Raw genomic sequence first — 72,089 nt, forward strand, 5'->3', positions numbered from 1 at the left:
TGTAATAGTTTTCAAGCATAGATCTTGATCATTGTTATTAGTGGTTTTAAGTTAGTAGTTCGAGAAAGCTTTGAAGTCATGTGGTGCATTCGTCATCATGAGCTTTCTCATCTTTAAAAGTTTGATCCCATCTTTTATTTGAAAAACTTCAAAATTATATCATACGAGGGAGCTGCCCCTCTAAACGCAGAGGAAGGCCGCATACCAAGGGCCTCTCCAACTATTGTGAACGGTTTGGCACACACTCTGTTGGGCATATTCTACTATGACAAATCTATTTACCAACAAGGCTGAGTCATGTAAATACTTGTAAATAATCATGTATATATTTAGCTCTATAGGAGTTGAGCAAGTCTTTGGTCACCAAGTATTTTTAGTACAAGTCAAGCCTAGTGAATGTTGCATAGATAGAACACATAGATGTCGAGTTATACAAAAGGAGCCAAGTACAATTGAGGTCTAGCAACAACATAAAGGATAGTTATGAAAATGTACCATAACAGTGAGTGCCAAGTAACACAAAGAGAACATGAAAGTCTGGAATGATACAAAATTTAAGGTAAACCATTTCAAGTTGACATAGACACGATATTTAATGTTCGTAGAATTTGTTACAGAGGTTGTTATGCATTTTGACGTGAATCATCAATCCCTGTGAGGAAAGAAATATTAGTATTAACCTCAGATAGAAATAATAGTCACATGCAAATATAACCAATATCAGAAAATAATAGAGTGCACAAAAGAGAACACAAGACACCAAGATTTAATGTGGTTCACTTAAGCCTTGGGCTACGTCCACCAATAGCAAGTCCAATATTATTATTATCTAGTGATTACAATCCATAATCCCTTACAGCTCAATATTGCTACAAGAAGCTACAATATCACAATTACTTTATGAAATCCCTAACCCTAAGCTTTTTTATACAAGCTTTTTCCGCTTACAAAATTAGAGCTAGAATAAGTCATCTAATAGGAAAATAGCAGTCGATGACTTTTACAATATAAAGTCTTTTTTGGCTTTAGGGGCATTGCCCTTGGAAACCCCCTCGGGGGCATTTCCCCTCGACCCCACCTTATATTGCAATAGGGAGTGCACCTAGGGCATTGTCCTAGGACCCCATAGGGGTGCTACCCCCAAACCCTTGTAAAAAATTAATATGGGGAGAAAAATCTATCGAATAAACCTTTAAGTCTGATTAAGCTCCACATCACAACAATCTCTCACTTAGAGACTGATCAGACTCCACAACAATAACCTCCCACTTGGAAACTGATCATAGTACTGCTAAACTGTAGCTCACACTAGAATATCAAACCACCTTGAACTCTGCTGCTCTTTTATTCTGTTCAGTCTAGAAGACCAACCAAAGATAAAGAAGAATTCAGCTTCTCCCTTGTTACTCCCTTGGTAAACATATATGTTGGATTGTCACCTATATGTATCTTTTACAACTTTAATTGTCCATCATCCAAAAATGACTGAATGAAATGGTATCATAACTGTATGTGTTTTGTCTTTGAATGCAGAGCTAAAGTCTTTATAAGATGAATGACACTTTGGTTATCTATGAACAAATAATTATCCCTTTGAGAGTGTCCCAATTTTTCTAGGAAGAATTGAAGCCATATCATCTCCTAAGCTTCCTCTATAGTAACAACACACTCTACCTCTGTAGTGGATAAAGCATTAACCTTCTACAACCTAGAAACCTAGCTCACTGCTCCTCCACCAACAGTCAATACATAACCTATAGTACTTTTCCTAGTATCAATATCCCCTACCAAATCCGAGTCAACATAGCCCTGTAAATCAGTAGTAAAGCCCCTAAAATGTAACCATTTACTAGATGTTCCTCTCAAATATCTAAGAATCCATTTAACCACATTCCAATGCTCAAGCCCTAGATGACTCATATATTTGCTAACAACTCCTACTACATGTGCAATATCTGGCCTAGTACATACCATAGCTTACATCAAGCTTCCTATAGCTAAAGCATAAGGTACCTTAGACATCTTATCCTCCTCTTCTTATGTCTTGGGAAACATCTCCTTAGTCAACTTCAAATGACTAGGTAAAGGTGTGCTAACAACTTTAGTATTCTCCATAGAGAAATATTGAAACACCTTCACAATATAATCAGCCTGAGATAATGTTAGTGTCATGTTCTTCCTATCTTTGCAAATCTATATGCCAAGGATTTATTTTGCTACCCCCAAATCCTTCATAACAAATAAATGTGCTAACTATTCTTTTAACCCCTTAATGTGTTCCATGTTAGACCTAGCTACAAGCATATCATCAACATATAAACATAAAATATTGTAGTTGTTATCATCCAACCTCTTAAAATAAATACAATGATCTGAATGGCACCTACTATATCCATGTTCTTGCATAAACCTGTCAAATTTCAGATACCATTGTTGAGGTGCTTGCTTCAAACCATTTAAACTTTTCATCAATCTACACACTAAGTTCTCCTTACCTTTGACGTCAAATCCTTGTGGTTGTGCCATATATATCTCTTCATCCAAATCACAATGAAAAAGGGTTGTTTTAATATCAAGCTTCTCCAAATGCAAATCTTCAGTAGGCACAATACTTAAAACAATACAAATATTAGTCATTTTAACAACAAGAGGAAATATCTCATCAAAATCAATGCCCTTTTCTATACAAATCCTTTTACCACTAACCTAGCTTTAAATCATTTCTTACCTCCATTTTCTATAAAACCCTTTTACCTGGAGGCAACTTGGATAAATTCCATGTCTTATGTTTCAGCAAAGAGTCCACTTCTTCTTTCATTGCAAACTCCCACTGAATCTTTGTATCCACCTACACAAGTTCATCATAGCATTTAGGTTCACTAGCATTAGTAAGTAAAATAGAATACAAAGAAGAAGAAAATATTTCTGGAGGTCTACTTAGCCTTGTTGACCATCTAACATTCATTGGGGTGTGTGGTATTTGTTGTTGTGATTGTTGGAGGTCATGAGGAATTGTTGGAACATCATCTTTTGGAGTACCATCCAACACTACATAATCATCTTCTTTCTTCTCATGTTGCTGCAACAGATCTTTGTACAACACTTTCTCATTGAATATGACATCCCTGCTTCTTATAATTTTATGATTTTCAACATCCCAAAGCCTATAACCAAATTCATCAATGCCATATCCAAAAAATACACATTTCTTTGACATAGCTTCTAGCTTGGTTCTATTTTCAGAATCTATATGAGTAAATGCTTCATAACTGAAGGTTTTGAGAAAATAATAACTCAACTTCTTATGAGTCCATGATTCCTTTGGAATACCACAACCCAAAGGAGTAGAGGGATCTTTATTAATCAAATATAAAACAATATTAATAGCCTCCAGCCACATGTTTAAGGGCAACCCTGCATGCAACCTCATGCTCCTTGCACACTCCATTATAGTCTTGTTTATGCGTTCAGCCACTCCATTTTCCTATGGAGTCATTGGAATAGTTTTCTATCTACGAATATTATTAGTGGAGCAATAATCTTCAAATTCATAACTGCAATACTCACCACCATTATCAAATTTGAGACATTTTAATTTCTTACCTGTCTCATTTTCAACCAAGCATTTCCATTTCTTAAAAGTTTGAAATATCACATTTTTATTTAAGGAAATAAACCCGTACTTTTCTAGTTGCATCATCAATAAATGTAACATATAATGAGAGCCACCAAGGGAAGATACCTAATCTGGTTCCCATACATATGTATGTACAAGCTCTAATCTCTCACTTTTCTTTTCCTTCCCAGTCTTCACAAAACTCGCTCTCTTTTATTTTCTATACACACAACTTTCATAGAAATCCATATTAACACATTTCAGACCTAGTAAAACTTTCTTTGAATGAAGTGCTTTCATACCTTTCTCACTCATGTGCCCAAGTCTGTGGTGCCGTAGCACTGTATTAGAATCTACAACATTTGTTTATTCACAGTGCTCCATTCATTTTTCTCTTAAACAATCAAAGTAAAAGGAACAATATGACCTGTACAAAGATATAAGGTGCCTACTTTCACACTGTTTCTACTACAAGGGAACCTTTTGAAACCTTCCAATATTTATCATTAAAAGTAACTACACAACCCTCATCACCAAGTTGCCCTACTGAAATTAAATTCCTACTCAATGTTGGAACATGTCTAACCTCATGTAGTAGCCAATGATTCCCATTCTACAACTTAATCTTAACTTTTCCCTTTCCAACAATATGACAGGGTTCATTATCCTCGAAATAAACAAGCCCAAAATCCCCTTGGACATAATCAATAAAATAACCTCTATGAGGTGTAACATGAAATGAAGCACGAGAATTTAAAACCTATGAATCATCAACACTTTCTAAAGAAAGAAGTAAAGCATCCTCTTCAGATTTGTTACTTACCATATTTGCCTCCTTGTTCCCTTTTGATTTATCTCCTTCATCGTTCTTTCGTGTCCAACAATCTTTCTTTTTATGCCCTCATTTACCATAGTACCAACAATCTCTTGGTCCTCTAGATTGAGACCTCTTCCCCTTTGACTTTCCTCTTGATTTCTCACAATTTCTAGAATTATTTCCTCTCTCAGTCTTTCTGCCTCTGGTTTGTGTGTTCAAAGCACTTCCTGATGTAGATCCACTTGAGGTTTTCCTATGAGTTTCCTCACTCAGAATAACACCAATTACATCATCAAATATTAGGTTATTAGATCCATAAACATAATTACTCACAACCATTACCGAGTCATTCCAACTTTTAGGCAAATAACACAAAATTAAGAGAGCCCTAATTTCTTCATCAAAATTAATACCCACAAAAGATAACTACCTAGTAACAATATTAAACTCATTAAAATGATCTGCAGCAAATACACCTTCTGTCATCTTCATATTAAATAAACACATCATGAGAAATACCTTATTTGAAGTGGAGGGCTTTTCATATAGTTTCACTAGGGTTTGCATCAACTCTTTTGTCATCTTCACTTTTGTAATGTTAAATGTCACTAATGGTGTCAAGCATAATTGAATTCTTCCAAGTGTTTTTTTGTCTAAAATCTCTTAGTCCTCATCTATCATAGTTCCCTGAATCTTTATTTTTCCTTCTAATGGCTTTCATAAATCCTTCTGATAAAGACAGTACTCCATTTGCATCTTCCATAATTGAAAGTTTTTCCCATTAAACTTCTCAACCTTTAGCTTAGCCTCGTTTGCCATCACTCCCACTCAATCGTGAGACTCCTACTCGATCGTGAGACCTTCTTGCAGAGGCTCGCTAAAAAAATGGTGACGGTCTAGCTAAAAAAAATGACGATCATTTGGCTTTGATACCACTTGTTAGGATTAACCTTAGACATAAATAATAGTTACATGCAAATATAACCAATATCATAAAATAATAGAGCACACAGAAGAGAACACAAGACACCAAGATTTAACATGGTTCACCTAATCCTTGGGCTACATCCACCAACAACAAGTCCAATATTATTATTATCTAGTGATTACAATCTACAATCCCTTACAGATCAATACCACCGCAAGAAGATACAATATCACAATTACATTATGAAATCTCTAACCCTAAGCCTTTTTATACAAGCTTTTTCCGCTTAAAAAATTAGGGCTAGAATAAGTCATCTCATAGGAAAATAACAACCAAAGCCTTTTATAACTAGGACCCCATAGGGGCACTACCCCCAAACCCTTGTAGAAAAATAATATGGGGAGAAAACCGCACTGAATAAACCTTCATGTCTGATTAGGCTCCACATCACAACAAGAACAACCAATCAGATGAAGAGGCAAAAAGTGAAGTGTCTAGAAGACTCTACATAAGTCTTTAAATACATAGATGAAAACCCTATTTCTATAGAGAGTACAATGAGTATCATAGAAGAGATTGTGAAGTGTGCGAAGGAAGTGATGAAAGTTAAGTTTTGGATGCTTCATGTAAGAGAAAGTTGTGAAAAATAGAGTATAGCAACCTTATGAAGCAGTGAAGGACTGAGCAAAGTTATATCAGGATATTAGATCAAAGATTGAAAGGAGGAGATCTGTAATCAACAATTAAAGTGTAGAATGAAGGATTAGGTACTGAGTTAGTTTTAACAAATTGAATCAGGGCAAATCTATTAATAGAGTGGTTTTAACAGACCTTTGTAATCTCCTTACATAGTCCTTACTTCATTGTAAGTGTAAAACCCTTTAACAAGGTAAGACCTAACAATCTTAAATTCCTTTAGTAGGGCAAACCCCTCATAGGTTAGATCATTCGAAGTGATCAAAATTGTAACCCTAATAGCTTAATTTTGTTATTGTAGTAGTGAAGATTTGTGGGTGCCATCCCCACCCTAGTTTTACCTTCACCTTGGAGGGTTTCTTGGTAACCAAATATTTTGTGTCATGTGTTTATATTTCATGGATGTGATTGATGGATAGATTTACTTATTACATCATTTGATTTCACAAGTTATGCATAAACTAGATATGAGAAGGTCAAAATGGTGAATGCGGTAAAGTTGTTTTGAAAGATAAAAGTCTTAAAGATCCCAGTTCACCTCCCCCCTCCCCCCCCCCCTCTCAGCATCTTATTTTACCAATTAAACTTCCAAAAAATGGAAATGCATATTCAAATGGCATTAATCCCCAAATGTCCCTTTTGATTAAATAATTCCATTTTAACAATTAGAGCACGTGGCTAGTAATTTTAACCCAAGCCTAACCCCTAACTCATCCCAACCCATTCACGCATATTAACATCTCTTAATTAATTAACTAATTAACCCTCCACTCATTCTCTCCCCACCTATTTGCATTGTCCATAAAACCTCACTTATCCACTAATTTATCCTAATCCAATCTTAATCACCCCTTTAAACATGTACACAACCTTCTTCCAAGGATTAAGAAATCTTAAGCCAACCCTAAAGTCAAATCTCTTGTCACAACTCTTACACTTCCAACCATATACATTAAAAACTTCCTTAAATGCTCTTATACCCTCTTATACCTTTGTCCCCTCCAAGGTATATTTTGTTTCTTTTTCCCATTCTCCAAAATCCTTCCCACTTCCTAAAATGGTCACATTCCTCAATGCTTGACTTTTGAGGATTTAAGAAAAGATGCACCTTTATGTAATGTCCCCATTTTTAGATAGTTCCCGCAGTTAACCAGATCAATTCACCATCACGACCCTCATGAGCTGATAGTGGAATTTGAGGGTCTTAGTTGTCTAGTTATAGGCTTTCCAACAACCTATAGTGTGTTTTGGCTCTATTTGAGGGACTTGCTATTTATAATAAGTTAATTTGTTGGTTTCGATGAGCTCAGTTGAGTTAGAGGTGTTGGGTGATGCTCTCATATTTTATTTCAGGCTTGTAGATTAGGATCCAAGAATCTTGGAGGGAGCGTCTATTTATAGTAAGTCATCTTGTCATATTCATTCACCATCTTTCATCATCAGGATCACTTTGGCGTTGTCAGATTTTGATTCTGATGCTTCTTCATTTATTTTCATAAGATGGGTGAATTATTATTATTATTCATCTAAATACACTTAGGTTGTTGTTTGTTGGTCATCATAGCATCATAGCTCATTGGAACCAAGATAAAAAAGTTTTAAATCGTGGGAACAAGAAAAAGTGGCCTTGTGTGTCAAAATATTGAGTTATGGTGCAAAAAATCATTTTTGGAGCCAAAAGCAATTAATAAATTACATTAATGACACTATTATATTTTAACATTGTGTAGAGGAAGCTTTTTAAGTGGAGTTCTTTTGGGAAACCAGTACCATTTAGAGATTATAAATATGAGGACATTTGATGAGAAAAACATTTAATTATTTGATAATCTTATTTTGCTTTGTCATCTTTGTGATGTTTTTGAAGTTCTGATTTTTCTATGCCCTTGCTGAATTACTGTAGATTTGATTATGAGAATTATTCCAAGATTTGTTAGCAAATTGTGCTGAGGTATACAGTTTGTCATTTCTCCTACCGTATTAATTGTTGCTAAGGAGAAGTTTAATTTTTTGTGCTGCTAGAGGTTGGTCTCAAATTTGTGAAGGGATTTATTGGAATTGTTATATCAAAGTGTTTGCTAGTTAATTTGGAGTTGGTGGAGTGCCATTTATATATGTTGTTGGGCATTATTTTCTATATGCACTATGGGAGCAACATATTTGTAGTTGCATTTATTTGTTGGAGAATTCTTTTGTTGTTGTTAGTCTTCATTTCAGAGGGTTTTCAAGGCATGTCTACATGTAAGTTCATGGATTGTAACTTCTAATTTTTCTGAGCATTATTGATTTAGATAACAGGGGATATTTCATCAACTAGGTTGTTGATATTTTGTATTCAGTATCGAAATTGATATTAAAATCTAGAATTTTCAACTATATATTCCCTATGTAATTTCCAAATATTTAAGTTCAAATTGTTATTGCAATATCTTATGTTTTGCTGCTATATTGTTGTATCAGAATTGCAAAAAATCAAAAATAAAGAAATCAATTCTTCATCACAAATTGTTTGAGAGCCAGTAGGACTCATTATAGTGGTATCAAAGCTTGCTTGCAAAGTGTTTGATGAAATGTCAAATAACTGAATTATAAAAGAATTTGGTGTTTGTTGAAGTTATAACTGGCTGGGGTTATCACACTTTATGAAATATTTCCCAAACTCTAATCTCCTATCAAGCTCTCTCATTGTGACACTTGTCACAATGCTATGGATTTGAGAAATCGCAGTCCATGTGCTTCCCTTCAAATGCATCTTGGCCACTCCCCATCTTTGTATCTTGATCGTCCATTTGACCTTCCCTTTACCTATAAATTGAACCCTCTTTTCCTTCATTTTCATCCACCTTTTATGCATTATTTTTATATTAAAGAAGCCAAAAAAGAAGGGGGTTGGACCTTAAAAACAAACAATGGGTAAGTCATTCACAACAAATAACAAATAACTAAATAACCAACACATTCACAACCTCATACCTTAATATCAAAAACCCATCCCCATCGAACTTATACAACCAACTTAATTTCTTATCTAACACATTAATAACCATGCTACTAGTCACTAAAATACAATCCATCCTTAATAATAACATTGACATAGTAATAACCTTGTACACATTGTCATTATGTCATTTTGTCTCCAAAATTTATAGCATATCAACTTTATAATGCAAAAATTCCTACACACTTTGAAGATTTGAACAAATATCTTGAGCACACATCCAATCTACTGGACAAATCCAAAGATTAAGAATGCCTCTTGGGTGTTCATCATTTGGTTTGTACTCTCTTTTATGCTTTTTTTGGTGTAATATTAGATGTTATTTTGAAATTATTTGTTGAATGTTTAGCTTTCTTTATATTCCTAATACACATTTTCATTGCCCACAAACATTAGTATGGGAAATCTGAACAAATAACCAACATATCATATAGGAAGGCTCTTCAAAAATTAGTTCAATATACAAGTGTGTATATTTTGTATCATCAATATTTTTGTTCATATTTCTCGATTTATCATCAAAATCTTTGTTTTCCAAATACAAACTTCTAGTCATTAACTTATAATACATTTAAAGTACTCAGATATATTAGGTATATTATCCATTACACTCTTTGAAATTTCTCTTATTAGGTACCTAGATATAGAGCATGCAAAACACATCACAAGAGCTGATTTTTTTGGAAGTATCATATAAACAATATTCATATTTGTGAAGGGTCACTCTAAAAGTCAAATAAATTCATTTTAGTATTTCAAAAATCTAATTATTTAGACAAATAAATAATAGTAGTGAAAAAATTGAATGGGATAAATTCAAATTGGTTAGCAATGGATAAATGAGACCTTTGGGTATCTGAAGCTCAATGCTTACAACTGTAAGATAAAGGCCTAATTTGACGCTACTATGAAAACATCTAAACAAATAACTGACATATCATATAGGAAGACTCTTGGAAATTAATTATATACAAGTGTAGATATAAATTATACTATCATTATTTGGATTCACATTTCCTAATTTATCATCAGATATTTGAGAGCTCAAGTAAGTGTAACTTGCTAAAGATCTTATTAGTATAGTAGAGAAAGCATGTTCAAATGACAAATTAAATGATAACACATACAAAATGCTATGTATATATGTACACACTCATTAATGCTAGCAAAAAATAAAACTCACAAAACCTATTACAAATTTTCAAGTATATATGTACACTCATTAATGCTAGCAAAAAATAAAATGCACAAAACCTTCTACAAGATTTCCCAATGTTGAACACTCATTTTTTATTTAATTGGTTCTTTCATGTATTAAATAAAAGCAAGATTCATAAAAAGAATCCAAATGTAAAAATGAAATGAAATTTATGCACTTAAATATTGGATTAATTGTTGTTGCCATGACTCTTTATTGGATGTATTTTCTTTTGGTAATGGATTGTGTTTAGAATTTTGATAGTTGCTTTCTTTTTGCGTACTAAATATATTCTTATTTCTAGTTACAATTTACTTTGATTGTATGAATTTGTGAAGATTCTTACAAATTGTCTATTTTACAAGATGTAACAATGGATGAAAGGGAAATGGCAAGTAAGAAAATAAATCCACATTAGGAGCAAAATTGGTTTGCGAAGTGTGAAGGGAGATCTAAGATTTAGATTTGACAGATATCAAAGTGTATGCTGGTAGACAATTTAAAAAAAAATTAAAATTGTTTAGAGAATATTGATATAAAAATATTTGTATAGTTTTCGATAATTTTTTATTAAGTTTGATAAGTATTTAGTAGTTGTACATGATGGATGGACATTTAGATAATAAATATTTGCTTATTTGTACAAGTTGTAATATTTTTTAGTTATAATTGAAGTGTTAAGATGTGATTATTTCTACTTGTTTTTTCATATTAGATCTCATGCTTACATAATTTTTTTAATAATATGATATGCAATGGACATATCTAATTTCCACTTACTCTTGATTATTTATTGAAGATTTGGTATTTAAAATTAGATGCACTTATAATAGTCAATTTCTTTTAAATTATTTAAATCAGTCTATTACATATCATTCAATAATATATACATGATTTTTTTTGTTTGAAAATTTTAAGTTCTCAATTATACAATCTTTAATTCCATACATCACATATTTTGATAATAAAATAATTATAAAATAAATATTTACTAAATCTGAAACTAATTTATTCTCTTACAAACATGGACAGTCACAATTGTTACAATGACTATTGGACCCCACACTTAGTGATCCCTCACCTATATGAACATTTTTGTATATATATATATTTTGACACCTCTTTGTTGAGCTTATGTGATTTAAAGTCTTCTAAATCACACTCAAAATCTTGAGAATCTGCTATAAGAAGCTCGCTGTTTTACGTAATCTTGTTTTGTAATTGACTCTCCTTCAAATTTTCTTCGAACTGCTTCCAGATATTGGACATCTTGATATGCTGCACACTCAAAGATGAAGGCCAATGTCTATACGGACATCAAATCAGCATTTTACCGTTTTAAAAATTAATTAAAAATCATTTTACAATTTTATCTTAAATTTAAATTTATTTAAAAATTACCATTTTAAAAGTCATTGCATTCACTTAAAACACCCGTGATTTGATCAACGAAAAAGACGAAAATGAATCCTTTTCCTATCCACCGAAACTTACTGCAACGAAAAAGAGCATTGCAACATTGTCTTTTACCCAGAGGAAGTCCCACCATTTGACTCCGCTCTCTAAAAATAAAATATGCTCAAGTGCGTTTGCCGGCTCGTGATATAGTAATTCCTTCACTGGAGTTTGGATGCCAACCGAACCAACAATGTATTTGTATACTTCTGTGCAGGCTACTGTATACCTACTTCACTCATCTAATTGTTTGGGCTTTTGAGAACTTAAACAGGGAGTGGGCCAGTGAGAACAAAAAATGCAGCTATTACTAAGAATAATGCCCGTCTGTCAGCTAGGTTGGTAATGTGGATGAGGCGTGCACACAAAAAGAAAAAACTCATTCCGTGGCCTGTTATGCTATACCTGTCCTGAATAGTAAAAATCCCATATCTTTTCTCTCCATGGTCTTGAAGAGTGTTTCATTTCCAGAAGTAAGGCTTAGCTGAAAGTGCCTCTTATATGATCTTTAAAGATACAGAAGTTTCCCAAGGCCAAGGGTGGGCATGGTTTCAATGGGTGCTGCTTTACCGTTTTTTGTGTTGTATTTTGGTTATGCTTGTGCATATGTTCGGCCTCCTGCCCGCGCCATGCTCTCTCTTGATTCTCACTCGGCCTCACACATGGATCCTCAGCAGGCATGCTACTCTTTTCTAACATAATCTATCTATCTGATGCTTTATTTCCATGAAAAAGACGTACTCAGTATTTGTTGCTTTCTTTATTTAGGTTCAATTTGGCATGAATGACTTAGCATAAAATACAGTTTAGTTTGGTTTGAGTGGTATAAGTGCAGGGCAGTAATAAAAAACTAGTCAGGAGGAGCTGTCTAGAGATTTGATTTAATATAATTTTACTCAAGTTGATCCAGAAGACTTACGAAGTTAGTTTACTGGATTTGGGTTTTCATAGACCCACATATAAGTTTTAGCATCCACTAGTGAATGCTCTATTTACTTCTTCCATGTTCTACCTCCATCTTGAGTAGCCGTCCACAGGAACTCACTCATCTCTTATGGGATTGAACGGTCTGCTTTGTACTCGTTACGTAAGACTGAGACGATATTCACATTCTAAAAAAGGTTTAACTGAAATTGGCAAAATGAACCATTGCCTGGTATAAAAATGTAAGGTTTTGGCCCAGGACTTCTCAATATTGTAGTTGTTGGCATCAAGATCACAATTTAATAAGGTTAAGAAATGAACGAAACAACTTTGGGTTTAATTTATTTATCTCCTGCCTTTTTCACATCATTTTCTTGTACCTCTATTGCCTGAAGCGATAGTTAAATTTATTTTTAACGCAAGGAAGACTTTATTAAGTATATCAAGTGTCCTAATTATGGAATGATCCATTTGGTAAGTTTTGAGCTCAGTAATTGGTCCGAAATGTTTTGCGGCACGTATTTGTGACTATGGCGAATGTATCTGATATATATCTTCAAATAGAATATTCATAGGTACTATCTATCTTATTATAAATTTTTTGTTGGTGCTTTTCCTTGGTTGCTAATAAGCACTTTAGCTTAGATGCCACCCCTTAGGGTTATTGTTTCATCAAATTGAAAAATTCAATGCTCTAGACAAACTACTGGAACCAACATACAATCAATATTGGGGGCTCTACGCCCTCTAGAATTTGAACTTCTGTATTTTGCATGGTGGCATGCCCTCTCAACTACTTGATCACGCCCTTTTGGAATTAGAAAGTTTATTGAAATTCTGTCCATGTCCAGTACCTTTTAGTCAGATGTGGGCCACCTTGTCAATATGCCATGCCGTTTTGACAAGAATCTCACATGGAGATCAGTAAGATAAGTTTCTTAGATAAACACAAACATGTATTGCGAAGGAGTTTTTCACTAGTAAAGGATACACAAATAAATAATAATGATAGTGTGTATGTATGGTATGCACATCAATTCAAATAAGGGAGTGAGTGAATGTTTTTGTGGAAGTTTTTAATAACTTCTATGAGGGCAAACAGCATATGGAACACACGGATAGCTAGAAAATAGAAAAGAACACAAAGATTGAAGCAAAAAAGCCCAAAATTGCATCAAGATTCTTTTATCTTCAGCATCTTGAATTTCCTACTGTGTATTTTGATCAGGAAATCTACTACTCTTGGTATCTTTTCTTCTTCAAACAGATTGCTCAAGGAATTCACATTTACTGTCTCAAAGTAGTTGGTCCAAATATCCTTGTAGGCTGGGACTCCATAATGTAATGCCATTCTATTTCCATTGCTTCTTGAGTGCAATAGCAACATCTTCTTCTGTTTATTCTTCTTTAGATATCATCCATCTTCTGGTTCCAAATCTAAATTGATGTGAACTAGTTCTTATCTTAGGGACCAACATTTTTGCTTTTCATTTAAGTCCATTATTATGTAGTTCTGTTGTGAATGGTCATATGTGGGAATAAAATATTTGATGTAGTATTCCTATTTCTCCTCAGTTGCCCTATCCACACACTTTCTTTGGATTATCCTTGTACTTGCTTTTTATTTCTCCATTGTTATTTGGGAACTCCCTTATGCTAGTACCCCATTTAACTCATCCATCTTTTGTTCTGTTTCATTCACATGCTCTTTCTTCCGTCCAATTTCTCTTGTTGCCAATTTTTGGCCGGTAATACAGCTTGTTGTTCTCCAGTCTTCTTATATAACTTACCAATCAGAACATAGTTGATGCCTAGAAAAGACAATCTAGGAATAAATGATTTAATCTTGAGGTTATTTGTAATTAAATGTTTTTGTAATATCTCTATTTGTGTCAACTTTCTTTTTGAAGTGTCGCTACCTCATATCTCACAACCATATAGGACCATTGAAATCACAAGAAGCTCCAACCAAGTTTTCTTGGTTTTCCAATCCCAAAGCTCAGCTTCTGCATTTGTTTTTTAGTGAGTATCAGACATTCCATCCTCCTGTCCTTTTTTCTCTACATGTTTCTTAGCCAAGTTTATTGTGAAAATTAAGGTCCATGTACTTATATTCATTGATCACATGTAAGGGGTGGTCTTTACAAATGAAATTTCTCTTTCTCTTCAAGGTAAAGATCACGACCTTAGTTTTGTTAGTGCTCACTTGCATTCCCACCTCGTGACAGAATAGTTTTAGAGCTTTCAAGAGTTCCCTCAAGTGGTGTGCTGTTTCTGCCATTAAAATAAGATCATTTGCATATTGAAGCAACTTTATTACATAGCTGGGCAAGTGAACCCCTCCACCACCAGACTTGTCTATTCATTCTGATAATTTGTCAATGTACATCCTGAATACTGTAGGGGATAATGGACAGCCCTGCTCAACCCTAATGCCACTTTTGAAACATTCTGATTATCCTTGTTTGGTTCGAAATTCGGCCCATACTTAGTCATACAACCTATGGACAGCAGCCCTATAATGTTCTGGAATTTCCAATTTTCCATTCTTCTCCACAATTTGCTTCTAGGTATTGTGTCAAAAGCTTGCTTGAATTCGATGGAGCAGCAAAAGGCCTCTCCTCTTTGTTCATCCCAAACCTTCTCAATTAAGTGTTTTAGTGTAATGCAATGGTTGACTATAGAATGCTTCGGCCTAAAGCTCGCTTGCCCTTTTGCCTTCTTTACCTCCTCAGCCCAACTAGTAATTCATCTTTCTATTTTGCTTCCAAAAAGGCGAGAGGATTGATCATTATAGTGCTATAATTTGAAGGGTTGTTGATGTTGACACTTTTGAGCAAGGGGATGACAATAGTAGTCCTCCAAGTAATCCGAAACCCATTCCGAATAACTCCAATAAATATTTGATGTGTGAGGTCCTTTAAGCCCCATTTTAAATATTCTGCTTGTGGATCATCTAGGTCTCAAGTCTTGCTGCGAGTTTTCTTATTCCTTCTTTAATGTTTTTGAAGTGGAGAGTTAGCTCTTGAGTTGATTACTGGAGGGATGTCTTGATCTTGCACTCTCTCATAGACCTACTTTGCATACTCTAGCCATTGAGGATCCGTGATATTGTTCTCTTCATTTGTGTCTTTTTGCTGCGATTCTTTCCAGACGCCTCTTGGGTTGTGCCTCCCAAGAGAAATTAGTTCTTTCCTTCTAGTTTGCATATAATTCTCTTTTTTCAGTCTTACTAGCTTTGTATATTCCATGTTACTTCACCATATTTTGACCATTTTCTTTGCTGCCTTACATTCTTCATTATACCACAAATTAGCTGAAAGCTATTTTTGTTTCTTCTTTTAGGCCTAGACCTTTTTCATGGACTAAGAACTTTGAGGATTATTGAGGTCAATGTGATGTTGTTTGTCGCTTTCTTGTTTGAATCGACTATCTCATTAGCTCCAACTTCTTGCAGCTTTCTTTCAAGCATTGTTCATAAAGTTTCTTGGTTTTCATGCATCGGATCCTTCATTTTTCCGGTTACCCCAGAAACTAATCTATGGTTCAAGAGTTTAGGGTGGCTTCTATGTCTTACATACGGGTAGAACTCTGATATTTGGGGTGGTGATTTGTGAGACTCAGTTGACTTTATAGGACTGGCTACCAGGAGTGTTGACAAAACCATCCATACCAGCCAAAGATGCATCATGCTGTTACTATTGTTGCAGAAGGAATGACTACATGGATTGTACAAGATGGTGAGGACTTCCACTGTAACTACCACAGGGAATGACTTACATGCAACCCGATAAATCTTCTCATCATTCCTTACACTTCTTTTCTTAGGGCTGCCTATATAGAATATGTAAGGATTTGTGATCCCACAATCATGCAGTAAACTAATTATAGCACATTATCTCAGTAAAGGGAAGTGAAGACTTTACTAAGTTGACGAAACCATCCATACCAGCCAAAGATGCATCATGCTGTTACTATTGTTGCAGAAGGAATGACTACATGGATTGTACAAGATGGTGAGGACTTCCACTGTAACTACCACAGGGAATGACTTACATGCAACCTGATAAATCTTCTCATCATTCCTTACACTTCTTTTCTTAGGGCTGCCTATATAGAATATGTAAGAATTTGTGATCCCACAATCATGCAGTAAACTAATTATAGCACATTATCTCAGCAAAGGGAAGTGAAGACTTTACTAAGTTTTAAGCCTCAGTTACCGGGTACTGCTGTTTAGGCCCGGGTCCTGGTACTGGTTCTTCCGGGGTACTTCATGGGTTCTCTTTGGGTCCTTCATAGAAGGACACACAACAAATGTGGGCACCCAGGAAGTGCCCCAGGGCAGTAGGTTAGTTTATGTATGTATTTCTGATTTGTTCATCAGCATGCTCTTTGCATCAGCTTTAGATAGTGTCTTGCAACAGCTTGCTAATATTTTTCAAGTTAAAATTGGTCTATGTAATGCCCTTAGTTTATGACAGTTGTGAACAGCAACCTACTTTGATTCATTTGATGGTCACGGATTGATTTTTTATTTATTTGAAGATCTGAGTATATTACTATTGATAGATTTAAATAACCCAGCCAATAGTTATGTTTGTTGATCATGTTTGAATTGATCTCAATTTGTAATGGATGTAATCTGAAACCATATTAGTAATACATTATTTATTTATAATTTTATTGGCCAATATGGATTTATGAGCATCAATCTTCTTTTTGTATTTGTAACTTTGATGTTGAAAATAAATACATACATATATGGACAAACCTGAATCCGCAAGGAGGGAAAAATTGTCGTACCCATGTAACCGAACCACGTATCCATGCCCAAACTAGAACCTGAATTGGCAACTTAGTTTTAGGCATGTTGATAAAAGTGAGCAGATACAAGATTGCATTTTTTCTTACAAATGTGATTAATCACCATAGAAAGATGTGCGAAGTTGAGGCTGTTGAAGAATAATAAGTGACACTTTGGCTTTTAGGAGTGTCCGTTCAACTACTATGGCTGTCTCGTTGTTTCTGCAACTTCTATGATGCCTTGGTGTATTGTGATCCATAAACAGGGGGGTGTCTTGCAGGCGCTGTTCATACAATGGATATTTAGTGCCAACTCACTAACACTCTCTCACCGTAATCACTCTCTTAGATGTCTCTTACATTAATGTTCATTTAAGTGTTTATAATATGAAAGAAATTCATAACAGAAGGAAAGTATGCAAAAGACAACACACAAACAAGTCTAAAAAAATATTACCCTGGAGAAACCCTAAAGCAGGGAGAAGAATTTAACAAGAGTGATCTCTGCTCCTCATTATTGTATCTCAGCCAAGTCAGAGTGGTGTTACAATGCCTCTAAGTCATATTCAGAACTCTATAGTGATGAAACACCAAATCCTAACACTCGCAACCTTCTATACACCTTCAAACCCTGGATTGTCACCTTCGGAATAGAGTGATGGGATCAAAGGTACACATTTCCTCCAAAATCTTTGATGTTAGATATGTCTGATCAAATCAGATCTGTATATCCTTTTGATGATTATTCGAGATATCTAGATTGGTTGAATCCAAACAAAAAGGGGACTCTATGACTACATTGGATTAATTAAAAAAGAAGATGAATATTCAAAAGCTGCAAAGGTGGAACCTGAAATGGTGAAGAGTACAGAAGCACAAGAAGAAGTCAAGCAAAGAAGTGGTGATAGAAGAGCGGGAAGAAAGATCTGATTCTCAAATCATCAAACAAGAGGACTCCTCAATGACAGAAGATTTAAAATCCTGGAAACATCATCCCGTAGTTTTAGGTATGGACATAATTGCATCATATAATGATGATTCACAGTGTATTGAGAATGGTTAGACCATGCGATGCTATGCAACATATTAGTTGTGATATTGTGAAGATTGGATATTTGAGCTCAATGAAGAGGTCTTGCAGGTTTATTTAACTTAATTTTGGCCCGGTCAGTCAAATAAGTGTAAAATGTGTGTGTATATATATGTAGAGAAAAAAATGTTTCAACTTGAATATACTTGATAATTAGGCAGACTGCACAACATACAGGTGTGGAATTATGATAGTAGCATCCACAATTCAATCAACTAAGCAATCGTTTATGGTTTACGAGTCGACAATATAAAACAATTTGAATTAGTTGCAATTTTCGAATAATTTCTAGCATCTTTCCAATCTACATTTATTGTGAGCAGTCCTGTCTAAATCTATAAAGAAATTTGTAGCATAACTATCCTGTATCATTATTGCTAGATAAATTAGCCTTCTGGTTGGAGACTCAGAAATGAATTTAAATACAAGATGAATCCAACATTTCTCTAGACTCTGGCCAATTAAAGGAAATAAAATCAACTCTATGTCAATCGATGAATAAGAAAAATCATAATAAAAAACTGAATATTTGAGAATGATTCGGACCTTAAGAGTAATCAACAAGACTTTAAATAGAAGACATATAGATGGAGATATCAAGTGCCCTTGTGCATTTACTTTTGAATATACTAAAAAGTAAACATTCTTGTTGAAGTCTTTCTCTCACCATCTCGATGGGGTAGTATACCATAGAGGCTCATGTAAACTTTGGATGAAGGGGAATGACTAAAATGCATACAAACATCACTTTTAGTATATCTAATGTATTTATCACTAAAGGATTAAGTAATGCTGTTCAGTAATATTTGACATGGCCTCTACAAAACCAATTTGGAGATTCCACAGAGACACATATATACAAAATTATGTTAAATCAAATATTGAAGAATTGGAAAACACCGTATCAACATTCTAGAGAGATTTGATTAATATTATGAGTTTAGATCTTTATTTCTTTATACCTTTAAATCCACTTGACGACACTCGAGCCTGGTTCTATCCAAATGAAATTCAAATTACAAAAGTTTAGAAGGTACAAATATAATGCATCTTGTTCTCCTGTAGTACTGCATTCTATTATTGCAAGACTCATTTCTTGTTTCTTTTTTGATAAATACAGGTACACATTTCTTTGGTAGGGAAAAATCATATGAGGATCACATGGTTAACACTGTCTAAAGACGTGGCTTCAACAGTGGATTATGGAGCATCTGCAGGCACTTATATTTCATCTGCAAATGGAGAAATCACTAAATATTCCTATATGCTCTACAAATCAGGCTACATTCGTCATACTGTGATTGGACCACTAGATGCTGATAAGACATATTACTACCGATGTGGAGGCTATGGTCCTGAGTATAGTTTCAAAACTCCTCCATCACAGTTTCCTATTAGTTTTGCAGTTGTTGGTGAGATTTTTTCTTCAAAATCCATCAAATATTAAAAAATATGGAGCATGTAAATTCATTTGTGTGTGATAAAGAGGGAAGGAATAGTAGGGAAAATGGGCGCACATGTTGACTTTCTAAATAAATATGGTAGCTTATGATCCAGATAAAATAATTCTCATAATACCATCATACCTCAACCTCACTAGACATAAGAAATATGACGAGTGGTGAGGACATATAAGTTGTCCATGTACCACAAGTACTTGCAAACTTGAATGTCCAGCTTCAAATCCATAATGTTTTTTAACAAAAAAGATTATAACAGATTAATCACAATCAAATAAGGGAAAGTATTTTGTTATGGGAGGAAATGGGAGAGAACAGAATTAAATTACCATGAAGCTGGGTTTGTTATAGAAGCAGAACCAGATCTTGTTCAAATCTTGAGGAGACATAGATGATTGGTATCTTAATCATGTTCTCAATCAATTCACAAATACTAATGATCTAGGACCAAAACCTTAGTTGCTGATTCGTGACACAAATCCAATTCGGGCACGTGAATCGGATCTGTGGCTTCGGGATTTTTTTTTCCCCAATTATGATTCGTGGAGGATTCGTGCATATATATATATATATATACTAAAAAATAAGAGAAATATATATAATTCTAAAACTAAATCATTTCATAGTATGAATCAATGATTCTAGTATGCATCTATGAATCTAGTATACTTGATCAATGATAATTAATCTATTTTCATGATTATAAAGAAAATCAACACATTCACATTGAATTACTAAAAGTGAAAGTTTGTAACATTCAAAATATAGATCATTAAACTTTAAGTTTGTAACATGATTTACTCCTAAAAGAGTCAAGAGTCAAGACTAAAGTTTTTGATTTAATCATCAAATGGATTTTTAAGAAAATCCGCATCAGAGGGGTACTGATGAGCTGCAAGTGCTGCATCTGTATCAGTAGAGGAACCCAAACCACTAGTAGTAGAGGGGATTGTTAACTCATAATCCACCTCCTCATAATCCACATCAATCAAAGTGGATCTAGCGAGATCCCGGATGGTCATATCTAAATCAGGAGTCTCGGGTGCTACATCCCAAAGCTTTTTGGGCCCCTTCTTGTACTTGGGATCCTTCCGTGAAAACAAGCGCAAATTGTTGTAAATGAACACAAGGTCTTCTGATTTTTTTAGAGCCAACCGGTTGCGTTTGACTGAGCGGACCAAGGTCCAAAACTCATCTATCCATTGCAGATTAAGGGTCTTGGGATTCAAACATTCTTCTTCCAATGGTGTTGAATCTCCCTTATAGAATTTCAACAACCTTCCATTCTTGATATTACAATTAGAACTGCTACTTTCTAGGCTTTATAGATCTGGAGATTCCATCCAGCACCAAACTTTGATGTTACTGTGATGCTTGCCAATTAACTGTGAAAAACATATAGAACTGAATTCAGTCAGGTATATTACAAATTCTTATGTATTGTATATTAAAAAAATGTTTTTACCTTCCCAAAAATGGGATGTCTTGAAATAATCTTGTCACAGGCTCCACATTTTGTCAAATTTTCCAAAAACTGTGATACCATGCTGCTTTGATGAATCTTAAATTGCATGTTTCGAAAAGTCTGATATCAAAACTCAAATTAGATACATGCAACACATCATTTCACAGAAAATCATTGGGTCTTGGACATAGATTAGCATGGCATGCAATAGGTACAATGGACTATGGCTCTCAGACTAACATAATGCAATTTCACATGTGAAGTTGTTAAGCTAAGCTGAAGACAATGTGATAATATTCTGATCCCTTTGAACTGTTATGTTTCTTAGTTTGACATTGGATTTATTTTGCAAGATATATCAAATTGGGCATTGTTTCTCAAGCAATTCATCTAAAGATTATTGCTTCTAAATAAAAAGTGAAGCTGAATGGTTCTTTAGCCTTGAGTAGAATGGGAGTGAGTGCAACACATTATTGAGAAAGCATTTTCTCCTTGCATTGTTCCATTTATCCTAGTTCAATCTCCTTGCCTTACTCTAAGTGCTTACTGTCAATAAGTTGCTCTCTTAAATGATCAAAGCCCTCAGATATGCAGCTGTTATTTGAAATTTCTCGATCTCTAGGGAATTGTGGTGTTGAAGTGAACCATGAAATTGTGCCAGTTCGGCCCAAGATCTAAAGGATTCAATTGATTTTTTTTTGAAAAAAGGGCCTCAACATATTATGCTAGGCTTGAAAGCTATTAGTTCAAGCTTGGGAACCTGAACAACTAGAGAGAAGGATACATATTAGAAATCATGGGGGCAAATCAAAATCTATAATCTTTTTTAGATCCTTTTGAAGCTTGGTTGGCCACCAGTGAGGGGGTGAACAGTAACAAATAATGTTCTGATTGTCAAGAGTCCCATCTGCTACTTTATTGCGTTCTCTAGGAACATGGCTAACTGAACCTCTTGAAACTTATCTTGCTATTTTCCATTTTCTGCTATGTAATCCTTGACTGCAAGCTGTTGATTACCTTGGAATGAGATTCATGTGGCTTTTCTGCAACCCAGTTTTGAGAGCCTCTTGCATCCCCTTATAACAGTGTTTATCTTTTCTAAATTATTTGTGATTTGTAATGGTTTTTCAGCAAAGACAAAGATTAAAAATTTATCTGAATATCTACCAATGCCCCTCTTACTTATTAAGGGAAGTAATTTGTAAAATGCTTGCTTGATATTTGTTAGTTCCCGAGATCACTGCATATGTAATAGCAATGCCATAATGTTTGGTATGTGTTTTCCAAATGTATCAAACACATACATTTATATTGAGAATAGGCAACTAATAGACATGTCCCTTCATGTGACATGTCTATTCAATAATCAGATAATTAATATAATAATATATTTAATCATATATATATATATATATATATATATAATATTATTATATTACTCTCTTATATATTTGTATCTCATATAATTGTATATATGTTTATCTGACAAAAGCTTTCAAACATCAACATTCCCTCTAAGCTAGGGAGGATAAACACAAGATAGATATTACATCATTGGTAATATTAGGAATGACAAATTTTATGGATATCTCATTTGATATCTTTGAAGTTTTCCACCATTTGATATCGCATTCAATATCACGAGTATTGGTCTTCTAGAATACCAGCACATGATATTCACCAAGTACTCAAAAAAATAGGTTTTGATATCACATCTGATATCAAAAGTATTGGCCTCCTAGAATATTAGTGATATTCACCAAGTACTCAAAATGTTTTGGTATCACATTTGATATCAAGAGTATTGGCCTCCCAGAATATCAATGATATTCACCAAGTACTCAAAAGGGTTTGATATCACATACGATATCAAGAGTGTTGGCCTCCTAGAATGTTGAGATGCAAGACATTCACCATATGCTTGATTTGTTTGATCTCATAATACAAGTTGTTGTAAGATTGTCACCTTACAATAACTTCTACAAATACAAGTGACCTCATTTGGAAGTCATCACTTCCTCATGATGTACACAAGAGGTAGGCCCATTAAAATCATAGGTCTATTCATGAATCACAATCCTTTGGCTGCTACAAATTATTGATCACTGGAAAATCCATCTCAGCATGGTCTATTCCCTCTGATTATGATATAATTAAGATCTTCAAAGACCAACTGAAACATATCCTCTATCTACTTCTTCAGACGAATGTGTTAGACTCCCTCTGAATATCAATCTTTTGAGTTTCTTATCCAAACTTGCCTTCAACAAAGTAGACTCCCTCTGAATATCAATCTTTTGAGTTTCTTATCCAAACTTGCCTTCAACAAAGTGTCAGACTCCCTCTGAATTTGATATCAATCATTTTTCCTACAATAACTATCTTAAAGGAAAACATCAAAGAAAATAACTCTTATAGTAGGTATTGAAATAAAAATAAGAGATTTAACTATAAATATTTTATTAAAAAATACTTATCTCATTTAATACATCCATTCATTTATTGCTCATTGTACTTCCCTACACATTCTTCTAGTACTCAATATGTTCACACCTCTTTTTCCCATTATGTCTCACTACTTTTCAATTTATATGTTTGTAGAGAGACGTATCTTTTCAAAATAGTGTCAATTTCTTGACTTTTATTAATCACACTTATAATCATGACTCAAAAATGAAACACACTTTTCTTGATAAAATTTAGTCTTCTTCGTAAGGAGGTTTCGATTGTAGTTATTGTTCATTTATAATAGATATGCCAACAAAGCCGCTTAACTTTGTATGGGACTAAATGCTCATATAATTGATGCTTATTGTGCATTTCCTAATGTTGATTCCTTCTATATTAGTTTAATTTTCACCTTTCACATTCGATGCTTTTTAGTTTTTATCCCTGATCGAAGATTTTTATATTTTATATCCTTCACAATCTTTTATTTATTACTATTATATTTTGATATAACTTGGACGTAGAACATTGTGGGGCAATTGTATAGTTATTTGTCAACATTCTTTTCTACCACGTCACCAATAATATGTGGCTTGTATATCCCTTACACTTCATCTCTCTCCATATGAATATAAATTTATTTTTTTTTCTCTTGGTGTTCGATGGCAAAGCTTAGGGTCTATTTGGTTTGTGGAATTTAAAAAACTAGGATTTCTACAAACCTTGGCTTAGCCAAATCAAGGTTTTGCAAATCTTCATTCCGGTTTTTGGGATTTTACTTGAACCGTTTGTTTTACTCGGAAGATGTGTGTGAAGACACATTTTTATGCTCAAGCTTGGAGTTGAAGGTAAATTTCAAAAAGCAACCCAATCTATTGTTTTTACACTCCTTAAAAAACATAACCAGGTTTTGATTTTCAATTCGTACTTGCTAGTAGGAAGTTGGAAAACCTAGTTTTGAGGCAAAATTGGAAGTCCGGTATGCTAATTCCATTTTGCCAATTTTGAAACAAACACAAAAATTTTCAAATCCAGATTTTGTAAAAGCCAATACCTATCATCTTCCAGGAACCAAACAGACCCTTAGTTATTAGTGGGTTTACATGGCCTATCAAATATCGGGGGAGGAAATTCTTGGTTTCAAACTAGATTTACAGTAATCCTCTTCCGTGCGATTTAACTTTCCCTTCTAGTCCATATTATCGCTTTAAAACACTTACTTTCTTCATAATCCACATCTCAGCTCTAAATTCGTTTGCATTCATGAATTTCTTATTTCTTATATCTCGAGTGTTTTTGAGTATGATGCTTATCCGAAACTTATCTATTTCCACGTATGATTTTATTAGGGTATGCACTCTTCAAATATACCCTTCTAATCATAATACTTCATGGACTGGGTATCGACTGTGAGTATTGAGAGTGGCTCATCCTCCATGTTGATCGGTCTTTATTGGATAATTGGGATTTGCCTCATATCCATTTCATACTTCCCCTATTCACTGACTCAATGATGTCTTTCTTGATATATCTTTGCCGCTGCTTTAGTTATTTGGAAGAATTAAATGAGTTTGATTGGTGTCCCTTTTCTAATTTGCTTCCTACTTGTTTCGAGCAGACTGCTTGATGACTTCGTTTATGATTGCACTTTCTCCTTCTCTCATATTGAATAGAGGTATATGCTATTCTTTGAATATTTACTTACTATTCGATTCTTCTTGGCTAGGATTAATTGCTTATGTTGTAGTATCTTCTGCACGAGCTTTCCAATATGTATAGTAGTTTCATTATATCAATAATTTGAATATGCATATGTTCTTCAGTATGCACTATGCATATGTTCTTCAGTATGCACTCTGCATATTTATAATATCCTTTGCAATTATGAATCACGATAATGATATTGTTTCTGTTGGTGTAAATAAGTATTCACTATTTACACTTTACTTAAGTTTACTTAGGTCAATGCATTATTTTATTATTTATTAGTTTGACACCTAGGAGTTTGCCTACTCTTATGAGTTGTCTTGTTGACAACACAAGAGTAAGCAACTCTAGTTTAGCACATGGTGTCTACAACACTGGAATTTGCATAATTAACTGAGTTGTCATGTAGACAACATAGTAGTTCACACTCTTAATTAAGCATATGGTGTCTACAACATAATTTTATGTGACACACTTTTGTAGGCTTATCTCTCATCATCACACTAACTCCTGTGCTTAATGGAGGATTATCCACACTTGGTGGACATGTGCTTAGTTGTGAGGCTTGTCATATTGGTAACTCCTAGACATTCTAGAAGCATTCCAAAGGCCTTTATATTCAGGCACTCCTAGTGTGTATGTACATCAATTGAATATCATAATGTTATTCTGATCATACTTTGGTCCATTCTATGCTTGTGCTCGAGTTCCTTGATCTTGGGTGATTTTTTCCTAAGGCAAATTCTTACATGCTATCAGAGCTGAGGGAATTTCTCTTCACATAGCCATTGGAGACCATTTTCTTGCTTCACCTCTCAGAGGACTTCAACTCAGATTCAGAGTATCGCAATCATTGGGAGCGTCTAGAGCCAAAATGGACCTTGCCATTGTGTTCGGAGCGTCGATTTGGTGAAATTTGACTATAAATTCGCCTACTCTAGGCCATAGTCAAATTTGAGGCAAAATTTTTTGCAAACCAGGACCCGAAGGTTTGATTTGCAAATTTATTTTTTAGGTTGGTATTTTATTTTCTCTAAATTTTTTTGCCATTTTCAGAGCAATTTTTCAAAAAAATTTTTTAGGCCATCAAGGCCTGCAAAGAATTTTTTTTTTGTAGGAACTGGGTGGTGAAATCCGGGCCCTTGCAGGTGGAATATTCTTTGAAATTCCCAGTGGTCATCACAATTCATGGCAAGCTTAACCCTGCGAGCACTGCACATCTCGGCAGTGAACCCCAGTGGTATCAACTTTGTTTTACCCCTTGCGGGCTCAGGCCTTTATTTGTTGTTGAGCACCCAAACCCACCACATGTGGGACTACTACAAATCCCCACTGGCCTTTCAAACAAGATTTTCCGACAATGGCAAGGGTTTCTCAGCAACGAGGATCACGAACCCTCTCGCAATTTGTTCCCAGCCGTTTCACCCTATCCCCGGCAGGCCCTTTCTCCGGCAACACTTGCAATTAAAAACCGGCGTTGTTAAAGTGACTTCTGACGACTCTTCTTTCCGGTGCAACACCATCAGTTGGCATCTCCTGTTGGCCTTCTTTTCGGTACGACTTTTCTGGCCAGTCCAAAATGCCACGCGACACTTTTGCCCAGCCGGCATGCGGCCCGACGACAGCGCCAGCTTGGAACCCTCCATGTGTTGCTTGCACGTCACCTGCCACATAGACGGCTAGCTCACTAGACATGTGTTGCCACATCAGAACTTGCTATACCTAACAACTCAGTAGATTCGTAAGCCCATTCAGATGCCATGTCACAGCCCGAACATCTGTTGACGTTAGCATCCATACAGCTGACCTCACGGCCACATCACCAGGGGACCCTTTTTTGCTAACATTAGCCGACCCTGTCATTAAATTTGACGGCCGTCTAACCGTCATCTGCAGCCCAGAATACACTGCCATGACGGTCGTTTGACTGTCAAATTTAACCCAATGTTTTGCTGCCCTGGACCCCTCTTCAAATTCAGTTTTGATTTAATAGTCCGACTTTGGGAGGCCATAACTCAGTTATCCGGACTCCAAATCAGGTGCGATTTTTTTGATTTTGGGTAGAATTTCTTGAACTTTTTAGTAGTGTAGTTCTTTTCTGGTTTTGGTGCACAGATTTGTCAAAAATTGCATTTTTTGGTGATTGTACCTATCCAATCTTGCATTTTGCAACTTCAAACACTTCATAAAGGCTCATTTGGGCACATTTTTAGGTTCCATTTTTTTTGAAAATGTTTAATTTTTTGTCTACTTTTCAGATCTGCAATCAAATTATAGGGTTGTGTGGACAAAAATATCACTTTCAGAATTAGGTCATTTTCTGCATTGTGTTGCTTTGATTACTCTTCAAAATTGTTGTACATCTAAGCTATAGTGCTTAGTACCAGATTTGAACCTCAAAAGGTTGTTGTAAACAACAAAATTAGAAGCCCCACTTTTGCCCATTTTGACGAGTGGCCTATTGTAAATGCACTATATATAAAGTGCCAAAAGCATCATTTTTGGGGGTTTCTTTGATTGAGTGAATAGAGGGGTGTGTGTCTTGTGTTCTTGTGTCTCTCTTTCTTTCTTGTGCTCTTTATTTTTCTGCATCATGGGTTCACCTAAAACTCCACTCCTAACTTCACACAATTATGCTACATGGAAAGATATTGTATGGAGTAGACTGATGGAAAAAGGTTTAAATCTATATGTTGATGGTACAATTACCAAATCCATTGATGCTACAGCACTAGTTGATTGGCAAATTAAAGACAATCAGGCTTTAGGAATTATTCAAAGTTGTGTTCATAAAGATCTCTTCTTCCACATTTCCAGCTTTAAGGAAGCTAAGGGTGCTTGGGAAAAACTTGAAGGATTGTATGATAAGGTGGATGAGGAAAAGGGATTCTAGATTGAGGATGATTTACTTCTCTTGGATCTTAATAATTTTGACACAATTCAAGATTATATCAACAAAGCCAATGAATTGAGAGCACTACTTAAAGATTGTAGTAATCCCATGAAGGATGATAGATTGATTCATCACATTTTGAAGAGTCTACCTTCAGAATATGCATCTTTTGTTTTGAGTTACAACACTCACAGGTTGACCATGGGAAGTACCTTCACTAAGCCCACATTTGATGCATTTGCAGAAATGTTGATGTTGGAACAATCCAAGTTGATAGATATGGGAATTCTCAAGTCATCAAAGACCAAAGCATTGGTGGCTACTAATGAAAACCAATCAAATCAAAGTGGCAAAAGTTCTACCAATAGCAAGAAAAAGCAGTGGAAGCAAAAATCACAATCAAATACACAACAATTTTCCTCCTCACAACAAGGCAATTCTTCTTCCAACAAGAAGAGAAACAACAACAAGAAGGACAAACTATTTTGTGCATATTGCAAGAAACCGAATCATGATGAGCATCATTGCAAGACTAAGAGAATAGATGAGTTAGAAAACTTATTTAGGAAGAACAAAATCAATGTGCCAAATGCTTCCAAGGATTCAACTCCATCCACTTCAAAGGAAAAAGGGTAAGCACTTATGGCTGGTTCCAGTTCTTTAGGGGAATGGATTCTTGACTCAGGTGCCTCGTATCATATGGGTTCTTCAAAAGGAGACTTTTCTTCATTGAAGCAATCTAAGGTACCTCACATCTTTGTAGGGGATGATACAAAAATGGAAGTTGAAGGGAAAGGACAAGTTGAGATGGAAAATGGAGAGTTCAAAGTAGTTCTCTATGTTTCCAAGCTTAGCTCGAGTCTCCTTTCAATTTACCAAATCATTCACTATGGAGATGGCAATAAAGTTGAGTTCCTTCTTGATTCAATAATGCTGCGCAATCTTAAAGATGATTCATTGGTTGTAGTGGGTAAAGTCAATCATGACGAAAGGCTTTATTCTTTCTCCCACTTTATGCCTTTTCCTTCACATGCCTTGTTGACACAATCTCGATCACGAAGCAAATTATGGCACGAGCAGTATGGACATCTTGCCTTCTGCTATCTTCATCAACTTTGCTCAAACAATATGGTCAAAGGTCTACCTACAATTAACTTTTCTAAGGGTGAATGTTCAACTTGTTCAATGGATATGCATCTAGAAGAGAACATTGATAAAGGGAAGTCTTGGAGAGCATCAGTTGTACTTGATTTGGTTCACACAGTTCTAGCAGGTCCTTTTGCAGTAACATCAAACATTCTCACTTTTATTGATGACTTTTCACGCTACACATGGGTCTACTTTCTTAATCACAAGAATGAAGTGTTTGATAAGTTTCTAGCCTTCAAGTGTCTTGTTGAAAAGCAATCAAGGAAAGCCATCAAGGTTCTTTGTATGGACAATGACAGCAAATATGTGAACTCAAGACTTAGAGACTTTTGTGAACTTGAGGGTACTCATCTTTAGAATCTAGTAGCATTTAGTCTGCAAAAGACAAATGTTGCAGCAATGAGGATTAGAACTCTTAAGTCAATGGCAAGTTGTATGATTCAAGCTAAGTCTCTTGACCCATCACTTGAAGTCAAAGCTATAAGCAGTGCCAATCACATCCTTAATAGGTCTCCTCATTATTTCTTAGATGAAAAAGCTCCTTTTGAGGCATGGTGCAGCAGAAAACCAATTGTGAAACATTTCAGAGCTTTTGGTTGTCCAGCATGGGCACACATATCTTCAAGGGAATGCAAGGCACCACCACCAAGGCCTTGTACTTTCATTAGTTATGAAGACACTGTTAAGACATAGACTTATGGATCCCGAGACTCGTGAGATTTTTATAGAGGAATGTTCACCTAACTTATCTTCTCTCATCCTCTCCATACTTCATACATTGTGAAAACTGATAGTGACAACAGTGATAGTGATTCAACATATTCAGATATATGGGATCCTATTGACAGATGCAGACCAAGGTCACAATATCAACACATTCCACATGCATATATTGCTACAGTGATAGGTCCACGCAAATTAGTACAGTTGGGTACACCTTGTCTTCCAGTGCTAGCATCAAGAGATGACTACATAACAGATATTTCAGGTTTGTTTGTGGAGTCATACATAGTAGATTTGGGAGGCATGATTGATGATATACATCTTCTCTTTGATGAAGAAGATCCTTCTTCAGTTGTCACGAGGGTTCACTCTGACCCTCTTGTCCATTCTCTACATGATCAGTCTTTCCAAGTTGATATGATTGTGGATCCTTATGTACAACAATTGTAGGAGGTCTCTTTATCATTTGAGGAGATGGTTCTTGGGGATATGTTCTACATCTATCCTTGCTAGATCAAACATTGTTCTTTTCAGCAGTATTGGAAGGGGTGACAGTTAGTATTGACACAAAGACAGTTGAGCAGGTTTCAGAGACACCAGTCATCATCGAGATTCATTCTACACATTGGGGAAGCATCTCATATGTACCTATGACATTGTTTCTTCCAAAGGGGAGGAACATTATTTAGTAGTCATGGATCAGCTTCTACATTGGAGCAGCTATCACTGATCGACATTCTACATGTGGGGGGGGGGACTACCTTCTCTTCTTTCTTCTTCTTCTTCTCTCTTAAGGGGGCGACCTTTTCCTCTTTTGGGATTGTGTTCTTCTCATACTTCTCTATTGTATATACTTGATGTATGTTGCAACGGGGGGTCTTGATTACTTACTCCATCCATGCATCTTGTTTTTTCATCTCTCTTTTTGGGGGAGGGTGTTTCCCATGAGGTTTTCCCTCTTTCTCCACTTTATGAGAGATTTCATTTCATTTTGTACATGGGTACCTAACATGGCCTAGTAGCCAGGACCCATCATGCATTTTCATCCTAGCTTTCGTAAGCTTAAGTGCATTTCCCTAAGTTGCACTTAAGGGGGGGTGTTGGTGTAAATAAGTATTCACTATTTACACTTAAGTTTATTTAGATCAATGCATTATTTTATTATTTATTAATTTGACACCTAGGAGTTTGCCTACTCTTATGAGTTGTCTTGTTGACAACATAGGAGTGAGCAACTCTAATTTAGCACATGGTGCCTACAACACTGGAGTTTGCATAATTAACTGAGTTGTCATGTAGACAACACAGTAGTTCACACTTTTAATTAAGCACATGGTGTCTACAACATAATTTTATGTGACACACCTTTGTAGGCTTATCCTTTCATCATCGCCCTGACTCCTGTGCTTAATGGAGGATAATCCACACTTGGTGGACATGTGCTTAGTTGTGAGGCTTATCATATTGATAACTCCTAAACATTCTAGAAGCATTCCAGAGGCCTTTATATTCAAGCACTTCTAGTGTGTACGTACATCAATTGAATATCATATTGTTATACTGATCATACTTTGGTCCATTCTGTGCTTGTGCTTGAGTTCCTTGATCTTGGGTGATTTTGCCCTAAGGCAAATTCTTACAGTTTCTTCTAGTCAAGATTGGTCCTACAAGACTAGTCATAGTGTATTGATATGCTTTTGCAATGATTGTTATTGAGGATTAATTGTTTTGTATTTTCTCACATCTACAACCCTGCTTTGATACCATGTTGAGTTCCCGAGATTGTTGCAAATATAATAGCACTGCCACAATGTTTGGTATGTGTTTCCAAATGCATTAAACACATACATTTATATTAGATAATTAATATAATAATATATTTAATCATATATATTATATTATGATATTAATTTCTCTAATATATTTGTATCTCATATAATTATATATATCTTTATCTGACAAAAGCTATCAAACATCAACAATATTAACAAAGATCAATAGATCAATATATACAAAAGAATAAACTCGTCAAGAATAGAAACATTCTATTCTAGCTTACAGATAACTAAAAGCTAACTAAATATTAGAAAAATTCTAATATTTACAATAGCTTCCAATAGATAACTATTAAATATAAATAGAAACTATCTATTATTGTAATACCCTCCCTTAATGGTTAATCCATCCACTACACCAAACTATCCTCTAAATTTGACAAACTTATCTGGACCAAGAGGTATGGTGAGAATGTCTACAGTCTGATCCGTTGTAAGAACATATTGCAAACAGACAACAACCCAGTTGAGCTCTTGAAAAACCCATAAATAGAAACTATCTATTATTGTAATACCTTCCCTTAATGGTTAATCCATCCGCTACACCAAACTGTCCTCTGAATTTGATAAACTTATCTAGACCAAGAGGCTTGATTAGAATGTCTAGAGTTTGATCCATTGTAGGAACATATTGCAAATAGACAACCCAGTTGAGCTCTTGAAAAACCCATCAAAAATTGGTATTTTTTTGGGACTTGTACAAAACTGTAGGGTTTCGAAAAAAAAAAAAGTACTCGGCTTAAAAATGGCAGAGATTACAGTTTGAACAAGAAAATTAGGGTGTGGATCAAGCACAAAGGGTTTTAGAAACCCTAGACACTGTCATTTGGGGCAGATTTGCTGAGCAAAAATGCAGGTTAGAGGTGGAAAAATAATGAGTCACGTCTACAGCAAAATGCGACTGATCAGAGTAGAAAAATGTTGCCGAATCAGAGTAGACAAACAAAAAGGTTGTGTCTAAAAAATGCATGAGAGTTGTAGGAGATCGCCCAACATTTAGGAAAAAGACCCCAGAACAAATCGCGTCCAAACACTTGAAGAAAATAATTGTGAACAGGAAAATTTGGGCATAGATCAAGCATATATGGTTTTAGAAACCCTAGATGTCGTCATTTGGGGCAGATTTGCTGAGAAAGAATGCATATCAGAGGCGGAAAAAGGAGTCACGTTTGTAGCAAAACGCGACCAAATCAGGGCAGAAAAACATAGATCACGTCTAAAAAAACATGTGAGTTGTAGAAGGAGATCGACTAGTGTTCAGAAAAAAACCCCAAAACAAATCGCGCATTAACACTAGAAGAAAATAATTGCGAACTAGAAAAATTTGGGCATGGATCAAGCACAGAGGGTTTTAGAAACCCTAGATGTCACTGTTTGGGGCAACTTTGATGAGAAAAAATGAAGGGCAGAGGCGGAAAAAGAAAGAGTTATGTCTACAACAACACGTGATCGAGCAAAGCAAAAAAACACGATCAAATCAAGGTAGAAAAACAGAGAGATTGCATTTGAAAAACGTGTGAGAGTTGCAGAAGGAGATTGCCCAACATTTAGAAAGAAGACCCCATAACAAATCCCGTCTAAACATTAGAAGAAAATAACTGCAAACACAGGCAAAGGAGGAAAATCATACAAACAAATGGTTTGAAACCCTAGTCGGGTTTTGCCAAAAAATCAATGCATAGAAAAAATCAAAAAAGACATTTAAGAAAAATTTCATTTGAAATTTTTTTAAAAATGACTTTTTGAAGTATTTTCTTTGATACCATAGTACAAGAAGTAATTGGAAAAATGCTTGATATTAATAGAGATCAATAGATCAATACATACAAAAGAATAAATGATGTTTCCTTAGGAAACGATCGTCAAGAATAGAAAAATTCTATTCTAGCTAATAGATAACTAACAGCTAACCAAATATTAGAAAGATTCTAATATTTACAATATATTACAATAGGTAACCATTAAATATAAATAGAAACTATCTATTATCATAATAGTACTAGCCCACCTTGGTTGCCCCTTGAAGCACCATCTGTATTCAACTTACTATCCAAGGTCTCTCCAACTTATATTTCTTTTTAAGCCGAAAAGCAGTCATTGTTGGAATCCTGGGTGACAAACAAAGTTGTTACATAAATGCTCCCATTTTGGAGAAAGTATTTGAGGTAGACAAATCTTATGCTTGATAGATTCATCCACATTCATTTTGATCTTCCTTCCAAATGTATCCTTGCTAACTTGTCTAAAGATTTTTCTATTTCTCTCCTTTCAAATGTTCTAAAGCATTAGGGTGATGGCATACCACAATGCAGGGAGGGAATTCTAATCTTGGGGCAAATTGCTTTTCTATGCTTGAGTCAGTTCTAAAGATTGAATGACGACCAATGGAAGGTTAGACAGTCTAGATAAAATCTTCCATAAGGGAACCACCATGGACAATGAAAAAACAAATGTGTGATAATTTCCTCATTGTCCCAAAATAAAACACAGTAAAAGGCTGTTGAAATATAGAAGCAACACACAATTTGTTGGAGGGGGTGGGGGGTTGAATCAATTGTGTCCTAACCACATAAACTTAAACCAACTTCGTCAATTAAACTTTTTACCATAAATTTGAATGTTAAGTATATAAGAAAAGGATCACCATATCACATGAACACAATAACACCAAGACTTTTTATGTGGAAAATCTATTAGGGAAAAAATCACGATGAGGATGATACCCACAAGATGATGTACTCTGTTAGAAGCACTATACCCTGTTAGGAGTATACAAGGGGAATATACATGCATTTAGGCTCATTGGTCAATTACTACATAGTAAGGTTCATTGCCTTACAAATTTACTTGGACAACAATCCACAAGTCATGAACTTTCTAATAGCATACTCCTTATGTCAAGCGAGTTTGAGTAAATTACATCAGATCTCTTCCTCAATTGCAGATTCCACTCATACCTCTTCGTACATACATCACTACATCTATCTCATCCACTCTCACACCTCTACAATTACAAATGATTATATCTTTTTATACGTTTCATCAACCTTGTAGAAATAAACAAGGTCAGCCAAAGCTAAACACCTAATTACAAAATATTTATTCATTACAACTCATTACACAATTGGATCCATTGAATGTCGACTAAGAAATAGCAATGATCCATAACAATATTCTCAAACACACAACTCCATAAATCATGACACAATCCATCACAACAAGTTACAGCACCAAATCAGCCAAGAACATGATGAACACTAACACACTTCCAAAAAATTCTCCAATGCAATCGCACAAATCACTATGATCCAACAACATGAATAGAACACGATCATAAGATATCAACAAGCACCTAACTCAGCAACGTCAACAACACCTCTGTCTCATAATCCATAACCATCTCTACATTGTTCATTAAGAACAACAACTAGTAAACTCTTCCAATCCACAAACATAGTTTGGGATCCTCAAAACCATGAACAAATCATGTCCAAGACAATTCCAAGTCCTAAACACGTCATAGTATTCGCATCCAGAAATATTGTCACATCGATGCACACCGATCCAAGCACTATCACTCTGTCCCTTCTTTAACTTCGCCTGAACATCGAAATACTAGTCTCTGATAAATCAGCCATAACTCATTATAATCTTACGGCGAACTTCGGTAACTTGACATAGGCCAACTATAGACATCCCTCAACACATGTTCCTACGCAAAGTCTGATCTGGAATATAATAGTCTCACCAATCTAGTCTTTCCACTTGAACATTCCTGCAACATCTCTGCAACACTGTCTCAACAAATAAATATGTTGACATCAATGACAATACATCTCTCAAATATGTGATAGCAATCTCTGAAGCACATATTTGCACAATATCACAACAAAGGGGCCGTGGAAGTCACATTTCATTATCATATCCCATGTTAAGACTCTTCCCTTTAGCACCAACCACATAAATGAACCACCTTGGGCCAAGTAGACGACTGCCATATATGTTTGAAGATATCCTTTAACAAGTGTCTAGAGCAGCATAGCTTAAAGATACTGTATATTCACCCAAGTAGACTTATTTCCCAAGGCTAGGGGAACCAGATTATGAGGAAGTTAAAAGGGAATAACCTAGGAGAATTGTTGTTTACTGTACAGGGTAAAATGATACTTATCGCATGTAGTACAGTAGAATATAACATAGAGCAGATACTTTATTCATATACGCAATATGCACTCCAATGCTTACAATATGATTATGATGATGTTCCAAAGTCCCTTTCAAATGGTGTACATATACTTTCCCCAAGGGGTGACTCAACTCTCACACGCCCTTTCGGATACACTTCTACCTGTCGGCTACAATATAGATTTTACTGACAACATTATCCCCCCCAAAAAAGAAAAGTCGTCTCTGGACGACAATTGCAACATTGTCGAGATAGATTAACAAAATAGAATACATTAATTGTGACTAACTATAATAGGATAGATCTTTTTCCGTCACATCACATTTACATTCCTCCCATGCCTGCACCAAGTTGGTCTCCAAAAACATGTTGCATCTGTAGCCTTTGCTAACACAATACTGTCTCCCTAGCTAAACTGACCTTGATAGCCACTGGTGCCGCCTTCTCTGCTTCCAACTCTTGGGTACGCTGAGCCAAGTGTCACTCTACTATCTCCAACTGTATGGTCAGCTCCTCCTGAGCTCTCTATGCATTCACCAAGACAGCCTCACGTCCAACACGTACTCCGAGTGCCTCAAAGTGTAGCACCCCTCGCGAAAGGCTTGCTCTAGTGCTCTCTCCACCTTTGGCATACAAACACTCCATGCCTGCAATAGCTCCAGGTCTTATCAACTGGTCACACTTCCCAAGACTGATAATTGAACTAACTAGGGGTCTAGGAGGCAATGCCCCTAGCGGGGTCGAGGGGCAGCACTCCCGCCACTAAGACCAAATTAGCACCCTCAAACCCACATAGAAGTCCATGGAACTCACCATTTTTGTGATTTTCTTCCGATCCCATACTCTTTTTGCCAAATGCTTATGTTTTCTTCATTACTTGTTTATGTCTTTCCCTTTGATACCATATGTTATTTATTGGGTTTACTCCCTCTCAATCAAGAAGATTGGATTCACTGAAGGTTAACTAAATAGCATCCTCAGTCTTCTCCCTCTGAATCTTAATCTCCCTCTTTTTCCTGCAAGAACATTCTCGGTCCTACAAGAACATTCTCGGAGGAAAAGATCAAGGCAAATAACTCATAAAAAAATAAGAGAGATATTAATATCATACTCAAATAAGATCTTTCTAATAACAATATATACTTTGAACTTATTTCATTGAAGTAGATTATTAGAATCATCCTTTCAATAATAATTTAATTAGTATTATGTCATATAATATTATGCATAAAATTGAATACTAAGGAATGACAATGTCATAAACTCACCTTTTATCCAGTTGATTTCGGATGCATGCTCTTGCTAATATTAAATACAACTCCATTATATGTTAGGATAGTTAGTGGTTGACATAGAGAACAGTAAATCACCACTTCCAAACATATCTCCTCATGATAATTTGGCAAGTTCATTTCCCTTTCTATTTTATTCCAAGTCGATCGTTCTTAACGATAAATATATATTACAATGTCAAATTCTTAGACATCACCCCTCGATATCAATATTGTTCTCTCTTAACAAACATAGTATCCAAATCCCAAAAGACCTTCGATATGTCTTGGTACTTGTGCAGATACATTTAGATACCCTAATTGTGATCCCACAGGCCTTTTATAAATATATGTTATCTTTTGCAATATACATATTATCCTAGAGGATAACGGTAGGGACTTTTACGATATATTGTTCTTTGCAATGATAAGTAATTGTATGTGTTATTCAATCAATCCAAATGTCCTTTTTGTTTTTGCTCTGAGTCAATAGACTTTGCAAACCATCTCCTTCTTTGTTACTATCTAGTTGTTGTTCCCACAGTGTATATCCTTCCACGTGGGTTCTTTGTTTCTCCTCACACTGGCTCCAACCTTTCCTTCAGTCAAGGAACTGTGATCTCTTATTGCTAAATTGTAGGCTAATGTGGACAATAAGTGTCTTTTCTGTATTCTCCATCAACGCTGGGTGTACGTGATATTTTATTGATTGTCAATTTTGTTAACCATTCCAATTGATACCACTATATCTCCTCCCTATTTCCTTTTGGCAGTGCACAATGAGTTCGATAATCCCTCTATTCATATTGTGTTTGATTATTATTATTGAATATATATTTCACTGTCATTTCCTTATTCACCATTTTTGACACACTCAATAGCAGTGACGTCAAAATATGAAATGACTTTGATGCATGCAAATTTCCATTGTCCAAAAGGTGCTTCTCATTACCATTATCATCATTCAGAAGCACAGGCGGAAAATTGAAGCCAACGCCGATCACCAAATAAAACATATGAATCAACATCTGAGGTAATATGCGGGGTTCCCAATCTCCTGAAAAAAAAACTTTCACAACGCATTGAAGATTGCCCAAACCCTATTCTAAAGTTATAATTTCCATGCAGACTACACATTGCGCTACGCAGGCCCCTCAACATGCCTACCAATTTCGTTAGAGTGAAGTGACTACATCACAACATCCTGGTGTTACTTCTTATATAGGTGTTACTTCTTACGCACAATATATGTAAGATTGATTGGAATATAGAAGTGGTTGTAGATGTTTAGTTTGACAACTTCAAATATTATATTAGACTCAACAATTTTCATTTTGGAAACATCATAGGCTAGCACTAAACCTGCTCTAATACCATGTTAGTTTGAAATATTGTTGCATTATTAATAACATTGCCTGTTCAAGGTATATGTTTTTCATATGAAACATCCTCTCATTTATATTGAGCATAGGTTATTGAATAGACATGTCTGTTCAATAATCAAATCATTAATTTATATAAACTTAATTATTGTTATATATATATATATATATATATATTTCTCACATATAATAAGTTTATATCTCACATAGAATTATATCTCATATATAATTACATGTATATCCAAAGAGTTATCCGATAGAAGCTACCAAACATTAACACTTATATCCGTGGTGTGGTGTAACCTTTTCTTTCCGCACGGTCTGTTCACCGTGTACCGTACAATGGACTCTTTCCTTTTGTTGGGTTTGTACAATATGTTCTTCCTCTTGTATTGGCCATACGATATGTTCTTTCCTTCAGCTTCAGCTATAACCACCTTTCCTTCTTTCGCTTCTTTGTATTCTTTCGGAAATTCATTTTCCTCTCCTTTATTACCTTTGTCGATCCTCAAGATATTATAGTGCGGAAAGAGTTCTTAGTCCTCCATCTGCCAATGGAGTAGGCCATTCACCGAGTCCAAGTCATCATCATTAGACCCTCTTTCCAGTCTCAATAGTCCCTTTTCATTAGGTTCCATTCTCTTCTTCCCCTCATCATCCTCTCCACCTTCGCTTTTAGAATCCAACGACGTTGCTTCCTCACCTATCATTTGTGTGTGCAAGTCAATTACAAATCTTAGGCCTCCATGTTCCATGGATAGGGTATTTCGTTTCCAATCATGTTTCACCTTCGCTTAAACCAACCAGCCCCGTCCAAGGATGGTGTCTTACCCTTTTCTTTTTAATGGAATGATCACGAAATCCAATAGAAATGTTTGCGTTCCAATGGTTACTGGTTGTGCCATCAGGGTCCCTAATGGCTTCATTTTGTGCTAATCCGCAGTGAGTAATTGAAATGTAGGTGGCCACAATGTAGGTTGTCCCAACTTTTTCCATATATCCTCCGATAGTACGTTTACTCCTGACCTTCCGTCTACGATTGTGTCCGTGAGTATGGTTCGTAGAATACCCATCTCTACAACTGCCAGATGTCTTTCCGTAGTGAGTGCTAGTAGCATTGGGCTTGTTGTAGTCACTCCACTGCCATCCTTTCCTATCTCTTCCATTGCTTTCAGGAGTGGTGTCATGTTCAGTATCGCCGTCCGCAACTGAGGCATTGTAAGGTCATTTAATTTTATAGGAACTTCTATTTGCATTACTTGCCTTATAATATTTTGTTCTGCCAGGTTCCCTTTCGAGGTGTCAGCAATGTCTTTTTTTTGTAATTTTTCCATTCCCATTTGTTTTTCCAACTCCGTCCGTGCTTGTTGCAACCTCTTCTTTTCTTCCTCTACATCTGTGTACATTGCCTTCTTCGCTTGTTCGCGGGTAATGGCTAGTGTCTCCTCATCACATGTTTCAATGCCTAACAAGTTCACCCCTTGCTCAGGGCATTTCAAATCCTCATGGTCTCCTGAACCACACCATTTGCATAACAATTGTGGCATTTCCTTTGTGGTACAGTCTTTGGCAAAGTGCCCCCAGAGGTTGCACACACGGTATTGTATCATCAGCCGTCCACTCGAGTTGTATTGTATCCGACTTCGGCCTCCATTGTTATTATTATTATTACCACCTCGTCCACTTCGGTTATTGTTCTGGTAACAACTTGAGGTTGTGTCATTGGTTGTTTTCGTTCTTGCTTCTACAGTGGATACTTCTTGTGTCAGCAACACTTATTGTTACCCTTTTGTCTTCATATTGAACGGGCATTCCTTTGTGGAATGTCTCGCAATCTGGCAGATATCGTAAAATTATTTTTTCGGGCAGGAGCCCTTTCTGTAGCCCTCCTCCTTATAGTCTGTAAACCACAATTCCCCTTTCACTGAGTTAGGATATTTTTTCATATTTTTGAATTCCTTCATCATCCGTAACATATCTTTCTGCTATGCTCGAACTTTCTTAATTCTTCGTCCTTGCTGCTACTTTTAGAAGATGAATCGTATGAGTCTGATGATTTGTGCTTCTTTTTGCTCGTCTTCTGCTCACTCTCCAGATCCATCGCTTTATTATATGCATTTGTGTATGATGCTGGAGCTACAATCTTCATTTTCTTCTTTAATGCTGGTTGTAGCCCTTCAACAAACCATCGTTTCTTTAATCTGTCAGCCGGTAGGCTCTCCATCTTCCCCACCAATTCTTTCAACCTTCTTGCATATACACAAATCGTTTCATTTTTTCCCTGCTTCGTACTATATATTTCTGCTACAATTTTATCATCGTCCCTTAGTAATCGGAACTCTATTATCAATTCTTTCTTAATGTTCGGCCATGTAGTTAATTTCTGAGGATCAACATTTGCAAACCAATCAATCACTACACCTCGTAGGGTCATCGAGAACTGTCGAACCCAGTCATCTTGGTCCATTACACCATTTACTGTACATATTATTTTGTATGTCTTGCAGTGTCTGATCAGATTTGTCGTCCCATCACTGTTGAACTTCAGTAATTTTTCCTTTGGTCTTGCCATTGCTACTTTCTTTTGATTCTGTGGTACTTGCTGTGTACTCGTGTTGTTCTGAGCACCTGTGTTGTTCTGAGTACCTGTGTTGTTCTGAGTACCCGTGCTGTTATGCACAAATGTGCTGCTTCAAAAAACCGCCCTACTTTGGACAACCACGCTACTCGGTGAGAAAAGATCTTCCTCAAGCCAAGTTGTTCGATTCTCTGCCTATATCCGTTCGTCGAGTGTATCGGGAATGAAGAGTTCACTCCACGCTCGTGCTCCTTCGGCACTTCGAGCCGTGCGAGTTTCTTCCCTTTAGTTCGGATTCTCTACTCTTGGCGTATACAAGTTAAGGAACTCCTCCCTTGTCTCTTCCACCTAATTCAATCCATGTCAAGTCTCTTTTAGCAATTCCTCGGCACTCCTCAGTCTGCTAGGTGAATGCATTCCCTCTGTCTGTGCTCCTTCACCCCCTCGGTGCTCGTCGGTAAGCTACTGAAGCTTTTGTTTGTGCTCCACCTATGCTAAAATTAAAACTTCCTGTGCTATGTGTATTTCATTCTTATCTTTTATCTTATTCCCATCCTTGTTAAGCAGATTCGGCATTAATCTTTGTAACACTTCCTTCATTCCAGTTTCAATTGGCAGTGGCACCAAATGTTTACCATACAAGGTAAAAGGATATTTATCGCATGTAGTACAGTAGAATATAACACAGAGAAGATACTTTATTCATATATGCAATATCCACTCCAATGCTTACAATATGATTATGATGATGTTTCAAAGTCCCTTCCGAACAGTGTACATATAGTTTCCTGAAGGGGTGACTCAACCGTCATGCGCCCTTTCAGATACACTTCTACCCGTTGGCTACAATATAGATTTTACCAACAACAATTGTATCAATCCAATATTGTCCAGTCTCCCAATTTGAGAATCCAACATTTCCGATCTCCCGAGGATGAGTAGTGGGCTGATAGAAGTGAACAACTTTGATCCATCCTATTTCATGCAAAGCATCCATGGTAGTCTTCCATTTTTGGAATTGAGTAATGATAGGTGGATGACCATCCCAATAATCAATTCAGACTTTGGCACTCTGACCATTACATACATTCCAAAACAAGTGTTGTTTTATAAGAGCTTCCCCAACTTTTAGAACAAGAATGGATGATCCATTTGGAAGAAGATTCAAGAGACAACTAAATGATATTCTTTGAGGTGTTATTCTTTACATAATTGGCTCAAATTGTAGCTTTTGACAACACAAAAGGAGCTTTAAGCATTCTCCAGTAAAGTTTAGCTGTCAAAGCTTTACTATGCTTGATGGAGGCCACCTTCCCACTTAGATTGACAAGAGTTTCCCATTTAAAAAGGGACCACTTTCTTTTTACTTGCAAAGCACTCTACATGAATTTCTGGCATGGGAATCCAATTATTTCAAAGCTAGATCTGGAATCTTCAGGATAGAGGAAATAGATACAAGCAAGTCTTGAAGGACTGCCATAATCAATGCCATTTGTCCCCCTGATGAAAGTCATTTATTAGTGCTCTTCTGCAATCCATACCTTCTTTATTGATAAGTAAATGCCAATCTTTAAGTTGTTTAGCTACTAGAGGGATCCTAAGATATTGAAGCAGAAGAGATCCTCTTTTAAAGTGGAAGATGTTGAGAATTTGAGCCTTCGGTCTACTAGAGAAGTGAAAGAAAAAGATGGTAGATTTCACATGATTAACCAGCTGATTAGTGATGGGATATGATTAACTTTGATGGCTGACATAAAATGTTGTAGTGATGGGATATGTTTGCATTATTTCAGATACTGCACATTGGAAATTATCAATTGATTTCTGCAAAATCAGAACACAATGAAAGAATGTTCACAAAATTGGAGTTGATGTCAAATGGGTCCGTTTGGTTCGTGGAATTTAAAAATCTGGGATTTCTACAAACCTTGGTTTAGCCAAATCAAGGTTTTGCAAATCTTCATTCTGATTTTGGGGATTTTACTTGAACTGTTTGTTTCACTCGGAAGATGCTTGTGAAGACACATTTTTATTCTTAAGCTTGGAGTTGAAGGAAAATTTCAAAAAGTAGTTCAATCTATTGTTTTTACACTCCTTATAAAACAAAACCAGGTTTTGATTTTCAATTCCTACTTGCTAGTAGGAAGTTGAAAAACCTGGTTTTGAGGCAAAATTGGAAGTCTGGTATGCTAATTCCATTTTTCCAATTTTGAAACAAACACGAAAATTTTCAAAACCGGATTTTGAAAAAGCCAATTCCTGTCATCTTCCAGGAATTCCAATTCCTAATGCCTTCTTTATTGGAATGAAAGTTAAAAAATATGAGTGTGCATAGAAGACAGGCAAAAATATAAAATTATCCCTTAAGATCTTGAATATTTACCATTGTAACTTAGCTTATGAAAAGAATTAGTGATTGGAAATCACAAAAATCTTGTCACAGGAAGATCAACATATGGTTTTCACAACTTAATAGTACTACCAATAAGAAATTAAAAGATATAAATCAAATAAAACTAATAAAACCCTGAAGGAACAGCTTGGCAATCATCTTCCAAAGATTCTTTCCTTTGTCCCTGTCCCCCATGCCATTTAGCCTCCTAGTCTGACCAACCCTTAATTGTATAATCATGTGTTGCAACTTTGTGTTGTCCTCTAGTTTTCCTAGAATCTAACCGATCAATGATTCTATGAACTATTCAACCATATCATTTACCTTATCCTTTATCAAATTTTCAACAAATGTAGGGAGTAACTGCTTGTATATCCAAACTCTAAGAGAAATAGGGATATCTTCTAATGAAGAGTGAGAAGAAAGTGTACAATAAGATAAAGAATCATCAGTTCTGGCCTCCGTGGAGCCAAAATCCTCATCTTTAGTTTGTTGATTTGACGACTGTAGTTGCCTCCTCTCCATCCTATCTGCTGATGCCTGTAAAACCTTTGGAATAGCATCAGAAACAGCTGTATAGCTTTTCATCTTGCTAGAGTGCTTTGCATCTACCATGACTACATTAACTTGCTGAATCTGTTCTACAACAATTCCTGTTCTAGTAACAATGGGTTGTTACTGGATTTCATGGTCATCAATAGGAGTAAACACCAAATTACTAATTTCACATTTGTTCCACCCATCCTCATCCATGTCATTGATCATTGAAATCTCATTTTGGGTCTAATCAGCAGGGGGTAGAAAGTTGGAAGCCCTGAGAACCTGCTAGTGTCAAACAGATTTTCAGGACAAACTGCAGGTATCCACTATTCAAGAACCTCCTTGAGGCAGGTTCAGGCACCTTTAAATGAAATGGAAATGAAAATCAACATTCAATGCCGTGACATTGTTAACATAGTCAGTAAGTACCCACCTTGTTGAAGATATCAATATCAACATTACTTTCTTTCAACAGAAACTGAAATTTTTAGACATAATTAGCCAGAAATTTTCAAATTTCAATCCGGATACTTACTAAGGCATTAATGTTGGAAAACAAATATAGAATTTACCAAAAAGTATTCTAACTAGGATACTCAGCGAAATGGAGATTCAACAGAAAAATGTTGCATGGTTTCTTGCTGACCATACATAGAGCATTAATCAACTGCAAATCTAGCATTAATCAACTGCAAATCTAGATTCAGCTTACATGGAGCTAATTGTGAGTATTGTAGTAGACGTCTAATGACTTTAAGTTTCTAATTTGACTCCTTCCCTGTTTTTCAGAACATGTAAACTGCACTTGATAAAATTCCTTAATATCATTTCTTTCTTTTTTAAGTATCATACAACAATCTGCGGTGGAAGAAGTTCCCATTTCTCAAACAGAAGAAAGGAGTATGGTTACTAGATACTTCTAGGACACTTAGCAAATGGACCTTCAACAGAAAGATGGAATATTCTAGATTTAGCTCACATGGAGCTAACAGTGAATTACTGAAGTACTAGTAGCCATCTTATTCTTTCGTTTATGTTCATAATGGAAGAATTTGATTCATAGTCCCATTATTCAAAAAAATGTAATTTGCACATAATTGAATTTGCTTAATATCATTTCTTTCTTTCTTAAGCATCATATAACATTCTGAGATGGAAGATGTTCCCATTTCTCAACTAGAAGAAAGGAGTTCCATTACAAGATATTGCAAAATAATAGTCAGATGGTAGATTGCATAGCTGTATTATTTCTACTTCTGCACCTAGTATAAATTTTAAAATCCTAGGATCTTGGTTTGGATGATAATTCTTGAGAATCATCAAGAAACTTTGAAAGATCTTTCATTGTGGCATTTGGGCGAGTCTTCTTGCTTCTGTTTTCTCGTTGTATTTCTTTACCAGTCCTAAAATGTTTGCTTGTTAATTTTCCTCTATGCTACTGTAAAACGATATTAAATGCATCGAATGTTCTAAATACATTTTGGTTTGTTTTTCATTTACCATAGGTGACCTTGGCCAAACAGAGTGGACAGGATCAACTCTAAAGCATATAGAAAATTTCAAGCACGATGTACTTCTTTTACCTGGTGATCTTTCATATGCAGATTATAGACAAAATCTGTGGGACTCATTTGGCCGTTTGGTGGAGCCTTTGTCAAGCAAAAGGCCTTGGATGGTTACAGAAGGAAACCATGAGATTGAAAAGATTCCACTGTTAACTCATTCCTTTGATTCCTATAATGCACGATGGCGAATGCCTTATGAAGAAAGTGGTTCAGAGTCCAACCTGTATTACTCTTTTGAAGTTGCAGGGGTACACATAATCATGCTTGGTTCATATGCAGACTATGGAAAGGATTCAGAACAATACAAGTGGCTTCAGGTGCACCTCATTATTGTTTGTGGTTTTAAGTATTAGTTTTATTTTTTCATAAATTCTAATTTAATTTCTTTTGAGTAGATATAAATACAGAAAATTCTAAATGTAAAAGAACAATTTTTTTGGTTCAAGTTATCTAAGCCTTTGAAAACTTGTCAAATCCAGGCTGACCTCTCAAGAGTAAATAGAAGAATAACGCCCTGGCTTATTGTAATATTTCATGCTCCATGGTATAACAGCAACACTGCTCACCAAGGAGAAGGTGATGACATGATGGAAGCCATGGAACCACTACTTTATACAGCTAAAGTGGACATGGTATTTGCTGGTCATGTGCATGCTTATGAGCGATTTGTAAGTAGCTTACATGGTCTTTTTTTCATGCATTAAATTAATTTAGTTTCCTTGATCGTTGTAACATTGTCTGATATCCTATCTTTGTTTCAGACTCGAGTTTACAAAAAAAACATTAATCCATGTGGTGCCATGCACATTACTATAGGAGATGGCGGAAATAGGGAAGGACTTGCAACCAAGTAAGTACAAGAGAACTTTGCACGTTGTCTGTCTAAATTTCATTTTTTGGCTAATTCACCTTGTAGGATGATCTTGAATGTTCGGACTGGGAGGTTTCTTTATTTTTCCAAATTCACCTGCAACTTTGCACCCAGTTTATTGGGTAATGCCATATCTAGTGATTTGGATGCAGTGTTTTATCCAATTTCAAAGCTTTATCATGTTTCCTACAAATTTGAAGTTGGTAGTCTGGTGCGAAGTACCAATATTTTACCACTTGAGCTCATCCACTAGATATTGCATGTACTTTGTTTGCTTAACTCATTTTTTCTGTTTGTTGACCACATAAATAAAAGATATTCTCTCTACAATTTTATTTTTGACATTTTCACTCATTTACCTCCATTTGCATGCTTATACTTTTGTACCTCAGCTTTTTGGATCCACATCCTCAGTATTCAGTATTTCGAGAAGCAAGCTTTGGACATGGTGAACTTTCAATTTATAATGCAACTCATGCACATTGGAGCTGGCACCGTAATGATGATGACCAACCAGTTACAGTAGATGAAGTTTGGATCACCAATCTAAGCAACTCAAGAATGTGTCCTGAAAGTGATGATATGGTGAAGGGATAGTGTCATATTCTAATGTCAATAATGATTGCTATTTATGTTGGCTTTTATCTATTTGAAAACTTACTTGGTCACTTAGCAACTTTTGAAGCATGCCGAAAAACGAAACAGATATGGGGGAATATTTGATGCAGTCATGTAATGCACATTGCATCTCCTCTCAACAGTTGTTAAGATCAAAGTGAATAGGTAAAAGGAACATTGTAATCTACTGTCGAATGAAATTGTATAATCTATCATATTGTAATTAGCTGAACTTGTGATTTTGCTTGTCAATAAATATTGTAGCATGCATACAAAGGACATCTTTTCTTTTTTAAATAAATATTTTCTATGTATCTTCTATATACCTTTTTATATTTAACCAATGGGCTATTAGTCTGGACTTTTTAGCAGGGAAAATTGTCATTCTTCTGAAACTTTGTGCTTTCTTTTTTTCCATTCTTGACTTTTTTTCTCTTCTGAAAAACATGTCTCTACTATTTGGCTTCTTTTTAGTAGGCATGTAACTTCAATAAAAATTATGTATGAACGAGTGAAAGTTTTTATTAACATCTACAAGGTGAAACGACCATTGGGACCCATGGATAGCCAACAAGCAAAAAGCAAGTGAAGCCCAAAATAGAAGGCTCCCACAAACTAAATCTTGTTTTGTTCTGCAACTTGGATCTTCTAGTACTATGTACCTTGGTTAGAAAACTTGCAACCCTTATTATCTTTTCTTTTTCAAACTTCACGTTTAGTGTACCAATATAATTGATCCGTATACCCTTCTAGGCTAAACACTTTATGATGTAATACCATTCTGTCTCTGCTGCTTCTTGAGTGCAATAACATCTTTTATTTGCCCACTCTTCTTTAGGTATTGTCCATCTTCCGGTATCACATCTAAGCTGGTACAAATTAGTTTTATCTAGGCAACTAGCGTGTTTGCTTTTCGTTTTATTCCATTCCTACATAGTTCATTGGAGTGTGATCATGCAAGGGATTAAAATGTTTGATTTGCTACTTTTTTTCTTCCAAGATGCTCAGTCCACATGTATTCCTTGAATTTGCCTTGAACATATTTTTTAATTTCTTCATTGATGCTTGGGCATTCACTTATTTTAATATCCACTTATTCAACCATTTGTTGTTTTGTTTCATCCACATGCTCTCTCTTCTATCTAGTTTCTCTTCTGCTACCACTTTTGGCCAGCGATACAACTTCGTCTTCTCTGATTTTCTTAAATAGGTTAGCAATTGGCACATAGTTGCTGCTTCAATAGGAAAAGCCTTACCTTCTGCCAAAACATTCTCATATGGAATTAGATGATTTAATCTTATGCTATTTTGATTAAATGTTTTTGCAGTTTCTCTATTTGTCTCTGCTTGTTGAATTTTTGCTACCCCATACCTCACAACTATACAGTACAATTGGAAGTACGAGAAGCCCAAGTTTTTTTTTCCTGGTTTCCAATCCCATAGTTCAATACCTCTGCACCTATATTGCTGTGAGTGTAATGCTTTCCATCCTCCTAATAACCTCTTTGTTCTACATGTTTCCTAGCTGGCTTTTTTGTGGAAATCAAGACCTATATATTTATATTATTTGACCACTTGCAAGGGGCTATCTTCAAGGATACATTCTCGATGAGCCTTCTTTTTCTCCAAGATAAAGATCACAACCTTGCTTTTGCTGGCATTCACTTGCACACGCACCTAGTGGCAAAATAATTCTAGAACTTTTAAGCATTCCATCAGATATTGTGTTGTTTTTGCCATAAAAATAAGGCCATCTACACTTAGAAGCAACTTTATCACATAGCTGGTCAAATGGACCCCACCACTACAAGCATGTCTAGCTATTCCTCTAATTTGTCAATATACATCTCGAATAACCCCATTAATATTATTTTGGTTTGAGGCGTGAGGGCTTCGAAGCCTCATTTTAAGTATTCTTCTTGTAGACCATCTACATCGGGAGCCTTACCCAACACAAGCTTTATAATTCCTTCTTTAACATTTTTTTGAAGAGAAGAGTTTAGCTCTTGAGATGAGCACGGTGGCAGGGGGTGACTTTATCTTGTCCCCTCTCATATATAACTCTTTTACATACTCTATCCATTGAAGATTTGTGATTTTATTCTCTTTATTTTTGTGTTACCTAGGGAGGCATCCTCAACCTAAAAACCCCTGTCCCCGTATTGAAAATGTTTTGGGAACTTGGGGATGGCTAGGGGACATCCCCACCCCATCCCCCTTTTTTGAAAATTCCGACAAAATGTCTCAAAAACTTGGGGACTTCAGAATTTTTTTTTGGGGACGTTTGTACATCCCGGTGATGGTTGGGGATGCCTTGCAAGTCCCTGGGATGGATGGATGGATGCAATTTTATAGGCAACATCAACACTAAAATATTTTTCTTTTATAAATCATTTTCTTTTTTAATTTTAAAGTAGGCCCCTCCGTCCAAGTTCACCCTAACATGCTTACTATTGTTCGTTAGTTAATTCCTGCTATTTGGGGCCCTTTGATTAGTATTTGACAACATTACATTAAGAATAATGGAATTAATATTGTTGTTACAGTCATGCTACATCCTCATAATTATATAACAAACTGTTTGCAAGGTCAAGGTGCTGGGAAAGTCTAAAAAGTGCATTATAGACCTAGAACATGAATCCTTATGTCATTTTTTGGTAATACATTAGTGTTTGGTTGGTCTTGGGTTGATCTATGACCTTTATGGAAGATATGGTGAATATTGGAAGATGCATCAGGACATTGTCTTACTGTAACAAACCTATATCATGATCAAAACTGTATAGAGGACCTTTTTGTATCAATATCAGTCCACTTACAATGAATTGGAAGCGTAGTCTCATAATTAAATGATAGTAGTGTGTTTCAATTTGGAAGGTGTGTTATTGTTCTTGTTGCTATTGAAAATGAGTTCTAAATTATGTTCTTGGGTATATTTCAAAATTTTATGTTATTATTTTAATATTACATGCACACTAACAATAATTCCAAATTATGAAAGCATTGTAGCATATTGAACATTAAGTTTGATTATTGCAATGTTGTATGTTAAGGTTCTATGATGTTTAAATGGCATGGTTTATCCATGTCTTCATATGAATGTAATGTATTTTATGCAAATTTCCCTATACATTTTATATTTTTCCTATACTTATATAGTCATCCCCATTTGCCGCCCCATCTGTTTCCAAAATCGGAAATTTTTTTTGCCATCCCAGAAACCCACCCTGTATGGGGCAACATAGTTTTATTTGTATCTTTTCGGTGTAATTCCTTCCAAAGGCCTCTTGGGTTGAGCCTCCAAAGTGAAATAAGTTATTTCCTTCTAGTTTGCATATATTTCTCTTTTTGCATATATTTCTCTTTTTTTCAGTCTTACAAGATTTGTGTATTACCTATTATTCCCTATTTGACAATTTTCTTTGTTGTCTACATTTCATCATACCATGAGTTTGTTGGAAAGTTAATTTTGTTGCTTTTTAAGGTTTAGATATTTTGCATGAGCTAAGGCTTTTCTCATCGCATGACCAAACTAAAATAAACTAAGTTTCATGTGTGGAAACACAAATTTCAAAAGTTCAAGGATTTCTAGAGTTGCTTTATTGCTTAAAAGTAAAAAGTTCACAACATTATTTTGTCTCAAGCAACACATTTGAAAATGAGTGTCTGCAGTACATAACATTTACTAAATTAGCATGATATCCCCCTTAGAGACTGGATGTTTAACATGCATAATTATACATTAACACAAAATTAAGCCTTATTTAAATTAAGAGAGTTAATTTGTTCATAATTGTTAAAGTCGATTAGATCTATTGCAGATTAGAATGTGTATATCATTTAAATTTCTTGACTCTTGAATAATATGCTTATTGATTGATATTTCCTTTTTGTTGGTTATAATTAGAATGTGGATAATTATTCTATTTGTCAAATATAGAAATGAAATTGAAAAAATGCTAATGAGTTATGATAATTGCATTTACAAGTTAGAATATGATTATCAAAGAATGATTTAACTTCAAGAGTCTATGCACTAATTGATTGTCATACATCCTCCAAGTCGAATCAAACTTTATATATATATATATATATATATATATATATATATACAAAGGGAGGGGGCATGCTAATGAATAGACACGTCTCCATGAAAGTGGAGACATGTCTATTCATTAACATGTCTCCTTAATGGTGCTCATTCATTACTTTAAACAAGGCTGATAACTATCGGTAGTTTACACAAAAAGTAACAATGGTAATTCATTATTTAGTCGATACCATAATCGACAATTGTACAAGCAATGATATCAAACTCAATTTGATGTGTATCTTTGCAATATTGATCATATGTAGATCGATATTATATTTGGAACATAATCAATGTTAACTTCCAAAGAAAATACGCAAATCGATATTATACTTGGAGCAAAATAGATGATTATTCGATCTATATTATGGATGATAATTAATTTCACAAATAATTAATATAATGATAATAGTTACATGTTTAAATATGTATGTTTATATATCAATATGGAATGTACATTGATATATATGCATGCATTATATCATTCTATTGATGATTAATTATCCATAATTATCTGACCAAAGCTATCATTTTCAACACTCCCTTTTAGCTAGGGAAGATCAAATCTAACCAAGTATAGATCACAACAATATCACATTACTCGTAATATCAAGTCACGCGACATTCTTCCTAACTCAAATATCCATATTATGGTATGTGCATTGACATCAAGTCTCATGATGTCTACCATAATAAATCACAGTATATCCATGGATACAATATCAACCATGATTATCTTTTAAGGATCATTATGATCTTCAAATGGTATCAAGTCTCATGATATCTATTGAAATGTCCAAGATATATTAACTATCATGACATGTCCACTAATATCAAGTCACATGATATCCTTCATGATATTTAAGAAAATCATTGTAAATTCATCAGCTTACAATGTCAATTACAATGTTAATTATTTGAAAAGTTGTCACCTTTCAATAATGTCCACACAGGGCCCATAAAGTCATGGAGTACATGAAAACAAAAGCGTTTACACATTAAACATCTTTTCATTTATTAGTATAGATAAATAATAGTTTGAGACTCAATTCAAGATTGACATACATTTTCAACCATACCAAGTCTATTCCAAAGGTATTCAACTATTACCCTAGAGAGAGGCTTAGTGAGAATGTCTGTTGTCTGATCACTTGTACTAATATACTCCAATTGAATCACATTCATTTCTACAATGTATCTAACTAGTGATAAGGACTCTCGATGTGCTTTGATCTATCATGGAACATTGGGTTCACCGAAAGCTTGATACAACTTTGATTATCCTAGTGGATAATGGTAGGATCTAGGGGCTCACCAAATAATACCACCAACAATTTTTTAAGCCATACTGCTTCTCTAACTCCCACATAGGATGCAATGTATTCAACTTCAATAGAGCTTTGAGCAACTGTTGTATGTTTTCTACCGATCCTATGATGAAGCAACATCTTGATGTGCTTTTCCAATCAATTACACTTCTAGCCTAATCTGAGTTAAAGTATCCATGTAAATCTAGGTCTATATTTTTGTATTTAAGACCATATCCAATTGTACCTTGAAGGTATCTCAGGATATGTTTTCTAGCAATAAGATGTATCTCTTTTAGTTCACACATAAACTAGCTAAGTACATTCACTACACAATATATATTTGGTCTTGTGTTGATAAAATACATCCGTGATCCACTTATTTGTCTATAAAGAGTAAGATTTGCAAATTTTGATTTTGCGGCTACTTCCTTCAATTTGTGCAAATTAGTTTCCATGGGTGTAAACATGGGTCTACAATTCAACATTTCAAACCTCTTCAAAATGTGAATAGTATACTTTCGTTGATTAAGAGTGATGCCATCTGATTTGTTCCAAACTTCTAAAGCAAGAAACTAATGTAAAATGCCCAAGTCCTTCATCTCAAATCATGAGGCTAGATCCCTCTTACATCAAGAGATAAGGTGATCTTCTCCTTTGATTAGCAAGTCATCAACATATAAAATAAAGATTAACATGTCACCATTAATTACCTTAAAGTAAAGGTTTGGGTCCACATCATTCATGGAAAACCCTAGTCCACCAAGATAGTGATCAATCCTCTCATACCAAGCTCTTATAGGTTTTTTAAGTCCATATAAAGCCTTCTTTAATTCACATACATGTCATTCAACTTATTTATGACAAAACCTTCAAGTTTCTCTACATAAACTTCTTCAATCATCATATTCAAGAATGCATTCTTCACATCCATTTGATGGATCTTCCATCCTTTAAATATTGCAATAGCTATCAATGCTCTAACTAAGGTGTAACACGCAACATGTACAAAATTCTCTTCATAATCAATATCTTTTCTCTATGAGAAACCTCAAGCAACAAATTAGGCCTTGTCTTTCAATCCTGACATCTGCAACATGTTTGATCTTGAAGAACCATTTTGAAGAAATGACATATTTCATTTTAGGTCTTGGCACTATGCCCCACACATAATTCTTTACAATGGATTGATACTCTTCTAAAATAACATGTTCTCATACTTGACGTTTAAAAGATTCTTCAACATAGGTAGGTTCTGATTTTATGATCCCACTCATCAAGGAAACATAGTTAGAGAATTAGTGGGGTCTCTTACTTTCTCTAAAAGTTCCTTTCGGTGCTGCATAATTTTCAACTTCTTGAATCATCTTTCTAGCCCAAAGTGGTCCCCTTTTTTTATTGTTAGGTTCATCTATTGGAATACTTTGATTTTCATTTAAAGTTTGTTTGAGAGACTTCCTTTGAACCTCAGAAGCATGATTCTCCTCCATATCTTTTGGAGGATCTTGAATTTCTATCTTATGAGAGCTCTTGGATCTCTTGAAAGTAATATCTTTTTCAAAGATGACATCTCTACCAAGTTCAATCAAATTTTTTCTAGGTATGTATATTTTGTAGGCTTTGGATGTTTCACTATAATCCAAAAATATTACTTTCTTGCCTGTGGGTTCTAACTTAGACCTCTTTTCTTAGGCACATGAATGTAGACATGACACCCAAAGATCCTCATATGACTTATGTCCAGTTTGATACCAATGAATGCTTCTTAAAGATTTTTATTATCTAGGAGCGAGTGAGAACATATATTTTAAATGTAGACGATTGTCGTAAAGGCTTCACACCCAAAATGAAATTTCTATGTTTTGATCATACAACATGGCTCTAACAATGTCTACAACTGTCCTATTCTTTCTTTCACCAACTCCATTTTGTTTTGGATTATAAGGTACATTAAATTCCTTAATCCCAACGTTCGCACAAAATTCTTTAAAATCTTCTGAAGTGTATTGCCTCTCATTATCTATTCTTATTGGTTGATTTTCTTCCCAGACACGTCTTCTGCAAGAGCATTGAATTCCTTTAAAATTATAAGGAATTTCTCATAGTCTTTAAACTTAAGAAAGTATAGCCAGGTTTTCCTAGAGAAATCATCTAAAAAAATTATATAGTACAAGATACCTCCCATAGAGATTACATGAATGAGTCCATTAAATCAAAATGGACTAGTTCTAGTACATTTTTAGTTTTTCTAATACTATTTTGAAAATTTCCTTTGAATTCTTTGCTAGAGCACAACCTTTGCATCCTCCTTCATGGGTTTGATTTAGTTTGGGCAACTCTATCACCGTTTTCTCTATTGAAGGTAGAGTGTGAAAATGAAGATGCCCTAATCTTCTGTGCTAGACCTTATTTGAGTTAGAAGTCCCATGGATTAGAGCTTGATTTGAATTAGTGCAAAGTTTGTAAATACATCCTTTTCTTATTACTATAGTATGTGCTTTCTATATGGTAAAATTCTTTGGCCATGCTAGAATGTTTCCATCTATGAAAGTTACTCTATACCCTTTGTCTTCAAGTATAGAAATGGAGATTATGTAACATTTTATCCCTTGTATAAATAATATTCTAGTGAGTTGAGGGGATATGCCTCATTTCAAATTAATGGTATGAGATCCAATCCCCTTTATTGGATAGTTAGAATCATCCTCAATAGTTACCTCTTTGTTAAACTCTTATACCATAGTGTCTGCATGTTCTCTGAATTCTGTAATATGCCATGAGGATCCACAATCAATCACCCAAGTGGTGAGTTTATTTGAAACTTGGCTTGGTAAGGCATAATAGAAAGCAAGTTTCTCTGAATCATGTTCTATATTAGCTTTTCTAACTTCACCGAAAGAGGCTTGTTGTTTTGTTCTATTAGGGTACTTGATTGCATATTGTCCATATTGATCACATTTGAACCATTGCATTTGATATATAACCTTCCTCTTCTTGGAAGAGTCTTTTCCATATGTATTTTTCTTCCTTTTGAAATTCTTTTTCATTCCTTTCTTGTGAAAGTTAGTGTTTAATACACAGATATCTTCATTTATAACATTTTGATTGCTTCCTCTAGTGATCAGTCTGGATTCTTCTTGTAAGAAATCCGATTGATTTTAGGAAGTTTTGACCATGCACTCATTCCTTGAATAAATAATTCCCATGATGTTGGGAGACCACCTAGAGCTATTAATGTTAACTCTTTACTATCAATATGATTACCAACTATTGAAAGTCGATCACTCAATTCAATGATCCTCATAAACTATGCTGTGAAAAATTCTTCCTTATTCATTCTCACATGGTGAAGTTGTATTTCAATGTGAGGATTATGTTAATATTATTGATTTCATATGTATTTTCAAGAGATTTGAACATTTAATATACAATACATCACATTTTGATAGAATAGGAACTATATCATCCCTAACTGCATCCACAATTATTTTCAAAGCCTTTTCATTGTTCTTGATCCATTGAGTTTTCTCAGGATCATTCTTTGGTTCAAATGTGTTTCCTTTCACAAATGAATCTAGTTCATTTTCTTTCAATATCATCATAACTCTAAACTTCCATAAAACACAATTGGTTGCTCCTTCAAGATGATCCTCAAATCTGATTACACTCAACATTATGAAGAATGGAATATGATTATTCTTTCAAGATAGTATTTATATTTTGAGCAATCTAAACTCTCAAATTTAATCATATCTTCCTTAATTAGGCTCTAATACCATGTTAAAGTTAATTAGATCTATTGCAAACTAGAATGTGTATATCTTTTAAATTTCTTAACTCTTGAATAATATGCTTATTGAATGACATTTCCTTACCAGAATGGGGATTTTTATTATATTTCTCAAATATAGAAATAAAACTAAAACTATACTAATGAGTTCTGATTATTGCACTTACAAGTCAGAGTATGATTAGCAAAGAATGATCGAACTTCAATAGGCTATAAACTAATTGATTGTTGAACATTCTCTAAGTTTGATCCAACTTGATATACATATGATATATTCAAAGGGTGGGGGCATGCTAATGAATAGACATGTCTCCATGACAATGGATACATGTATGTTCATTAACATGTCTCCTTAATGGTGCCCATTAATTACTTTAAACAAGGCTAATAACTATTGATAGTTTACACAATAAGTAATAATGACAATTCATTATTTAGTTGACACCATTCGATGGTCTATACAAGCAATGATATTAGACTCAATTTGATGTGTGTCTCTGGACTATTGATCATATGCACATCAATATTATATTTGGAACATAATTAATATTAATTACCAAACACAAATGTGTAGATTGATATTATACTAAGAGCAAAATAGATGATGATTCAATCTATATTATGGATGATAAATAGTTTCACAAATAATCAATATAATGATATTGTTGATCTTAGATTGGTTTTGACAAATGAGTGTCAACACACTTAAGTTATTTACTTAGTTCATGTCAAACAAGTAATACATGTTGAGCACAACATGTATATGTTAGACCATGTCAAGTTCATAGTGAGTGCCAAGAAGATAGTATATGTTGAGTGACAGAGGAGTCGAGTAAACAGTGGATGTTGAGCAATACAGGTGCTGAGTCACAATAGGGAGATAAGTGTATGTCGAGCATCAAAGACTTTAGACGTTGAGTAGGACAATTTTGACATAGTTGTTTGTAATTGAACAAACAATTATGTAAACTATTTTTGAGCCGAATTAAGATTGAATTTTGATATTTTGGAGATAAGGATGAATCTTTAGTTGGATTCCCTATGCAATTACATGCAACCAATTAAAAAATAGGAAGGATTAAGTGGTAAAATAGATGAATCTCAGTCATAGATTCATACCTAACCCTAAGTCACCTAAGTCTTCTTAAGGAGGACAAACCCTAAACTCTCTAGTGAGTGTGGAAGGTGCAAAAGGAGCAAAGAGAAGTTTGCATGCACAAATAGAGCATTCATGGTGGCTTAGAAGTAATGAAGTGAAACTACATTGTAGAACTAGTTAGAGCAGAATAAAGGAAAGAGAAAATGATACAACAAAGAGACATCTGATCAAGAAGGATCAAGAAGACATTGTTTAGAGGTGATCTATTATCAAGCAATCAAGTGCTAACCGCATGATCAAAGCTAAGACATTCTTACAAGCGATTTTGGTCAAAATCTCTTAATAGAGTAGTCCTAACAGGCTATATGAAATCCTCTAACAAGGTGCTTACTTAATTGTGAGTTAAAGTTCTTTAGCAAGGCACACTTCTAACAGGGTGTTGAAATCCTCTAACAAAGTGAGACCTAACAGCCTTTGTAAGACTTTAACAAGGTAGACTTTTGACAGGGTCGATCATGTCTCATGATAAAAATATTGTAACCTTCATTAGATACACTTTATTACTGCGATAGTGAAGATTTGTGGGTGTCATCCCCACCCCAGTTTTACCTTCTCACTTGGACAGTTTCTGGGTAATCATATCTGGTGTCATATGTGTGTGATTACTTATATGTTTTACATATTTTATATGTACATGCTTTACATGTTATTTCAGTTTACTCATTGAATGTATGAGATGGATGTGTGGTGGCAGTTTTATGAGTCCAAGTTTAAACTACTAATTCACTCACCCCTCTCAGAAGTTTACCTTTCCTATTATAATTCTAACAATTGGTATCAGAGCTTTGTTCTCTGAAATAAAAGCTTTGCAACTTTGATGAAAGATCTTGAAATGAAACTCCACAAGTTGGGAAAGACTATTGAAAATCAAGAGATTGAAATACATCTTATTCTACATCAACTAAATGAAGCAAGAGCAGAACTAAAGAAATCCTTGAAGAGAAGGAAGGAAATTTCTATTGCAGAGAATGACACACAATACAGAGAGATAGACACTACTAAGCCATTTGTAGTTGGAGACTCAAATGAATTTGATGCAACAGTTGTAGATCTAATGGAAAAAAATAGAGCCCAAGCTGAGGAAATCATAAATCTCAAGTTAGAAAAAGAATCACAAGCCATAATGCTATGTGAGGTGACTGAATAGAAAAAGAAAGCCATTGAAGACAAAGCCATGATTAAAGAGGACAAAAGAATTTTGGCCAACATACTAGAAGAGAAGTCAACAGAGCTAACCAAGATTTCCAACATGTAATTGGATACTCTAAGTCAAATGATGAATGCCAACTATGAATTGAATGTCAAAGACATTGAGATAACTACATTGAAGTTTCATAATGAGCAATTGCAAAGCGACCTAAAAAGGGAAAAGGAATTTGGTGAAAGTTTCAACAAACCAAATGAAGCCATCAAATACTTTGAGCAACTATTGAGATCCCCTAGATCTAATAATGACACATCAGGATTGGGATACACAAGTACTGAAGAAGGAGAATCATCCAAAAATACAAAAGAAAGGAACAACAAAGGTAAGAACTATATTGCATAAAAATGTAATCAAAGAAATAAACATTAAGCAACTAATGCATACTCCCACATGATTATGCAAACCTCAAAATAATGCAAGATAAACATGTAAAAAGCATAACATGAAATCACAAAGATCTTAAGCTATTGAAAATAACACCAATGCAAACCTCAAAAAAATCATCAAGTGTAGATGATTTCACATTATGGGATGTGGTTTCTCACAAATCCAGCAACATAACAATGAGGTAGATGGTCTTGTGAAAATGAGGAGAGAGCTCTCCTTTTATAGGAAATGAGATGCAATGGATGGCTAAGATTGAATGCAAGATGAAGGGCTAGGATCTCTCAAGATTGATGAGGTGTCAATGAGGTGGAGGCCAAGTAGACTCCAAGTGGATTAGAGTTTTGACCATTCAAAGGGGGCAATATGCTCACACATGTGTGAGAAACCTCTGATGGTGACATGATCAATGAGGTGTGAGACAACTTGATTCTCATGCAAGAGGACAAGTGTGCAAGAGGCATGCAAGACATGAGGGATGAGGAAAGCGTGAACATCTCTCACACATGTGTGAGCACACACTTAGGATTAAAAGGAGATTAGCTAAGTGATTATGCAAAGCAAGCATGATTAGGAAGTGGGTATGTTTAGAAAGGTGGGTTAGTTAAGATAGTGAGGTTAGGTGAGGGTTAAGGGTAGGAGCCATGTGCTCAAATAGGATTAAATGTAATATTTAATTCCTAGTGGGATTAGGAAAGGGATTAATTAAGTATACGAAGTACTTAATTAAAGTGAATGGGTTAGGATTTAAATAAACCTTAGTTTATTTAAATCAAGGAAAGACAAACATAATTAAATAAATATAAAATTTATTTAATTAAGGTAGGGGAATTAAATAAATATTAAATATTTATTTAATTGGTCAGAAAATGGGTTTTGGACAATTTTAGGAACAAGAGAGGCATGACAATTGACACAATTACTAATCCATTGATTGACTTTGCTGTAAGGTTAATTTCACACGAGTTTTACCAATCTAGTAGATTAAACAGTGTGCCCTATATAGCAGTGGATGTGGGATACAAAATTGTCTAGAAAGATCACACATATGATCTAGTAGAGCTACAATTGCAACAATTGGTGGAGAATCTTGGAGCAATCAGAAAGACAAAGAGTGCACAATGTAAATTTGGTTCTATATTGATTTGTATATTATTTTATATGCAAAACACATTCCCTTCATTTGGCATTATGGGATGGAAAACCAACAGATCAATAGCAGTACAAATTGGTGAATATATTGAGAAGTTAGGAGAGAATTTTGAATCTTTAATGACAAGTTATTTTGAAGACTTCAAGAAGTCAATGAAGGAAAGATTGAGAATACCAATGTCACTAGTAGAGAAACACTATGATGATTTATGTTTTCTTGTGAATGCTGATTATACATTTGTACAAGCTGCTACACCAAGAGTGAGATGGTTGAGGCCATTTGGTTATGAAATAAATGTGGATGAGGCCTCTACAACCATTACTGCATTACTTTCAGAAGAGGTAGATAAAAGTGAAAAGATATTTGGAAACTATGAGATGGTAAAGTCCAAAATTACCATGTAATTGAAGACAAACTCTACCATGAAGAAAAAGGAGAAGGCAGTGAAGAAATTAAAAACCAAATCTAGAGAGGGTGTTGAGCAGGAAGAAGAAAAAGACGAAGAGGATGAAGATGAAGAAGACTCTCAAGCACATGCACCTCTTGCTTTGACACAAGGTATGGGAGAAGACCAAGATGAGGAGGAGACTGAAGGTGTCAAGGGAGAAGAAACTAAGGAAGCACCTACTCCTACCAAGCCAAAGAAGAGGAAGGCTAAGGTCTAACTAGTGACTAAATCTAAGAAGGTAGCTAAGCCAAGTTAGCCCAAGCCCACTCCACCTACTACAAGGGCTACCATACGTGCAATAGCTGAAAAGGCTAAGGAAAAGACCAAACTAGTAGAGTAAGGAGGTCAAGAGTAGAAGAGACCAAGAAGAAAATATGTTGCACAAGAAGATTCTGATGAAGAGAAAACAAAGTCAGATGACAATAGCCAATTTAAGGTGGTGAGTCACAATCCTTTGTCAGATCTTGAAAATATATGTGAAAATGTTAAGAATAGTGTAGACTTATTAGGATTTAGTCATGTTGATTTTGATAATTTGGGTAAAGTAGAGAAAAATCAAGTGCAGGAGGCCATAAATGCCATGATGGCAAAATTCAAGACAACTCCACTAGAACTTGCCAACTCAATGCCAAAGAGTCTATATGACAAAGTTGAGCAAAAATGATACTATTTTTTGGACTTAGAGAGACAAATTAGAGAAACTTCTCTAGCACAAGTGATGCTTGAACTAACTAAAGCACATATTGCTAAGGCTATGAAGAAGTATGCAATTAGGTTTATACCTAAATACAGAGCCTTCAACATTTCACAAAATAATATTGAGAATGTTGTCAAGAAGTCCACATAGATGTGGAAGCTCAGTAATGGGTTGATTATAGTCAAGGAAGGAGAACAAGCATCCATTGAAGTGAAGGATGATGAAGAAGATGATGAAAATGACATAGTTGAAGGAGGAATAGAAATGCATATAGATGACAAGGCAACAACTGAGCTAGAGTGGCCAGAAGAACAGAGTGTGCAAGACACACAATTGCCGAGTGTTAGTCCTCAACATGTCATTAGGGAGACTATTGAAATAGTAACTATTAAGGATGTTTCTGATCTATCATCTCAGAACATCAATCCCCTTATAGAGGCTAATTTGAAGAAGATATTAGATTAGTCTACACTACAAGCCAAACTTTGTGATTATCCTATTTTGGTTAGTGTGGATGAGCTACAAAAGTCAATGACTGATACTGCAAGGGAAAAGGTGAATCCACAAGAACCACCTTCCATCATTCCTCTAGTCACTAATGTACAACCTTTGGTCCAAATACCAGAAGATACATCTAACAAGATTGATACAATTGCTAAGGATGATACAATAGAAAAGAGCACAATGGAAGTACAAGCCACTACAGAAGAACAAAGTGGAATAGGTCAGATAGACTTATCTGCACCTACTGCACAAGATCAAGGTGCAAGTCAAGTCATTGTGGTAGAATAGGGCATGCCTAAAGAGAGTGAGATGACACCACAATTGAAGGAACAAACTACCATCCAACCCTTGCTAACCTTAACAATATCTAGAACTCCTTCTGCTCAAACTCTTTAGAAGCCAAGCACAAATGCTAGTCCATTACAGATCTCAGTGCCGAGCACAAGTTTATCAAAGGCAAAAGAATTGATTCAATATGGAGATGTGAGCCTTGATGAGGAGATCATTTTGCTTAAGTATGAGTATGATACCATGGCTATAGAACAAGTGGGCATATTACAACAAGCCCTAGCAAGGAAGAAGCATCAAGAAATGCTTAGAAGGGAGTGTAGGCAGAAACAGACACTACAAGTTATTAAAAACATCTTTTTGGATGAATTTAGTTTGCCAAATTCGGATGAGACCAAGCCGCTAATGGAATAGATAAAAAACATACTGGAGAAGGTTAGTAATGAAGACCAAGATACAAATGCTAAGTTATTAGAATGGTCAAAAAAGAAATTCCAAAACAAAGTCAATGAAAAGCTATCAAGTGACATAGCACAGACACAAGTAGCATTGGAAACTAAGGTTGAGGATGTGAAGAAGGTACTTGAGAACATATTCTCATTGTACATTGAATTGTACAATCCATCATTCTTCAAGAAGTCACATTTTGAGTCTAGAGAGCCAAATTATTGCATTAGGTGCAAAACTACCAATGAATCCAACTCAGAGTGAGAAGCACTCTAGGCCGTTGCTTCAAACCCAGAGTTAGTTAGTTGTATTGATAGTAGATGAGGTCAACATAATGGCCAAACTAACTAGCATCTAGGCTACTCTCACCCCCCATATGGAAATTTTGCACAAGGAGCTAGGCTATGCTGAAACCTTAATGAAGACTAGTTCACCTTGCTGCTGAGCTAGCAATCCAAATCAAGTCATTGGATGTAGCATGTGAGAATTGGGATGCAACTCTTAATATGATATTGGATGTCCATAAATCTTTTCTGGACAAACACACTATAAGTGTATAGCCCATTTGACATAACTATCGAAAAGGAGGAGAATAAGATAAATGGGGAGAAATATTTTGGGGGAAATAAGAATTTTAGGGAGATATGAGGAGATAAGTAAGAAATAAGAGGAATAGAGAAAAGCCAGCATCAACCAAGGGAGAAGCATCAAAATACAAGAAGTATCAGATGAAAGAGTATCAACAAAACAACATGAAGTCAAAGTGTATCAGTAGAGACATATTTACTTAGCAGGAGTACAAAATTTTGGTTATAGAATAGACATATTAACTTAGGAGGAGTTATCAACTTTTGAGGTATATAAGTTGTTACATAATTTTGACATTTTGAAGTTTTTTATATAAGCCGAGTTGAGATATGTTATGCTTGTAAGATTAAGGATGTTAATGTATACTCAAGTGTTTTTGACACTCATGTCAAAGGAGGAGATTGTTGATCTTAGATTGGTTTTAACAAGTGAGTGTCAACACACTTAATTTATTTACTTAGTTCATGCCAAACAAGTAATACATGCCAAGCGCAACATGTATATATTAGACCATGATGAGTTCATAGTGAGTGCCAATTAGACAATATATGCCGAGTTAAATAGGATTTGAGTAAACAATGGATGCTGAGCAATATAGGTGTCAAGTCATGACATAGAGATTAGTGTATGCCAAGCATCAGAGACTTCAGATGTCGAGTAAGACAGTTTTGACATATTTGTTTGTAATGGCACAAACAACTATGTAAACCATTTTTGAGCTAACTTAAGATTGAATTTTGATATTTTGGAGATAAGGATGAATCTTTAATTGGATTCCGTATGCAATTAGATGCAACCAATCAAAAAATGGGAAGGATTAAGTGGCAAAATGGATGAATCTCAACTGTAGATTCATATCTAACCCTAAGTCACCTAAGTCTTCTTAAGGAGGACAAACGCTAAACTCTCTAGCGAGTGTGGAAGGTGAAGAAGGAGAAAAGAGAAGTTTGCATGCACAAATAGAGCATTCATGGTGGCTTAGAAGTTATGAAGTGAAACTAAATTGCAGAACTAGTTAGAGCAGAACAGAGGAAAGAGAAAATGATACAACAAAGAGACATTTGATCAAGAAGGATCAAGAAGACATTATTTAGAGGTGATCTGTTATCAAAAAATCAAGTGCTAACCGCATGAGCAAAGCTAAGACATTCTAATAGGTGATTTTCATCAAAATCTCTTAACATAGTAGTCCTAACAGGCTGTGTGGAATCCTCTAACAAGGTTCTTACTTAATTGTAAGTTAAAGTCCTTTAGCAAGGCACACTTCTAACAAGGTGTTGAAATCCTCTAATAAGGTGAGACCTAATAGTCTTTGTAAGACTTTAATAGGGTAGACCTTTCAAAGGGTAGATCATATCTCATGATCAAGACATTTTAACCTTCATTGGATACAATTTATTAATGCAATACTGAATATTTGTGGGTGTCATCCCCACCCCAGTTTTACCTTCTCACTTGGAGGGTTTCTGGGTAATCATATCTGGTGTCATATGTGTGTGTGATTGCTTATATGTTTTACATGTTTTAGATGTACATGCTTTACATGTTATTTCAGTTTACTCATTAAATGTATGAGATGGATGTGTGGTGAAAGTTTTATGGGTTCAAGTTTAAACTACTAATTCACCTCCCCCCCCCCCCCCCCACCACCCCAAGAAGTTTACCTTTCCTATTGTAATTCCAATAGATATTAGTCAAACATTTAAATATGTATGTATGTACAAGCTATTGAAAGGGCTAAAAGGTTCTATCCCATTCGACGCTGTATGTTCCCACACTGTGCATTGCTATCCTTCTCAGTGCTATGCGCTTAAGCCATGGCCCCTCCCTGAATTTCCTTAGTGGATCCTCTCACGTTTGGGGCTATGTCTTCTCAGCCAACTTCTTTCAAAGTTCGTTTAGGGTTTAGGGTTGTTTCTGCTACTAGTGGAAAATCTTTTGTGGATGTGGCAGCTTTCAAAGCTGATGTCCATGGATTAGGGTTTCTGTTTGTGGATTGTCCAATATTTTCCTCGATTGTGAATCCTGTCTCAGTTAGCAATCCTATCCATTTGGTTTTGGATGACATTATCACCGATGAAATTTCACTTATGATAGAGGACTTCTCTAGGAGGGCTACTATCTTCAGATTTTGTGGCTTCTGGCCTTCCCTACAGGCTCTTCATGCTTGGATATCTAAGCACTGGGACCTATTGATTTCTAAATTTGTCCATATTTACCCTATGGCTATGGGTTTTTTCATAGTAAATTTTGATACTGTTGATGACAGGAGGGCTATTTTATGTAGTCACTTTAGCTCAGAGCATCGTTACCCTTTGTTGGCCAAACCCTGACATGAGGTTTTCAATCCTGCAAAAGAATCTTTTTCTCATATGCCTCTTTGGGTTAGGCTCCCTAATCTTCCCCTTCACCTATGGCTAGATTTGATCCTTGAAGCTATGGGAGATGCCATTGGTGACTTCCAAATGGTGGACTCCAAATCTTCAGATATCTTGCATACTACTTATGCTCACATCCTTGTGGTGGTGGATATGTCAAAGGGACTACCTAAGAAGATCAAACTTGAGGTCCCTAATGGTTCTTGGTTACCAACTCTAAACTATGAAGGAATTCCTTTTTTGCTGTAGGGTCTGCTCTGGGACTAGTCATATTGCTACGCACTATCTTGCAGAAGTTTGGAAATCAAAGAAAATACCTTCTTGGTGGTCTAGGGCTTTGGTTTAGCATTACACCATCCTTAAAGACAATGCTCTTAAGGATGCCCCCCATTTGTGGTTGCTAATGGTGCCAGTTTCCCTACACTAACTGAACCAAATCTTGATCTAATGGTGGATATGGCTGCCGCAGTTGTCCCTCCCTTTGCAAGTCAACTTCATTGTCATTGCTTCAAATATCGAGACAGGAGCCACCACTAGTGCCATTATTTTTAATACTACTACTACCACTTGGGTATAAAATGTTGACCAATCCTCTTCTTTGACATTTGTTTCTCCAAATGCTCAGAGCCCTATCACAAGGGATACTATCTACCTCATACCTAGAAGTATAGAGCCTCAAACAAGCATCTAAATTTATGTCTAATTTGATTCTAACCTTTGACTTCAGGAAGCCCAAAGTATAGAAAACTCTATCATCCTCCATTGAATCCAATATCATTGTCAAACATAAATTAAAAAGCTTGAAATACTCTGGTATTGACTCTTGCAAGTGATCACTCTGACCAAGTTTTTTCCAAAGCTTTGTTACTGCTCCCTCTTAACTTTGTGTTCTCCATAAGATCATATTGTTCTCTCATTATGTTTGCAAAACAAAATGATTTATTTCTCAATCAATTTTAATCTAAAATTCCATTTATAGTTACTCCATTTATTACTGTAATTTTGCAAAAAATGCTTAATCAAAGTCACCACCCTTCTTCAAAAATTATTCAGGTTGCTTGAACCCCAATATTGGGGAAAAATAACATACATTTCCTCAAGTAGTTCCTTTGGAGGGAATCTAACTCTAATTTATGAGGAAAGACTATAGAAAACTCACTTGGTAGAGTCAATGATCTTCTTTAAGTCTTTATTTTTAACATGTGAATGTACCTTGTCTAGTTCACTTACTGATTCATTGTCGTTGGACTTGAGGTTGATGCAGGCATAGCACTACATTGGTGTGTCAACCCCACATACCCTGGCACATACCTCATCATTTGCACCAATATTTAAAATGTTCCCAGGATTGTTCAAATATGTGATTCCTATATCCACTTTGCAAACTTTGATTTGTCTAATGGTTATATTCAATATAGAGTATCCAGGTTCAGACATATGAAATTTACGCAGCTTAGCATATTCTACAGTGCACATAGCTCTTTGTTGAACCTTTTTCATAATATTTCTCATTTCCTTTAGCATGGGGAGAAGAGATATTAAAGTTAAGCATATCTTAACATTAGTTAAAGTTGAATAGAGTCAAGGAAATTTATCTCGCATAGAGTAGAATCATCCAAGCAATGATGGATATTCAAAAAATACTCGATGCACTAGTCCATCCAAAGAGATCCATCTGGTATCATTATCTTTAAGAAGCTTCCTCCCATCAGTAAGTCCTTTAGAAAAGCGTTGAAATTCATGGATTCATTTTGGACTTCAACATAAGTATTGGTAAATTTATTTGATTAAATATTCCACTTTACGAACGTAGCCAAAATCATTGACAATTCAAAAAGCTAAATTCATTTGGTGAGCCATGAAATGAATGCAAATAACGTAGGGTGCCAAATGATTCTGGATCTTTGTGCAAAGACTGCCTTTCTGACCTTGCATAACTGAAACTCCATTTGCTCCAACACAAACCAACTTTTTGGCAATCTCCATGTTATCTATACCTCCACAGTCAATCAAAGTACTCTTTAACAAATCATATAGATTTTTCGCTGTCACACTACAGTATAATTTAGTAACATATAGTAGAAAAGCTTGATAAAAAAGACCATTTACAATATAAATATGCATGCACACCCAATAAGTATTATCAATTGTTGTAACTTCATCTAGAGACAATGAAATGAAATGTGACTATTTTTTTCTTCTGAAATCTTCTTTTTCAATATGTGCAAGACAACTAGCCCATTCCCATCTATTGTTTACTGACTAGTGACTATTCAGATAGTTTTGAACTTTCAAAAAGTACAATAAACCACTCATTGAAGGGTAGTCTGTCATAGGACACCCTCTACTCAAAATATAAAATGAAACACTTAACAACTTTTCTCATATTTTTCACTTCCATTTCTTTCTTAAGGAAAGCTTTAATAAAGCCTTTTACTCCAGAATGTTTCTCCCATAATTGCTCATGTAGCTTGTATAATTTGATATTCTTGATATGAAGACAATTGTCCTTAATTTTCCAAGTTAGCATGAATTTTTAACTCCAACTATAGTTTTCTTTTTGAAAACTTTACCAATATGTTTTTCTATGGTATCGAGTTTAACCTGTAACCTCTTTTCCTTGTTTGATATCTCTTTGCAAAGCTTACATCTGCATTCTAAAGAAGGCTCACCACTAATTGGATTGGGAATTTGCCACCCATTCTAATTGAAAATTCCTTTTGGACAAATCCCAATGAGATTGATATTTTTTTATTCTAATTTCCTTTTCCCCTTCTATGAATGACCACCATTTTTGACATCACTCTTGGTTTTCTCACTGAAGTATATAATATCATTTTGTGATTGTAATGATCCCATCTTTTAGCTCTCACGTTCTCCAAAGTCTAAGTGGAGGATAAGAAAAATTAAAAGGTGACTTTGTATTAATAGCTTCTAGGGTATGTATTTATTATTGGAAGGACGGAAGCCCCTCGTGATTTAATTAATTATTTCATGGGAGGAATTTCTAGGGTATGTATTAATTATTGGAAGCAGAAGCTTCTAGCTCTTACAATTTAATTAATGTTTAGTTCCTTCCAGAAGGATGAAGAAAAGGATAAATAGCGCTGAAAGTCTCATTGCTAATCATCGGATGATGATGACTTGCATTTGGTAAGAGCTTGGATGTGTGAATCACACTCCCTTCTTTTGGCAATAGAGGACGTGCATTCTCTGTTGTAACATTCTAGACGTCATTCCCTTAGGGTTTGGCCTTTGGAATACATCTCTTTGTAATTGATTGCAGCATTCTCAGCATTAATATATTTTCAGCAGTTGATTTAGCTTTTGGGCATTCCTGGGTGTCCATTACAGTGGTATCAGAGCTTCCTTGCAAAGTCTTTCATAAAGTTATAATCGGTGGGTGCCCATTATAGTGGTATCAGAGCTTGCTTGCAAAGTGTTTCACAAAGTTATAACCAGTAGGTGCCCATTACAGTGACTCCCTACTTTGGGGAACTACCTCAATATCTTCAAGTTCATCATCGATTTAGATATTAGGCTCGCCAACTTGAACTATTTCAAAATGTTCTCCAACTTGTGATGAATCCCCTTCTTCAATATGCACTGGAGATGTAGGTTGTGAATCTTATTGGTTGCCACTATTTCCACCACCAAAGTATGATGATAAGGTTTTTCATTTTGGTGGCCTCTCTTGACTATCCCTAAATTAAAGGATCCTACGGGAACCCTTCTTATTTGACATCACAAACCAATGATGACTGCAAATAAAATATCAACTTGTTGAATAAAAGACCATGATAGTAGACTAATTAGACTACATATAATAATAATATGATTCACTCATATAAAAAGGGTACCTACTATAGTACTGCCCAATAAAATTTGCAATCCTATTTGCGTAGTGTGGTGTCTAAAAAATATCTACTACCTAGGTCAATAAAAAAGAACAACATAAAAATTAAATTAAAAATCACTTACCTTTAAGATTAAGGAAAACTACGAGTGATGACTAAACAATGCACTCAACACTTTGAAACTTCAAGAATAATAAGAAATGTCGAATTGGAAAATAACAAATTGTGTAAAATAAAAATATCATATATATATACCAAACTAGGTTGCCGAATTGGGTAGGATTCGCAAGTGGTAATGTAAAAAGTAGGCAAAATGACACTTCCTATATAAGCCCAAAATATAAAATACTTGGCTAAATAGGGCTAGTTAGAGACAGATGTCAGTAAAATGGTTGGTGACACTTGACCCCAGGAAAAATATTTTGTTACACTAAGGGTGAAATAACAATGTCCAATAAGAAAACATTATGTATAGGCTAATGAAAATTATAAAAATAAATGTATTCTAAATGTATATTACATTGGCAATTGGACTAGGAATTTGGACCAATTATGTGTAAACTAAAGGGTGACTGGTTTGAGTTTTGGACCGAAATTATGTAATATTTCGGTGATGCGATTGACTTACAATATCTATTTTATTCGCCAAATGATGATTGCCTAAGGAGATGGAATCACCAATTGGAAAAGATTTTGTACTAAAAAAATTGTTGACCTTGCCACTTGGTTAAACTTGAGTAGATCAATACATTGCAATATTTCATGATTGTAACATAGTCAAACCAACATTACATTATCACTATCCAACTCCTTCAAGTGCCCATTGAATACCATATTTATCAACTCTGTCTTCAACAAACTTTCTTCAAATCCTCTTCATCAATCAAATGATATAGCAATTTATTTAGTTAACATAATATCTAGCCAACTAAGACTTGACATCAATGACACCATAACAACTAATATGACTCTTTTACATACATACATACATACATAGCATTACCAATTACATTATTAGTTGAGGCTAACAAATACTTCTCCAAAAAGTTGCTCATGAATCCCTTTTATTATTTATGCACTTTCTTCTACTATATTGGAGTGAGAATGTGGAAGAGGTGGAAGTTGATGTGACATGTATGTAAATTATTGCTTGCACTTTTATAGTCCACTTCCTAAATTATCTACTTGATAACAAGGCCAACCCTTCTTTTTGCCTCTCACTTCCCCTAAAATGGTGTGATATGAGTTGGAATAATTTAGAATAATTGGAGGGGTGGGTGAATCAATTATCCAAGGTTTAGATGTATAAATAAAACTTTTCATAGCTTAGTGAACCCATAAAACATTTATACTCATGCATGCATCCATAAGATTATGCAATCACTAAAAACTTGTACGCTACTATCAAATCAACTTGCAGAAATGTAAAGAATGAAACATAACAAATTCATTAATGCACTTGACACAATGATTACATGAAAACCCAATTTGGAAAAAACCACCAGTAACATGCTACTCTTTTCACTCTTCTGAAGTGATGCCCTATAAAAGACCAACCCTGTTAAAGGTCACAATACACACTGTTGAATGTGACCTTGTTAAAGGATTTCAATTACCTTGTTAGGAGTGAGCCTTGTTAGAGGACTTTAGACCATTCACTTGGAATGTCACCTGGTTAAAGGATTTACAAATGACTGTTAGGTCAACATTAATCCAAAGCATTTACCCTAGACTAATACAATTGTTAGAGAGTAACAATAAGGCTTTGATCTGATACAACTTACAACTTCTCTTGTAGATTACAGATTTCTGTTTAGTCCTCAATTCTGCTTGGCCTTCATACTTTGTAGCTCTGATAGCTTGTTTACCCTCCAAGCATTCATCTTCTTAAGCCTTCTTGCTTAACATGCCATTGCAAACTCTTCTCTTAGGTCACTTAATGAAGCAAAACCCTTGACTCCTTGTCTCCTTTAGGTTCTCGCACATGACAACCTTGCTTCATGACCAGTCATTCCTATAAATAGGAAATTAAGATATTTTGCCACTCATTCTCCATCGTCCAATTTAGGGTTCAGATGGATTAGGTAGGATACAATGTATCTACCTCACATTCCATATCTCTTCTAAAAACTTCTCCTAGAATCCAATTTGAATTCGCCTAAAAATGATTTACCTTGAATT

At 35.2% G+C, this 72,089-nt stretch overlaps 1 protein-coding gene across 1 annotated transcript; it reads left to right on the plus strand.

The window, feature by feature from the left end:
* Positions 1 to 11,690: 11,690 nt before the first annotated feature.
* On the plus strand, positions 11,691 to 47,843 carry LOC149532147 (purple acid phosphatase 18-like). Its single transcript, XM_089808842.1, has 6 exons — positions 11,691 to 12,385; positions 19,649 to 19,940; positions 46,063 to 46,439; positions 46,602 to 46,790; positions 46,884 to 46,972; positions 47,386 to 47,843. Exons 1-6 carry the CDS (start codon positions 12,254 to 12,256, stop codon positions 47,588 to 47,590), a joined length of 1,284 nt encoding a protein of 427 aa, XP_089664968.1. The 5' UTR covers positions 11,691 to 12,253; the 3' UTR covers positions 47,591 to 47,843.
* The last annotated feature ends 24,246 nt before the right edge of the window (positions 47,844 to 72,089 follow it).

This window comes from Cupressus sempervirens, chromosome 11, assembly GCF_028749045.1.
Source record: "Cupressus sempervirens isolate cs-2001-9-10 chromosome 11, ASM2874904v1, whole genome shotgun sequence".
NCBI classification, from domain to species: domain Eukaryota; kingdom Viridiplantae; phylum Streptophyta; class Pinopsida; order Cupressales; family Cupressaceae; genus Cupressus; species Cupressus sempervirens.

What these genes read in the sequence shown, in the direction of transcription:
- LOC149532147 (XM_089808842.1), top strand. Translation starts at nt 12,254, where the DNA reads ATGGTTTCAATGGGTGCTGCTTTACCGTTTTTTGTGTTGTATTTTGGT. An exon ending in CACACATGGATCCTCAGCAG is followed by an intron (nt 12,386 to 19,648) that starts GCATGCTACTCT and finishes TGATAAATACAG; the next exon opens with GTACACATTTCTTTGGTAGG. An exon ending in TGCATGCTTATGAGCGATTT is followed by an intron (nt 46,791 to 46,883) that starts GTAAGTAGCTTA and finishes TCTTTGTTTCAG; the next exon opens with ACTCGAGTTTACAAAAAAAA.